This window comes from Protobothrops mucrosquamatus, unplaced genomic scaffold (assembly GCF_001527695.2).
Source record: "Protobothrops mucrosquamatus isolate PMUCROS unplaced genomic scaffold, P.Mucros_1.0 scaffold825, whole genome shotgun sequence".
Classification (NCBI taxonomy): Eukaryota; Metazoa; Chordata; class Lepidosauria; order Squamata; family Viperidae; genus Protobothrops; species Protobothrops mucrosquamatus.
The window spans coordinates 168,597-240,685 of NW_015387085.1; the positions used below are offsets into that span (position 1 = coordinate 168,597).

The window sequence follows — 72,089 nt, forward strand, 5'->3', positions numbered from 1 at the left end:
AACTATCCATTGAAGTCTGTGTCTATCTTGTTTGGTTGCAGTGCCAAACCAGACAGTTAAAGAGATGCAAATGACAGATTCAGTAATTCTTTTGTAGAACTGTATCAGCAGCTCTTTGGGCAGTCTGAGCTTTCTGAGTTGGCACAGGAAGAACATTCTTTGTTGTGCTTTTTTGATGCCATTTTTGATGTTAGGTGTTCATTTTAAGTCTTGAGCTATTATAGAACCTAGAAACCTGAAGGTCTCTACTGTTGATACTGTGTTGTCTAGTGTCAAAAGAGGTGGTAGAATAGGAGAGTTTCACCTAAAATCTACTATCATTTCTACAGTTTTGAGTGTGTTCAGTTCAAGATTGTTCTGACTGCACCACAACTTCCCATCTGTATGCAGATTTGTCTTTGTCTCGAATGAGACCAATCACTTTTGTATCATCTGCAAACATTAGTACTTTAACAGAGGGATCCTTTGAGATGCAGTCATTGGTATAGAGAAGTGGAAAGAGCACACAGTCCTGCGGGGGGGTGCTAATTGTGCAAGTATCTGATGAGATTTTATCTAGCTTCATCTGCTGCTTCCTGTCTATTAGAAAGCTTATGATCCATTTACAAGTATGGTCAGGCACGGCTAGCTGAATCAGTTCAGTTAGAAGAATATCTGGAATGGTGGTATTGAATGCTGAGCTGAAGTCTACAAAAAGGACCCTTGTATATGTCCTTGGAAATTCAAGATGTTGTAGGAAGTAGTGCAAAGCCATATTAACAGCACCATCTGCCAATCTATTTCCTCTGTAGGCAAATTGCAAGGGGTCTAACAGCAGATCTGTGATGATTTCCAGGTGGGCCAGCACTAACCTTTAAAAGGTTTTCATAATTACAGATGTCAGAGCAACCAGTCTGTAGTCGTTCAGCTCCTTGATGGAGGGTTTCTTTGGCACTGGGATGATAGTAGAGCATATGAAGCAAGAAGGAACATAATATATCTCTAGTGAATTATTAAAGATGTGGGTGAAGATGGGTTTGGCAGCACAAGCTTTGAAGCAAGAAGGAATTACCTTGTCTGGGTCTGGTGCTTTTCCAGGCTTTTGCCTGTGAAATAGACTTGAACATCATTTTCTGTGATCACCAGAGGTGGGGTGGAAGGGATGGGGGTTATAGGAGGCTTGGCTGTTTTTGGTGTGTCTGAGGTGGAGATGGTGGTGATTGGTTTCCTCTCAAACCTACAGTAAAACACATTCAGGTCATCTGCCAGTTGTTGATTCCCTTCAGCATGGAAAGGAGGTTTGCTGTAACCAGTGATATTTTTAAGAGTTTTCCACACATTTGCTGGTTTGTATAGTATTACACTATAATAGGTGGCAAACTATTTGTTTTTAGGCACCCTTAATAAATTTATTCTATACAAAATTAATGAATAAAATTCCTTTTGTCAGCTTTACCCTATCTTCAAATATCCTCCTTAATTTGAAGTGTAACCCAACATACCCCAAGGACATTATTCAATAAAGACTAGGACAGCAAGGAGTGGAGTGGGATGAAAAGTTTTTATCATGTTCTTGGCTCTTCCCAAGCCCATCATGGCTATTCTTCTTTTGAAGTCCAGACTGAAAAGAAAATGAAAATGTCTGAACCTGGAGCTTAGGAAGGGTATTCTCTTCAAGACAGAATGCCAACTTTGGTCATAATCATGGAAATCACCCAAAAAATAAGTAAGGCCAGGAAACAAAAATTAACACAAGACACCAGTCTATAATTGATTGCCAAGCAGTGTGACCCCTTCCACCCATGAGAAATTTCACCATAGCTTGTGGAATCAACAATATACTAGATAGAAGTCAAAATCAGCATGAACCATGACCACCAAAGGGTTAACAGGTAAAGAAATTGAAACATTTTGTATTAGCTATGCCAATGTCCTAAGAGGAGATAGGATAGCTAAGCTGCTTATCTAAAATACAAAGAACAAAAAAATATGTCCCTATGGAACTCATAAAATTGAGGACATTGTCTAAGGGCCCCAAAAGAAGCCACAAGTTTCCCTGCTCCAGCTCTAAATGATATATTACCACACTGCCCAATCCAATCACTGTTATGTTGAAGGAGTTCATCACACTTTTCCCTTGTTAATGATTCTGATTGGTCCAGGATTCTATTATCACAGCCAACCACAGACTTACACAACTAATCAAGGGCTCTATTGTGATGGCTTTCCTGGATGCTTGGAGGACAAGTAAGGGCTGACATCAGAGGGAGGCAAGGAGGAGCATCAGGAAGATACCAAGGCCTCCAAGACAGAAGTGAAAGGGATAGAGGAAGAAGTGAGGCTCGAAGTTTCGAAGGAGCCCTCAGGGGAACAATTGGATGAGAGTCTGGCTGGAGAGGAAAGGGGAAATATGTAGCTGCAGTTGGAGGATTTGGCTAGAAGCTCATGGTGAAGAATCACAGCTGCAAGCCATCAATAGGGCTGAGAAAGAACTGGCTCCTTCACTGGATCTCAGGATGTAGAGTTGAATGGAGGGTGGCTCAATGGAGGTCAGCAAGGGTAGTCTTGGCCCTCCTAATGAGTTTCACCAGTGCATGCCTACTTTATCCAACACATGGAACAACACAATGTTAGAAACAACTGCCCATTTTCTCTGCCACGGGTGTGCTCCAACTCCATGACTCTGGTTCTCCTGGCTTTGAACCATGCTTTGTGTGACCTCATGTTTGGACTTTGGACCTGCTTCTTGGACTTTGGACCTGTACTTGGCTTGGATTTACCATGTATGGACTATGATCTGTGCCTGGACTTTGGACTATGCATGTGTAGACTTGTGGACTTGTGCCTTTGCCTATGGACTTTGTAAATCTGTGCCTATGTTGAGCAGATTTGGACTCAGTAGAACTTTGCAGTTGGTGTGAGTGGGGCCGAGGAAATACTAACAGGGGCTTGTGGTTCTCAATGAAGTCTTTAAAGCTCCCCATAGGTGTGGACTGGCACAGGACACCTATACATATCAGAGGACACGCACAACATCTAGTTTATCTTTAGATCATGGTAATGAACTTTACCCATTGACATGCAGATCTGACTGCCATAGAGTGTTGAGATATGACCCCTCTCCCTGGTGGGAAAGGATCTATTAAAGAGTCCATTCCTGCACCTCTAGTGGGCAGTTCATTCAAGACTCTGGTCACCACCTGGAATAAAGAGACAGAATGCCTAAATAGATTAAATCAGAGTGGCCTCTCTAATTCACTGCAACCCTTTGGTTTATTCAAGAGGCCAGGGAGATAAAGCAGTCTAGATAAAGCAACCAGTGAAGACTTGTACAAGTATAAGTACATATATGAATACACAGTGGTAATTACACTACCAAAAAGAAATATTTTGCACTCTTATTGCATTGACTGAATGCCATCCATCTGTCTTTCTTAATGTGATTCATTCCCTTGAGACAGTGGTGGGATTTAAATACATGAACGTGGTGACCTGGTGTCCACACACTTCCAGTGGACCATTCTGGGCCTGGGACACCTCCCCAGGTCAGAACAGACTTCCTGAAGTAGTGTCCATGCATATTCAGTGGGCCCTTCTGGGCCTGGGATGCGTCCATGTACTTCCAGTGGGCCTGGGAGGCCTCCCTGGCTCAGAACGGACTTCCAGAAGTGGCTCACTTCCAGTGAGCCATTCTGGGCCTTGCAAAAAAGAGCTAGGCATCAGCCTGTTCACCAAAGTCAACAAAAAATTAGCTACCGATTCTACCAAACCGGTGCAAACTGGCTGAATTCCACCACTGGACAAAAACCATTCAGATTTGTAAAAATCTGAACTTCAGATGGACAGCACCAATAGAGAAGATTGGGGTCTCATCTAATAAAATGAATTTAGAACATTTTAAGTCTTCAAGTTCCAAGGAAATGGATAGCAACTTCTTCAAAAAATTTGTTTATATACTGTTTAATTGAACTGATTCATTTCTCCACCCAGCTCATAGATGCAACTCTAGGCAGCCAATAACACATTAAATAAATAGAGCAATATCAACAAAGCATTGAAAGCTATGATAGTTCCCTGAAACAAACTCAAAAAACACATAACAAAACAATGACATCTCATGGACCATCTAGACTCCTGACTGCTATGCCTTGGAACACATGTAGATTGCCCATGCTTTATTAAAGGCTGGCAGTATTGGTACCAATCTTAATAGGAATGGAAGTCTAGAGGGTGAGCACCATGACCAAAATTAGCTGTAGTGCTTTTCAGTTGGATTATGCTTATGCTTGATTAAGGTTTCAAATGAAGTAGTAGGAGATTGAATCTGAACATTATCAATCTCTGACTGACAGAATATTTCTATTACCTCAAAATGAGCTGTAATATGCCCTATGATCGAGAGGCCTTCATCTGATCTGACTATTTTGGATAACTACAGATCTATCACCAACATTTCTTTTCTTTGAAAAGTTAGGGAGAAAGTGATGGCACTTCAATTTCAAAGGTCTCTAGAAGAAGACTTTTAGGTTTAGGTGAGGATACAATAAAAGAACTATATCAACTTGGAGAGACCAGGATCAGGGATTTCCTTATTCTCTCTGCTTTCATAAAAATACTAAGTGCCCAGAGACTTGAGATTCCTTCTGAGCTTTTTAAAATCCATTCTGATAGCATTATAGACATTTTCTGCAGATTATTTCTCCTAAACTGTATTAGCAAGAAATTTCCTTTGTCAGAGAACTAAATAAATAGATATTATTAAATGTTTCTGTTCAATTGAAGTAAGTGGGGTTTTGTTTTTTGTTTTTTTGTTTTTTGCTTTTTTCATTTTGAATATCTAAAATGCAAAGTTATAAAATAGCTATTCCATTTTATATTCTTTTCACTTTTAAAGAAATTAAGCATTGATTTTTACTAAATAATTTAAAGTCTCATTCCATTTATTCCTGTTTAAGACATAATGATTCCTATTTATACTACAATAAATCATTTGCTTCTTTAATATTCCAAGGTTAGCTCATATTATCAGCCAGTCAGTTTCAGAATATCATCTCAAACAAACCCATGAACACCTCAAGCACATCTCTGGGCATTATTTTTTTGCCCACTATCACCATCAAATTGTTCCCAGAATCTGAACATAGCTTTCAATCCCTCGCATATTCCCCATTCATGATTCTTACAAAAAAAAATCCTAGTTCCTATAAGAATAGGAGAGAAAAAAACCCCCACATGATTTCTGCAGGACTTCCCTAGGGAAAACTGAACTCCAATTTAATAATCATCTTCTTGTTTGTGCATGTAAATTACTATTTTTAATTCTTCTTTTTCTCAGTCTCACTGAATTTCAGTGTTCGTTAGAAAGATTAATAAAAAAGGTTAATGTAGGATGTTACTTCTCTTTCTCTTAAAATATCAATACAATTTAGAGCTAGAGAGAAACATGGTAGGCTTAGGGATAAGTAAGGATCCCCAAGCCCAATCCTAGACAAACTACCGCTCATATTATAAAATGTTAATCACAAAAATGCTAATGGTCATGATGTAAGAAAAAAAGAGCATCTTTGAAATCTGTCCTTCTAATAGGGATGGCAGCTTTACTGGTCTGGCTGCTAGTGCTGCTCCCTCATGTGGGATGCAAAACTCACAGGTGCAGCATCCTTCATCCATATCCTCCATATCACAAGTATCATCAGCAAGGAGATCTTATGGTGGGAGGCATTCCTTCTCAAATTGCTCCGGTCTCGGATGAAGTTACTTTTGAAGAACACCCCCCTCCAATATTAACTGAACAACATGTGTAAGGAATGGAATTATTATTATTATTGGTTTATATTTTCAGATATTTCTGATTGCTGAAATAATCCATCAAAGAATAATAGATGATTGATGGGGGTCAATATAAGTAAATGCTAAGAAAAGCATTATTTTCTCAATCAGAGAACATTATGTGTGGACTTATGGGGAATGGGGAAGCCCATCTATGTGGTGATATTCTATATTTAAAGCATGCTTACCAAATCAGAGCATTGCCACCTGAGTGGGCTTCCAAGTTTGCAATTCTCCACTATTGCTGTGCTGATTGGGGAGGACCCCTTGGTGACATACGCACAGCTTGAAGAGGACTGATTTAAAGCTCTTTTACGTTTTTCTTGTTTGTACTCTGTGTTTAAAATTCTTTGCACAATTGTCCTTCAAAGTTGTCTGATAATGAATATTACTGAAGAATATTTAATTGTAAATATGTTCTTATTAATTCATATACAGAAGGGAGATCACTTAGAGCGGCAGATATAAGGGACAAGTTGGTGAAACTAACTTACTGAATTCCCCTTATATATAACTATTGGTAGAATGTAAGAATGGTAGAATATCCTTCTGATGTCCAAATCTCATTGTAGTGGCATTCCTAAGAATTACCAGCACATCCTGGCTTTGGCATTTGCAGTAAAGGAAATCAATGAAAACCCACAAATCCTACCCAATCTCACCTTGGGCTTCAATATTTATGATAGCTACAACAATGCTAGAAGTACCTATCAGGCCACCATGCTACTTCTATCAGCAACTGAGAGACTGGTTCCCAACTATCTATGTAACATCCAGAGTAATCTGATAGCTCTTTTTGGAGGAGTGGATGCCCAAATCTCTTTTCCTGTGGCAACTATCTTGGATATCTATAAGATTCCACAGGTAAGACATCATTTCAATGTAAATTTCATGCTATTTTCAGTTTCACAAGGCAACTTCATATTGAAATGTTAAGTATATTGAGGCAGAATGGGTGAAAAGATATTCCCCTGAAATTTCTAGAGTCCAATAGTCAGAAATAATCCATTTAGTTTGCAAAAACCTTTGAGGAATTCTTTAAAAAGTAAGCTCTTATTTTTAAGAAATTTAATGTTTTAACCCACTTATTAAAAAGCTAGTTGGAAGAACAGACAATTCTGGGAATAAAACCCAGTTATTTTTATTAGTTTTACAATGTTTATTCCAATTACATAGATAGTAGGGTATGCTAATAAGTAATGGGCATTAATAGCAAGAACTCATTATAAAGGAAGAGACAAATAGCAGAAGGTAAACAGCATTATTGTTTGAGTACAAAGAATGGAAAAGGAATAAAAAGGAGACAACGAGTTGAATCAGTAAACCTATACTACAAGTCAACAAAAAGAGATGAGGGGGGGGAGGATATAAACTGGAAAAACAAACCATCTCACAAGAAAACACCAATCAGATTTTAGAGGAGACGAGGAGAACTGCTCAGAAGTATTGAAGGAAAGCTGCAATAATTCAGAGAAACTGAAAAACTAAAAGGCACACTAGCTCTCCAAGTCAGCTTTGAATCTCTTTCAGCATTAAAAAGGTTTCATTTGACATGGTGAATTTCAGAATATAATCCAAGTATCCAGTTGCTTCCAATGCTAATGCAGTCTCAAGAGTTTATCTAGAAATAAACTTAGTACAACCCGATACAAGACTTCAAAAAGCCATCTCTGGGAATTAAAAAAAAAATCATATCTACACTTTGTTCTTATGAAACAAAAGATGTTGCAAGAAAAACTCATTGACCACTGCAAATCTAAATGGGTCATAAGTATCTCTGAACTAATTTTCGTTTCACCTTCAACAAAAGCATAAATTGAACAATTTAAAAATGTATATCAATATAAAATTCAGGATGTTCGTCTATGCATCTAGACATCACTAGATATATCTGTACATGAGGACAAATTTACTTTTGTCTGGAAAATAAAAATGCTTTTGTTTTGAAAATATGAAGCACCAATTACCCATACCTTATGAATATACTGCTTGGTTTTAGATGAGGTCAGGTTCCATAATATTCTATTAGAAATTACTCCTCATCCATAGCAACACTGAAATTTAATTCAACAGACCTCCAATACCTTTCTTGTTGTTATGCCTTCTAGAACTACAAAATCCAGGGATAGAAATTCATGGAATTCTCATCTCAGCAAGGCAGGCAAAGCTCTCTTAAAGGTTAGGATAAAATGATGAATTACTACATGTTGATCACTATGAAGACTTGAAAATGTTATCTAGATGCTGCTCTTATCTTCTTTTCCTGTTCCTCTCTAGCTTATTTGTGGCTCTGCTCCAATAATGAATGATAAAACCCCAGGCCTTTCATTTTATCAGATGGTTCCGCCAGAACCCCTTCAGCAAAACGGGATTGTCTCTCTGCTCCTACATTTTAATTGGACATGGATTGGAATCCTTATTATGGATAATGAGCTGGGAGAAAAATTTATAGAAACAGTGATTCCTCTTTTTTCCAAAAAAGGGGTTTGTGTTTCTTTCGTTCAACGATTTCACAAATTAACTGATTTCAATAGACTTGATGGCATGCTTCAACAGGGGGCAAAAGTCTATGATTATGTCATGGGTGGTAAAGCTAATGTATTGGTATTCAATGGAGAATCCTTTACTATGGGCTATTTTCTATGGCTACAATATATTCCAAATATAGAGGAGGTGAGAAGTAAACCAAAAGGTATTGTGTGCATAATGACTGCACAGATGGAATTCAATATAATCCCTTTTCAACGTGCTTGGAGTATCAAAATAATTGATGGTGCCCTTTCCTTCACAGTTCATTCCCCTGCTCTACCAGAGTTCAAATCATTTGCTGAGATACAAAACCCCTTCAGCGCAAAGGAAGATGGATTTATCAAACAGTTCTGGCAAGAAGCCTTTGACTGTGTATTCCCACATACAATTTTGAGTTACGAGCATGAGAAAATTTGCAATGGAAAAGAAAATTTGGAGAGTCTTCCTGGAACCTTTTTTGAAATGGACATGACTGGCCACAGCTACAGTGTTTACAATGCTATTTATGCCATAGCTAATGCTTTACATGCTCTGTTTTCTTCTAGAAATGCTGACAGGTCAGTGATGAATAGAATAGGAAGGAAAATTCATAATCAAGATGTCTGGCAGGTAATAGATCTATTTTTCATTCTTTGTGACTCCATTCCCTTAATATATCATAATGTACATATATTTTGTATGTTGTTGTTAGTCATGTCCGACCCATCGCGACCTCATGGACAATGTTCCTCCAGGCCTTCCTGTCCTCTACCATCTTCTGGGGTCCATTTAAGCTCATGCCTACTGCTTCAGTGACTCCATCCAGCCACCTCATTCTCTGTCGTCCCCTTCTTCTATTGCCCTCAATCTTTCCCAGCATTAGGCTCTTCTCCAGTGAGTCCTTCCTTCTCATTAGGTGGCCAAAGTATTTGAATATTTTGTATATGTACGTGCATTGTATATCATTTAGTGAAAAGAAGGACTAGGGGTAAGAAGATAACAGTGTTCTAATATCTAAGGGGCTGCCAGAAAGAAGAGTAGACCAATCTATTCTCCAAAGCACCTGAAGGCAGGACAAGAAGCAATGGGTGGAAGCTAATCAAGGAGGAAACTAACCTAGAACTAAGGAGAAATTTCCTGTCAGTGAGAACAATTAACCAGTGGAACAGCTTGTCTTCAGAAGCTGTAGGTACTCCAACACTGAAAGTAATAAGAAGAGATTGGTCAACCATTTGTCTGAAATATTATTGGGTTTCCTGCCTGAGCAGGGGATTGGACTAGAAGACCTCCAAGGTCCCTTCCAACTCTATAATTATGTTATATTGTATCTACAGCTTTACTTCCTTTCCTCCTGAATCCCCCGTGGAAATATATCTGTCCATATATGGTTGTATGATTGTCTGACTCCAAAAGTCAGAAAATGTCCAATCATTTTTTGGAAGTATGATTCAAACTATCAGAGAAAAGGTGCACATTCATTCTATTTATCTTTTTTTTGAACCAACAATATTTTGGTTTCATCTACTAATCCTTTGACTCATGTCACACGTTCTCTTTAATTTCACTGGACAACCCATGGTCTATTGGGTCATTCTTTTTCCACATACTATATAGCCTTGTGTCATTTTCTCCCTCCCAACCTTCAAAACATCCCCAGTGAATATTTCTCCTCCTCCCCCTCCTCAGCTGATCCATGGAACTGCCTGCCATTTTGCTAGGGGAGAGGGGAACCAAGGAAGCTACAACTCATGAGGAAAACTACATCTCCCTTCCCAGTTGAGTATATCTCCAGAGACCCCTTTCCCTAGGGAGAAAGAAGACTCACCTAGTAACCCTTGGTGCCTCCCAGCCAGCCCTACTTCACTAGTATTCCCAAAGAGTCAAGGGTTGCACCATTCTGTAAGTTAATCCATTTGAGCTACCTTGGTTCAATAATTGTTGCCCTATACTATCAAATTTTGCTCAGTTGAAGGTTACAAATGAACAAATACAAGAGTTTTTGTAGTGTAGATATAACAAAAATGAAAGTGCCTAGAAGGCAATTCAAATGTGTATTTTTCTGTTTTGTAAATTACCAACAAGGAGATTGGCAAATTAGTCTTTCCAATATCTTGTGCTTTTTTAAAAAATTTAGCTCCACTACTTTCTGAGAAGTGTTGCTTTTAACAATAGTGCTGGGGAACAGATTTTATTTGACCAGAATGGAATTTTGGCAATTGGATTTGATATTCTCAACTTGATTGCTTTCCCAAACAAATCTTTTCTTCATGTGAAAGTTGGAAGTGTGGATCATTCAGCTCCCCCAGATAAAATATTAACCATCAGTGATGAGATGATTACATGGCACAGCTGTTTTAACCAGGTAAAATTTAATTATTATTCCTGAATCTGAACTAGCACTAATTTCTCTAATCTGATATCATTGTTTTATATTGGACATTAGTAAATTCATACATCAAGTTATTCCCTCATAAGCAATTTTAGAGCTCATCATCAGGCCCAATTAACTGTGGCCTAAAGATGACTCTTTAACAGTATTTGGGGAGAAATAGTGAGCCGTCATGTCCTCTTGATGCAATCTGGCTCAGCCCCAGGCCACCGTGGATTAAGGTTATACCCATCCTTAGTTATTCTGATTTTTAAGCAGTGCTTTCAGGGTTTTTTTCCAATACTAATAGGTGGACATTATTAATAGATAAAGCTACTAATTGGAAGTGCTATTAGATTCAATGTATTTAATTTAAAAACAATGAGATTTGACTGAGCTTTATACAAGGACAATTTGGAAATCAACCTCCATTTGGTTATCAATGGCAGACACTCGCAGATACAGAACTTTTATTATATACATTAGAAAACTACAGTAGTAGTAGTAGTAGTAGTAGTAGTAGTCGCTTGGCACCAAATCTGGGCTGGGGGGGTGATCAAAAACATCCTAACGGAACTGCTTTAAAAGTTCTTAGGTGTGTCTAGCGGTGTACGGGCGGGCATTATCATGGACCAACACCACACCAGAAGTGGTGCCATAGAAAATCTCACCAAATGTGAAGATGCCAAAGGAGTACTGCTCGTAAAGTTCATGGAGCATGGTTTGACTATCAATTCAGATGTCTACTGTGAAACGTTACAAAAACTCAGATGAGCCATCCATAACAAGCATTGGGGCATGCTGATTTCCGATGTGGTGTTAGTTCACGATAATGCTCATCCGTACACCGCTAGACACACCCAAGAACTTTTGAAGCAGTTCCATTGGGATGTTTTTGATCACACACCCCCCACCCAGATTTGGCACCCAGTGACCAGTACTAAGTAATTTCAAACCTTGTAGGAAGTTACGACAAGTGCCTCAATTTGAATGGTGATTATGTCAAAAAGTAATGTAATGTTGTAGTTTTCTAATGTGCATAATAAAAAGTTCTGTATCTGCGAGTATCTGTCATTGATAATCAAATGGAGGTTTATTTCTGAACTGCCCTCGTATTATTACCATTCTAGTTGAAAAATGAGTTTCAAGTTATTATATCTATTACTAAACTCAGAAGGTGCCTATGACAAATTCTCATATTTTCATATGTATGTGCCCATTGGGTCAAAAAGCTTCAATATACCTACTCCAGAATATAATTGTCTTTAGACTACAAAATTTGGAATTAAGCACATTTGGAAATAAGAAAAGATTTGCTCTTTGGATAAAAAAATCTTTTGATTTCTTCTCCATATTTTCCTTTATTCCTAGGTCCAACCTATTTCTGTCTGCAGTGAGAGTTGTAATCCTGGTTTCAGCAAGCAGGTGAAGGAAGGGGAGCTGTTTTGTTGCTATGATTGCATTCCATGCCCAAAAGGGAGAATTTCAACTGAGAAAGGTATGAAAACATTTATCTGCTCCCATCTAAACAACCTTTACTTCATTTTGAGTTATTCAAGTAATAGGAGGCTCTGATATTTTGAGAAAACATTTCCAAAGCTGATAATTGTTGCTTTAGACAGTGCAGTATTCAAGCAGTTTGTTAATTAAAAAATAAACACTGTTTCCTGATTATTTTTTAAAACCAAACAAAGAACATTTTTCTATTGAATTTAACCATCTGGAAAATTATGAAATAACTGCAAAACCACGTATTTTTAATATTGTTTCATTACTCACATCTACAGGGTCTGGGGAAGATTAATACCCTGGCCATCTGCACATTCCTTAGCTATCGTAGAACAGTAATTAATAAACAAACTTCTAATAAACTAGTAAAGAGAACTCCACTATATTTAGCTGAACTGGGTTCTGAGGTGAAACTCAATTGCTGAGAGTTCTGTAATGTCAATAAATATTATGGATGGAATGAAATGTTTATTTGCTCAGAACCACATTTTTCTGAATCAGTCCACCCAATTAATATTATATTTTAAATAAATTTAAAATGCTGCAACTTTTGTACATTTGAGGACTGATCAGAAGTCACTTTTTTCAGAGCTGTTGTAACTTTGAACAATTGCTAAATGAATAGTTGTAAGTCAAGGACTACCTGTTGGATACATATACTGTGTACTAATACACTCAAAACTAAAAGCAACAGATTTGTTATTACAATGCTTTACTATTATTTGTCCTTTCCATCCCTAGAGATGGAAACCCACATATGGATTTTAATAATAAAATTAAAAAAATAAAAAAATAATAACATATCAAACATTATTAAATGCAGAAAACAAAATTTGGGTCATCGGTCTCTGGAGAGTTACCAGACACTTTTAAAACCTCAAATTGTTCTATATATTACAATGTCATGCTGGACAATTATACAGAATATTAGTAAGAATTCTATCTTATTTCTTTTCTTTTTTTTCAGACAAAAATGAATGTACTAGATGCAAAGACAAATACTATCCAAACAAAAAACATGATTTTTGTATTCCCAAAACTATTAATTTCTTGACTTATGAAGAACCTTTAGGGATCAGTTTAGCTTGTATTGCTCTTTCTTTTTCTTTATCCACTGTTCTTGTACTTGGAGCATTTATGAGGTACCACAACACTCCCATTGTCATAGCCAACAACCGCGACCTAACCTATACACTCCTCATCGCTCTGCTGCTCTGTTTCCTTTCAGCATTGCTCTTCATTGGCCAACCAAGAAAATTAAGTTGTCTTCTCAGACAAAAAATGTTTGGAATGGTTTTTTCGATGGCTGTTTCTTCTATCTTGGCAAAGACCATCACAGTAGTTCTGGCTTTTATGGCCACCAAACCAGGATCCAGAATGAGAAAATGGGTGGGGAAAAAATTGACTAATTCCATTGTTATTTCCTGTTCCCTGATCCAAGCAGGCATTTGTACTCTTTGGCTATCAATGAACCCTCCATTCCCAGATGTTGATTTGATCTCAGTGTCTGAAGAAATTATCCTGCAATGTAATGAAGGTTCTGTGACCATGTTTTATTGTGTCCTTGGCTATATGGGTTTCCTGGCTCTTATTAGCTTCATCACAGCTTTTCTTGCCAGGAAATTACCTGACACTTTCAATGAAGCCAAGTTCATCACCTTCAGCATGTTGATCTTTTGCAGTGTTTGGTTGTCCTTTGTCCCAGCATACCTAAGTTCCAAAGGGAAATACATAGTGGCTGTGGAGATCTTTTCTATCTTTGCTTCGGGTGCTGGACTTCTGGGATGCATCTTTTTCCCCAAATGTTATATCATTGTGTTTCGGCCAGACCTGAACAACAAGGAACAACTAATGAGAAGAAAAGAGTGATTAAAAACAATCTGTTCTTTCTTTATCAAATGCGCATCTTGATTTCTGTGCGGTGTTGTGCATATTAACTAACTCTTAGACCCAATCGATATAAATTAACAATACTTTCATTTTGGGATTTCCTGACTATATAAATCTGCTTTAAAATCTATATTGGTAAGTCAATAGAAGAAACTACCAGAAGAGAAAGAAGAAACAATTTGGTCAACAACTAGAATATAATACAGTAAAATAAAATAGTCAAGATAATATAAATATGACTAAAATCTATAAAAGCAAGCTGAATCACTGAGCGTATAGTCCTGGGGGAATTGGGGAGGAGATAGGTGGGTGAGCCCACTGCAGTATTCCTGTGGTTGGTCATAAGGGTGAATGACTGTGCAACCAGGTCATAAGTAACATTCAAGGGGTCCGCTGCAGTATGCAACTAATCATAAGTTGAGGACTACCTGTACAAACATGTGATCAGAGAATTATTTTTTCATTCCCATTAAAACTGCAAATGGTCACTAAACAAGGCAATCATTAAGCAAGAACTATCTGAAATTTAAATTTGTGTCCTCAAGGACTCCAGGTGTAAATTGTGGAGGAACAGGCTAGGTCATCTTCAAGTTACCAAGAGTTACCTCTCCCTCTGCTGTTCATTCCTGCTTATATCTTGGAATTCCATTCATCCATTAGTCCATCAGCAGGCTGGCTGCTACAGATTCAAGTGCTTAGAAAAGTCCTCTAGCAACACATTTTGAGAGTGGCCATAAACATGACTACCTTATGAATGCCATTCCAAGGATCTTTTCACAATAATGCATATAGGTTGTCAGATAATGTGACAATCCACTCCAGAAATTTGAACACGTTATGCCCAATAAAGCAGCTGTTCGAAGATTGGAAGAGTTAAAATGATTGGCCCCCAATTTGTCCTTCATTCTATTCTCCTGCTCAAAATGGCTGCCTCCTTTTTTTTTAAATTTGCCCTGCATGGAAGATAATTTGTCTCAGCCTGAGCTTAGGCCTCACTTTCATACTGAATAACCCAAAACCAATTCATCTTGTGTTAGGGCTGGAACTCCATCCGTGCATCAAGTTAATACATTCTATTTTTTAAAAAATCACTATTAGAAAAGGGAGAATTAGTAACTGAAATGGGATTCTCTCAATTCTCATCTCTTTGGACATGTTTTTTTCCAAGTCTTGAGATCAAAGCCTACCGCATTTGAAGATACATTAGTATCCTCTGCCAAAATCCAGAAATGGACCTCCTGTGCATATTTAACTATGCAGTTGCATGTAAATATTTAGGCACTATTAGTCAGATTTAATCTTTCAAACATTAAACTGACTAATACTTTTGCTTGATGATTAGAGGCAATGTCACTTCATATATGACAAAACCTTGTTATTTTTCAATTGTCCTATAGAGAAATTGCTACTATGGATTGCTGATTAACTTGGTCTATAATTATGTAAAGTAATTTTCCTTCTTCTCCAAATCTCTGTTGAATTTCAGTGAACAATATCAAAATTACAAACAAAAATAAGGATGTTATAAATATAACCCTTACAGTTTATACTTAAAGAGAATGAATGTACAGTATATTGCTCTTACTAGGATTAATTGCATTTTTCAGTCCCCAGAGAAATACAGATTTGACTGATATAAGCCTGCAAACAAAACTAAGAGTATTACAGATGAAAATAGATGGATCTGTGTATTGAAAGAGGATTTGTATTTGCACTGAAGATGTTAATTTTAGTGATTTTGCTGGTGAGTTTTTTTCCAGATATGGTAGGCAAAGCTCACACAGTAAAATGCATTATCCATGATCTTCATCCTCTGCTTCATAAATATAATAAGCAAGGAGATCTTATCCTTGGTGGTGTACCTACTCTTTCTGGCTTGGTCCCAATGTCAATAGACTTCAGAAAACAACCTCCTGCGGGATTGACTGAAGAAATTCTGTAAGGATTTAAATTTTTGGATATGTTTATTTGGCTTTCTTATGTCCTTAGAGGAATCCACTGTAGAGCTCCAAATAAAGTCTGGGGCTGAATACCATCCCATGTAAGATGTGTCACTAAAAGATTTATTCATCAAATCTGACTATTTTAACTCAGTCTGCAGACCATATTTTTAGTGTTAAAGTAATATTGAAGAGGGGAAAAATGAAACACTAAAGGGAACATATTTTAGGACATTTGTGTAACTTGTAACTGAATATTCTTCAGTTTTCTCCTTTCCTCACTTCATTCTGTTACATCACAGATTCCCATTTTGTCTGTTCTGCTCACCTTGTGACTCTATTGACTCATTTTTTGATTGTATTGAACAATTCATGTATCAGCTATTTCTACTATAAATAGTATCGCATAAGCATTATTTTCTCTTCAGTGTCATAGGAGTGTTCCCTATGAACATAGCTGTTATGTACTGTCATACAGAAATATAATCTATTGATATCCTCTGTGAAATCTATAAAATTAAGTCTACTTAATTTTCTGGATATTTTAGAATTTCTTAAAAGAATAACAGAGTTGGAAGGGACCTGGAGGTCCTCTAGTCTAACCCCCTGCTCAGGCAGGAAACCCTATACCATTTCAGGCAAATGGTTGTCAAATCTCTTCTTAAAAGCTTCCAGTGTTGGAGCATCCACAACTTTTGGAGGCAAGTCCTCTGGTGATAATTTTGAGTTTATTGATGCCAAACAGCAAAGTTGCTAATAGTCTTTTTTTTTAGCTGCTTATTCTTCCATTTAGAACTTCCTGGCTACTCATGTTTTCTTACCTAAAGACACCTTGAAGTGAAGAGTTTCTTCATATCTTCCCTTGGGATTGAATGAAATTATAGAAAGTTAAGAATAAGGCAGATGCTCAGAAGATAAGAAGAAAGATGTTCTGCACATAAATACCCCTTAGTGCCATTGTATCTAATGCAGAAATAAAAGCTTCACACAGCCATGACAAAATCTTCCTAGTGTTCTTCCCCTTTGAAGAGCAATATGTTTTCCAGCAACCAAATAGGCATTTAAAAAAATAAAACCACATAATTTTGAAAGAAATTGTCTGTAATGAAAATATGTTATGGTTTTACATGGAATCACTACAAGCTGTAAAGATCTATTGCTCATGGGAGCACTTCTCCAGATCCCAAGGCTCTACCTACAGATCACTTATCTTAACCATGCTTATGCACAATATGCTTTATTTTGATTATGAGGAGATGGTGGTTATAATTGTAATATGGTTTCTTCCCTTGCTGCCTCAGGAAAGATAACAATGTTGTAATAATATTCAAATCACACTGACAATCATGGAAACAAGCAATACAAACAACTGAATATACATGGTACATAGAATATTTTTCTGTAAATGTTAGCCATCTTTCTGATATCAAATGCAACTCCTGTTATAGCCTGATACCTAAGAATTACCAGCACATCCTGGCCTTGGTATTTGCAGTAAAGGAGATCAATGAAAACCCACAGATTTTATCCAATTTTACCTTGGGCTTCCATATCTATGACAGCTATGACAATGCCCAGAGGACTTATCAAGCCACCATGCTCCTTCTATCATCAGAAGAGAGGTTGATTCCCAACTATATATGTGACCACCAACACAACCTGATAGCAGTTATTGGGGGTCTTGACACCATTGTTTCTCGTCTGATAGCAGTTGTTTTGGATATCTATAAAATTCCACAGGTAGGATAATTATCCATGAGAAAGTTGGGGATATATATTTACACATTTTTTGTTTATTTGTATTAAGTTGGAAGCAACAATGCATGATTACCTCTTAATAAATGTCAGAGTTCATGGCATCAACAGAATCACAAAGGATATTATCTGAGGGTTTTTTTGAAAGCCTTCTGCTTTTTGCTGTACATAAAGCCTATCATCCAGTTCTAACCGATCCAAGGCAAAACACAGAATATGTAAGTATTTTAAAGTTTTTATCCAATGGAATTTGTATCCATTGCATTTTTTGGTTGGCAAGAATTCTACATATTTTGTGTTCTCTAGAATTTGCTTTAAGAAATTCAACAGGATTCATTGTGGTCTGCATAATTTCTTACCCAGTGGTACCTATAGTTTCTTCTGGGACTTATGCTATATTTCTAGATCAAATCTCTACTTCTTTCCATGAACCACTTTCTGAATACCATTCGGTATTCAGAAAGATCCTTTTCAATCTGTTTTATTTCTTGATAAAGTACGTAGCATGGCTTGGCTGCCAGTTGACATAGCTCTGGTTCCTGTTAGAAAGCTCTCCTTCTGTATAATTTTCCAGAACCAAGATCAATCGTTTTAATGATCATACATGTGAACCACAATTAGTAGGATACTGCATTTCAGTCTTGCATCAGTTGCAACAATTGATTTTTTGTGGCTCTGTACATAAACTTCATATGCTCTATTTAGTATCTACCTCAAAGCCCTGTCTGTGAAAAGAACTCATTTTCCCACACTGAATATTCAAGAGAATTAAGGCATTTAAATTTAAAACTGTGTCTATATTCTAGATGGATATTGTATCAGCAATTTTTTCTTCTCTACCAAATAATTTGGTAAAGCCCATTTATATCCTACTTTTTCAGAAACAGAAAACTGTAATCCAGGTTTTCTATTTTGTTGTTTTCTTCTTTAATTTGATCATTTTCAGCCAGGTATACTCTATTTACACATCCAGCCAATGATGTGTACCTTTATCCAGCTTATTTTTAAGAAGAGACTGGACAGCCATTTGTCTGAAATGGTATAGGGTTTCCTGCCTGAGCAGGGGGTTGGACTAGATGACCTCCAAGGTCCCTTCCAACAATATCATCATCATCATCATCATCATCATCATCATCATCATCATCATCATTATTATTATTTTCAAAATCTTAATATTACCTGGTGATGTTTTCTTTCATAATTTAAAAACTGCTTTTCAGTTTCCATCACTCTGTTTTTGATAGGGTATTTAGAATTATGTCACTATAATAAATTTAGAAGTATATCTTTATCAAAATGTCAAAATATCAAAATGGAGAACCAGTTTGATCTAGTGGTGAAATCAGACTACAAACCAGAAGAGTATGAGTTCCTGTCCTGCCTTAGCCACGAAATCCATCTGGATGACTTCAGGCCAGTCTCTCTCTCTCTCTAGCCCATAGCACCAGGCTTGGATAATAAGCCTGTGGTTCAGTTCCTGTTGCAACCCAATTCAGTTTATTTGGAAAAAAGTGGAACTGCGCTTGCAGCAAAACAATAGAAAAATAACAAATATAGAATTGTAAAATTATAAAATGATAGCAATTGAAATTGAATACATCTAATTCAGGAGAAGTTACCTTTGACAAGTTCTCTGTACTGTTAATTATCATTAACAAAACAAATTACTGATGATTTCAAGTTATTAAACCATATAAGTCCAGATGGGTAGAACTAGCAACAATTATTACAAAAGATTGGCACCAATTAAAGAAATAGAACTATTGCCTTCTTTTGGTCAAGTTTAACAAGGATGCCGTAGTTATCAGATGCACTCAAAATTACTGTTCTTCCACAAATTTTATTTTTGTTTCAAATGTCCCAATGTTATTGCTTCTGACTTTCTGTTTTATAGAGAAAATAATTTCATTTATACATAATTAGAAAATTTAGAATATGCAAACCGTAGAACAGAACCAAAAAAGCATGATGAAACTTTTCCATACCATATATACCATGTAAATTGGCTCAGTCGATTCATATGCTAGGAATTTAAATAATATTGACTAGGCTCCAATTGATTTAATATTAGATGGTTAGGCATACCATTCTTTCCTGACCCTAAAAAACCAATATAAAGGATCTGAAATCAATATTTAAAAATTACTTTAGAAATTTAGGAAGCTAGAAATAATTCTAATGTTAGAGAATAATATTAAACTGTAGGGAAATCTAATACTGTGTTATGCAGAAAATATAAAAACTTTCCTAGTGATATTTTTTAAACTTGCTATGAAGAGTCTTAAACAGTATTTGAGGGGGTCAAATACTTGGTGCTTTTTGAGCTTGGTTGTTTTCTTGCAGACCTTTCATTACCCAAAATAAGTAACAGCATCACTATAGGAAAACAACCACGCTCAGAGAGCACCAAAGACCCCTCATTTCAATCCTGAACTACAAATGTTCTCTCCTATCTGTAAAATGAGTTTGCTTCCTATACCATTATTCTATTACAATAGAATGATGAGACAGTGATTACTATTAGCATTATTATTTTCTATTTTAAATAATAAAATCAGAAACTATTAGATCCCTGATTTCTAATTGCATCCACTAGAATGATCCCACTGGCTTCATTCTGATTCAGCCTGGATCTAAATTAATATTTATTCTACTAACCAGTAAATGTTGCATACATCTCTGTTACAATTTCTCCTTTTGTTTATTACAATTTCTGAGACTAGGACTTTCCAATGTTTACCTATAACTTGTTAGAAGCTGCTTTCAAAGTTGAAAGTACCATTTTTTTCTATTGTGGTTAATTCCTATCATATCTGTTACATCCAGGACTTCTAATGCATCCAGAACCTCCAAAATTTTAGTTCACCACTTTATTTCCAGAAATTAAAGCAATATTTCAGTTTGCCAGTTTTGTGCCACCTAAATATAATAATTACAGTGGAAATTAAAAGATAATGTCCTGGTATTTACTGGAAAAACATGTATTAATAACATAAATGTCCATTTCATCAGGTGTACATTAATTTTAGGGAGGATAGTGCAGAATTTCTGACATGATTGATTAGGATACATAGACTTATTGTTTTCATCACCACCTGTTATCTCTCCTTAGTTCACCTATGGCTCTGCTCCAGTCATGAATGACAAAACTCCAGGCCTTTTCTTTTACCAAACCACTCCTCCAGAATCTCTCCAATATCCAGGAATTCTCTCTTTGTTTCTGTATTTCAAGTGGTTTTGGGTTGGAGTCATTGCTATTGATAATGATAATGGAGAAAGATTTTTGCAAGCCATCTCACTGATTTTTTCCAAGAGTGGTATCTGCTTGGCCTTCATGGAAAGGGTATTTGTTTATTTCCTTCACATCAATTACATGCTGCAACAGGGGACAAAAATATATTATAAACTGATAAGCAGCACAGCTAATGTAGTACTAGCTCATGGAGAATCATATTCTATGGCACTTTATGGTTGGCTTTCATATTTTAATGAAATACAGACAGAAAGGCTTAAAGGTAAAGTATGGATAGCAACAGCTCAGCTAGAGTTTCTATCATTTGCTTTGCAAAGAAATTGGGAAGCAGACGTGTTCTACGGGGCCCTGTCTTTCAAAACTCACTCCAATGACATACCAGAATTCAGGTGGTTTCTTGAAAGCATAAGTCCTTACAACTCAAAAGATGGCTTCATTGGTGACTTTTGGCAACAGGTTTTCACTTGTGTATTCCCAAACTCCATGGAAGACAATGTTGGGAGTATTTGCACTGGGAAGGAGAAGTTGGAGAGCCTCCCTGGGGCATTTTTTGAAATGGTCATGACTACCCCCAGTTATAGCATCTACAATGCTGTCCAAGCAGTAGCCCATGCTATCCATGACATGACTTTCTCTAATATCAAACTCAGAGCAAAGAGGGATGCTCAAGGACAAAAGCTGCAAAGTCAAGAACACTGGCAGGTAATGTTCCAAAAGTCTTTACAGAACAGTGAACTATAACTTGTATCCTACAAAACATGTGCATACAATTATCACAACTTTTTCATTATCTCAGAGTTGTTTACTTTCTTCTCTCTACCAGTTAAATGCAACAGGCTGTATTTCATTTGTTTCCCTGCTCTCTTTTGGATATCTGTGACCATCATTTACACAAAATGATGGAGGGTTTTATCATTTATACCTTTATTAATTTTTATGGAGCACTAGAAGCTCTCATTATTAAAATACACAAAACCAAACAATAAAAAAGAGAAAAAAAGAGAAAAAAGAATAAATCAAAGTAGCATGGAATTTAAACGATCAGAGGATATTAAACATTTCTGCTGTTGTGTCATAGTTTATAAGGTGCTTCTGTTGTTTTCAGCGCTAAGTAGTATGTTATAATATCAAAAGGGTCAGATTAATGGTTTCATTATGCAGAGCTTCTATTGCTCTATCGTTACATTCTTGGTGACCATGAATATTCCTATTGCATTGCACTCATGTCAGAAGCACCGAGACACTTTCTGTGTGAAAGGATTAGACTGTGACATCACTGTTACCCAGGGAACACCCAGTTGAAGGCTCCTTTCATGTCCCCAGCAGGAGCTGGAGCTAAGGACAAGAGCTCACCCTGCCCCACAGCAGCACTCAGGTCTCAAACATGGGCTTGCTAACCTCCAACCCAGCATCCTAACCACATAAACCACCATGTTCCTAATATTCCTATGATCCACTTATATTGACCATGCGATCATTTCCAAAGCACAGGACTATACAATGAGTAACTATTAGGAATGGGCAGTCAATCTGGATTTGAAAGGCCAAATGGGGTTCAGACATATGCTCAGTACCTATGGCAAACATCAAAAAATACTACAGTCTTTTGTTGTATGGTAGAAGCAACTTTTTATTCTTTCCTTCAATCAATCAATTTCTATGGTCACCCATCTCAGTCATGATTCTTAGCAACTTACAATTAAAAAAAAATATTAGAATTAAAAATATTAAAAACATTTTAAAACCAATAAAATGCTAAAAACATCCAAATTAAATATACATAGGAACAAGATACTTGGCCAGTTAGCAATATAGCCAGGAAATGGGATCTTTGACACATTCAGTGCCCCAGGCTTAGGAATATAGCCAAGCCTCATAGCTATATGAGACCAGGAAAAGAGACTACTTTAAGATGTTTCTGACTAGTAAAATTAGTTCTAAAAGAACTGAATTGATTATTGTAATGTGGGTTGATTCCCCTCTTGTTATATTTAAATAATTTCTTCCAATATGCTTCTCCCTCTTGAAGAGCATCAAATACCATTGTTTTGCTCCAACCATCAGTTAGAATGTAAAATTTCACTCTTCTCTAAAATGTCCTATTTCTCTTTCTAATGTAGCTCCACCACTTTCTGAGATGTGTCTCATTTAACAATACTGCTCAAGACAGAATCACCTTCAACCAGAAAGGAGAGCTGGTGACTGGGTTTGATGTCTTCAACTGGATTATTTTTTCCAACCTCTCTTTACAGAGAGTGAAAGTTGGGAATGTAGATCCCCTGGCACCTCCAGATCAAATGTTCACCATTAATGATGATGCCATTACCTGGCACAGCTGGTTCAACCAGGTAGGAAAGACAGCAGATGAGTGCAGTGATTAACACCAAATTCTAAAATGAATTCCACTGGAGAATTGTAGATTTTTTTAAAAAATGTTTAAAGTACATATGTAAATATGCATGCAAGTATATATAGATGGATACAGATACAGATACAGATACAGATCGACTTACGACCACAATTGAACCCAAAATTTATGTTGCTAAGTGAGACATACATTAAGTGAGTTTGACCCATTTTACACCCTTTCTTGCCACAGTTGTCAAGGGAATCACTGCAGTTGTTAAGTTAGCAACACTGTTGTTAAGTGAATCTGGCTTTCCCACTGACTTTACTTGTCAGAAGGTTGTAAAAGGTGATCACATGACCCTGGGACATTGCAACCGTCATAAATATGAATCAGTTTTCAAGTATCTAAATTTTGATCACATGACCATGGGGACACTGCAACAGACATAACAGTGAAAAATGTTCATAAGTCACTTTTTTCAGTGCTGTTGTAACTTTGAATGGTCAGTAAATGAACTGTTGTAGGTAGAGGGCTACCTGTACAATACAGGTACAGATAGGAGTACAGGTAGAGATATGGGACAGCACAGAGGTTTCTACCCTAGTAATCTTGGCAGCAAATTTATTTAGTAAGAAAATATAATTTGGAATTTAAAATAGAAAAATGGAAAAAAGGATGGATGGATGGAGGGAAAAAAGAAAGAAAGAAAGAAAGAAAGAAAGAAAGAAAGAAAGAAAGAAAGAAAGAAAGAAAGAAAGAAAGAAAGAAAGAAAGAAAGAAAGAAAGAAAGAAAGAAAGAAAGAAAGAAAGAATGAATTAAGTAAGTGGGAACTGATGCTGTTTAGAGATCCTTTGGACCAGAAATGTTCATAACAAGCCAAAAGGATGTCAAAAAGACAATACACAACATCATCAGACAAATGGCATGATTATATAATGATGTCTGATGCAAGTATAAGCCATCATTTGCCTCCCATCCTCTTACTGTCCTGCAGACAAACATGTTTTAATGAACAGCAAAAAGATGCTGTAAACCAAAGAACCAAAATATCATTTTAAGCTTAAAATGAGGCAGTGAATAAAGTTATATATCAGGTTAAAGTATGTTCAAATGTATTGTCTATGAAAATAATTTCCCCTCCAAAATGTAAAGAAATCAGTCATGAATTTTCTTAGCAATGATAATATCGTAAGAATCAAGCTAGTTTAAATTACTTTCCATTATGTCCATTATTCTATTGTCAAGCAGTACCCAAATGGAGATCTCTTCACTGAACCAACCTAACCCATATATTATTGAAATGTGTTTTATCAGTTTAGTAACATACAAAAAAGCCCAGGAACTAAGCTTTTTTATCTCATTTATTTTCCATATTAATGTCCTTCTCTTTTATTTTAGACTCAACCTTTATCACTATGTAGTGAACACTGTCATCCTGGCTCTAGCAAAAAAGTGAGGGAAGGGGAGCAATTTTGCTGTTATGACTGTGTCCGGTGTCCTGAAGGGAAGATTTCAGACAAGGAAGGTAAAAAACAACAACAGTAGTTTACAGATAGGAGAAAGGCAACTTCATTTTGAGAGCCAAGTTCGATTGAATGAAATGTCAGATCTGCTCCAAGCTTACCTTGGACTATTTGAACTTAACAGATAGTTCTCAACATATCACCAGTCACTTAGCAACTGTTCAGAATTATGCTGGACTTCCCTGGAGGTACTTACAACCCAATTACAAAATTCTGAAGGACCTCCCCACTACCACCCCATGGTCACATGACCGCATTTGAGGTGCTCAGCAACTGGCCAACATTTATGGCTGTTTAGGACCTCCCACATTCACATGACCACGTTTTACAATGGGGTTTTTTTTGCTGAAAACTGGCATTTACTTCTGGTTTTCTATAAAAATGTCCCATAGCAAACCATTGGTTTGCTTAACAACTGAGATGTTCACTTAATGACCACTGCAAAAAAATAATTGAAATGGATCTGGTCATGTGATGTTCCATTTTACAACCATCATGACCATGATGGGCAGGCTCCATTATGGTAGAAACTTAAGGATTAGATCTGGGATTAATGGTTATGTGCCAACAAATCAATTTTAGAACATAGAATAACAGAGTTGGAAGGGATCTTGGATGTCTTCTAGTCCAACCCCCTGCTCAAGCAGGAGATCCTATACCATTTCAGACAAGTGGCTGTCCAGTGTCTTCTTAAAAGCTTCCAGCGATGGAACACTTACGGCAAGGCATTCCATTGATTAATTGTTCTCACCATTACAAAATTTCTTATTCCTAATCCTATAAAAACTTTGCTTTGGAAAATAGGTTGACCCCCTCATCTTTGTGGTAGCCTCTCAAGTATTGGAACACTGCTGTTCTTTGTTGACCCTTAGCAATCTCATAGGTACATTTTCTCCAAGATTTTCTGTCCATGCATTTTTCTTGGAGTGGTTTACCATTTTCTTCTCCAGTGCCACCTCCAGCATTTTCCTTTATTGCTGTTGCCCAATGTAGGTCCCTGAATATTTTGGCTGAGCAGCTGGGATGACCTTCACACCTTGGGTGACCCTTCTGGGAGTATATACTTTTGACATGTACTCCCAGCTTTCCTCACTCATCCCTTCCAGAAACATCTACCTGTCCCTCCCTTGCCATGATGAGGCAGCACAGCAGGATTTCATGGAGAGATCTGGGATATGATTCATAAAAAAAGTTGGTCTCTTATGGAAAAAAAAAACCAAACTGCTGTAACATTTATATTTTCAGCTCAAATGAATGAAGTTTGCAAGGTATGCTATAGCTTTCTAAGGACACAAAGGCCATTGTCACAGAATTGCTTCCAGCCTTGCTTCAGAAAACAGAAAGCTTTTCTTTTTTCTTAAAAAGTGTGGTCACTTTTTCAAGTAGATCTAATGAAATATTCAGTGCAATTTATACTGCTGCCAAATGTCAAAGGAATTTGCAGAGAAAGATTTCTGCAAAAGGATAACTAAATGCCTCTTTCAGAAATATATTAGCAGACTGATGAAACTATGGTGGAAGTATATGTGTGGTATAGTATATATGCTATATTCAACCAAAGTAACTAGGTAATATGCTAATCCAAAATCAAAGGAAATGCATCAAGACTTAGTGGGGTTAATAATCTTGGCTGCCTGAGAGGAATACAGTAATCCTTGACACAACAGTTCATTTAGTGACCGTTCAAAGTTACAACGGTGCTAAAAAAAAGTGACTTATGACCGTTTCTCACAGTTACAACCTTTGCAGCATCCCCATGGTCAGATGATCAAAATTCAAATGCTTGGCAACTGGTTCATATTTATGAACGTTGCAGTGTCCCAGGGGTCATGTGATCACCTTTTGTAAACTTCTGACAAGCAAAGTCAGTGGGGAAACCAGATTCACTTGACAATCGTGTTACTCTACTTCGGCAGAACCGGTAGCTAATTTTTGGTTGCCCAGGCCCAGAACGGACTTCCGGAAGCAGCATCCACACAGAGAACCAGTTGTTCACATATTTGAATCCCACCACTGGTGTTATCAACTTAGCAACTGCAATGATTCTCTTAACAACTGTGGCAAGAAAGGTCCTAAAATGGGGCAAAACTCACTTAACAAATGTTTCATTTAGCAACATAAATTTTAGTCTCATTGTGGTCATAACTGGAGGAGTACCTGTAATTAAGGCAGAGAATTGTGACAACTGCAGGAGTTAAAAGCTGTGTTGTCTTTTTCTTTTTTTTCAGATATGAATGAGTGTAAGAAATGTTCAGACAAAGATTATGCAAATGAGAATCAAGATTTCTGTTACCCTAAGATTATAACTTTTTTATCTTACAAAGAACCTTTGGGAATCACTTTTACCTTCCTGGCTTTTCTCTTTTTTTCGATGACAGCTCTGGTGCTTGGCATATTTATGACACATCACCACACTCCCATTGTCAGAGCCAACAACCAGAGTCTTACCTACACTCTCCTCATTTCCCTCCTGCTCAGCTTCCTTTGCACATTGCTATTCATTGGGAAACCAGGAAAAGTGGTCTGTCTTCTCCAACAAACAGCCTTGGGCATCATCTTTTCAGTGGCTGTTTCTTGTTTATTAGCCAAAACCATCACAGTGGTTCTGGCTTTCATGGCCACCAAACCAGGATCCAGGATGAAGAAGTGGCTGGGGAAAAGACTGGCCAGCTCCATTGTTCTTTCCTGCTTCCTTATTCAAGCAGGCCTCTGCATTAGATGGTTGACAATTTTTCCCCCATTTCCAGACATGGATATGCATTCAGTAGCTGAAGAAATTGTACTGCATTGCAGTACAGGTTCTATGATTATGTTTTACTCTGTGTTGGGCTATCTGGGTTTCCTGGCCATTATCAGTTTTGCTGTGGCTTTTTTTGCCAGGAAGTTACCAGATACTTTTAATGAAGCCAAGTTCATCACTTTCAGTATGTTGGTCTTTTGTAGTGTTTGGCTCTCTTTTGTTCCAACCTACCTGAGTTCCAAGGGAAAATATACAGTTGCTGTGGAGATCTTTTCTATCTTAGCCTCCAGTGCTGGACTGCTAGGTTGTATCTTTTTTCCAAAATGTTATATCATTGTGTTAAGGCCTAAATTGAACAAGGTGCAAATAATGAGAAAAAAATATTGAAGAATTTAATCCTATTCCTTTTCAGAAGCTACCCTTCTTTTTAATGTTGAACTGTCTCAACAATTTCTTAAAATATTCTCAAGTAGACTTTCTGGAAGTCTCAATATCTTCCCTAGTCAAAAAACTGAATAAAGATTTGCCAAAATAAAAACAAGAAAGGATTTTCCCCCTGCTTATTTTCAAAACCTCTTAATAAATCTCATATGCTACTGTTCTTTTAATTTTGGGCATTGAATTCTTCAAGTTGCATTACTGTTGACAAAGAAAGACTAATTATTTGAACATGTATGTGATAGCAGAATCTCATCTAAAGACAAGCAGCAGCAATAAACTGTCTTTATCCAGAACAAACTTGGATATAACAAGTTCGTTGTATGCTACTCTCTGTCCACATAATAAAGAGAATTACCTCTTGAACTATTAATTTAAAGTCATGACATTTCTTTCAAACAGCACCTGTCCCAAATCTCTGGGTCACAAAACAATTGGTCCAAAGTAACAGACATATTCTGTAGTTGATAATAGACATAAACCTACATCTCCCTGATTTTAGACATATGTTTATCATTAAGGTTCTGACAAGTTTCAATGGGTGATCTAGTTTGACAAAGTTTCAGCCTCTTTCTGTGTCCCTCTCTCACACGCATGCATTAATTTGGAATTTCTTCCAACTTATGAATTTACAGACAGGCCATAAGAAGTTGGTTTTATGTCTGCATGATTTACAGAGTATTGCTATAATGACAGGGTGCAACTGCATGTGTAATGGTATACAGTGGTACCTCTGTACACATTAATTGGTTCCAGGAAGTGCGATGAATATTAAAAAGGACAAGTCCCAAACAAACTACGTGAATTACCATGTGACCCTTTGTTTTGGCTGGAAATAACTTCTGTCTCTCCCTTTTCCTATGTCAGCAACCTTCCTGGCATGGCCAACTTCCTGTCCACCCTCTGAGGCTGTCCCTGGCCTTTTGTAGCAACCTCACAGCTGCCCCTGCCCTCTTCCTATTACAGCATGTCAAGTACTAGACAAATGCTGAGTATTGAGATGATATTTTCATGTCAAAATGTGTCGGTGGAAACTAGTTTTGAAGCAGTGGAGTTCTGAGGTATCACTGTACAGGAATAATTTTGGGAGACAGGTTAAAACAGTCACAGCCAGAGGAATGGTGAGATAAGAGGCAGCTTAGCCCAAAGCAGGAATTAGGGAAGGCAAATGTCTCAGAAGGGATTCTCCCTAGCTTCTTGGGCTGTAAAAGCAACAGGGGAGAAATGTACTTTCAGACTTGCAAGATTCTGTTAATGTAATCTTACAATAAAGTAGAATTAATTCATCTGGGTATGCTTCCTCATTGGACTGCCTCACAGGCTGAAAACATGGGACTAAATGATATTAATTTTCTTTAACACACTCAGAGGATTAGCCCGGCGTTGGAAAACCAGGGCAAAGGAGGATAGATAATCATCCTAGAAAAAATTGTGCTCTTCTGTGCGTAGCATATTTTCTGCAGTTTTCTTTGCCACTGATTAATTTGATCTTTGCATTAAAAATGTCACTAACAAAAAAATGTGAGTTACATTCCTCCATGACCTTTGCTAATGGCACGATTGTTTGTGCCGCAATTCATGCAGAAAGAAGTCACTCAATGTTTTTTAGCAATTTGTGTCACATTTTTTTTATTCATATGCCTTGCCTAACTGTAAGCAATTCAACTGCTAGAAGGCAATGTTTATTTAAAAGTCTGAAGAGAATGCAGTGTTTAATCTAGATAAATATTCAAGATTAAATAAAGAACACATTTTTAATCCCCATTGCCTAATTCAGCAAGGAAAAGCCTGCAGTTCCAAATATAAAAGGAAAATGTAAGATTTCTTTAAAATGTTTACAGTTTTAATAGCTGGGAAGAAAATCAGATTCTTGAGTTCACACCCTTCACCTTAAATAACCTCCAATTTACATTACTGGCAATAAAAGTACAACAATTGCAGTGTGCAGCTATTGGCACACAAATACACCCAGATTCTATTTTCAGGCAGAGTTGTAAAACACAAGTTATTGTTTATTTTTTTTAAAAATGTTTATAAGTCCATTAGTATAGCAAAAGAAATTGTTCATACAGTACATACCTATAGAATAAAATATTCAGTCATGGGGCCATCACACTAGATTAGATTAGATTAGATTAGATTAGATTAGATAGATAGATAGATAGATAGATAGATAGATAGATAGATAGATAGATAGATAGATAGATAGATAGATAGATAGATAGATAGATAGATACACACACACACACACACACACACACACATATATATACACACACACATACACATACACAAATACACACACATACAAGCAGAATATAAAGTGTGATAGCCTCATGACTTTGTGTGTGTATGTGTGTTTGTGCGCATGTGTGTGTGTGTGCACTATAGTGTTGGACAAATCAGTATCATGCACTCTGTCCTCTACACTTCCGCTGTACACTGCTGCTGTCTAGGTGTGGTGTGCAAGATGAAGGAGTTAAACAAATGCCTGAAGCAAGACCTTCAAATTACCAAGGGCCATCGATTCAGGTAGCCTCCTTAATAGCTTGCCTATGCATTTGAAAATGCTGGCTCATAAGTTATCTTAAACCAACACTTGTATTTTAAATGGGAATTAGGAAGGGAGAACCACAAAAACCTTCAGTGAAACTTCCTCTTCAGTGGGCAGAACTTTGTGGTCTGTCCCAAGGGCTGTTAAGATAAACTTGCGTGGTTCCCACTAGTAGATTGGTTCATGGGGAACTATTCACCTTCAAGTCAGATAATAAATCATTCCATAAATGTAATAAATAAAATCCAATTGCCCCAATCATAGTATGGTTCCTTTCATGATGTGGCATGAAGGGATAGCATTTTTGCATGTGCCATGTACAGTTTCTCCTTATTCTTCCTGCACAGACAGTACCCATTAACTATCCATTTTCCAGTCACATCCAGGTGATGTGGAAAACTCAAAAAATCTTTGAAAATGACATTTCCCAGGATTCAACAACACTTGCTCTGAACATAACAAAACAGAAGACAAAGCATCAAAAGTGCTAGAGAAGATTCAGTTTGGGTGTGGCTGCTTTGTACAAAAAGTCCCTGGTCCAACCTATGTCATTTCTTATTAAGCTTAGGACAGAGGTTTCCCTGAATAACCAAGGAACACTGCCAATTCATGCCAAACTGGGTGAGTCACTCTCTAAAAGGCAAGTTTTAGCAGTTTTCCTGAACCTGACCTCTCTAAATGCAACAGGTTATAGTGGCAATGTCTAGCCAGTGAATTTTGAGAAGACTGAAATTGTCAGTTTGAAGAAGTCTCCATCCAATTCCTTTTTTTTAAGGTGACCAATCGTCCTCCTTTAGGGAGGACAGTCCTTCTTTTGTACTCATTTAAATAATAATTAATAGGCATGTAAGCATAATTACAATATAAAATGTTATTGTTACAAATGTTTTTATTATGCATTTATCATATTATAGTGTATTCTGTATTGTTGCAATGAATAAAATGTTTTATTTACGATATTTTTTTCTTCAATTTATTTGTGTCCTCCTTCTCATTGTAAAAAAGTTGGTCACCTTATTTTTTTCCCACTCTCTATCACTTTCATACAATCCAAAGCTTGCCTTTCTTTCTTTCTTTCTTTCTTTCTTTCTTTCTTTCTTTCTTTCTTTCTTTCTTTCTTTCTTTCTTTCCAGCCTGTCCTTGTCTTTCTTCCTCTCTTTCTCTTTCTCTTGCTCTTCCACCCATCAATAGATGAAAGCACTGAAGCCAGGCAGCATGGATACTTATTTCAATATTCATGAACTTTTTTCAATAGACAGCAAATGCTTCCCCATCGGTGTTGCTTTGCTGCCTCCCAATGGCCAGGTCATTAAACAATAAGCCTATTTAAGATGCTTTCAGCTGAAAACCCACACTCAAGCTTAGCAAGCAATCACAATTAGGATGACAATCTACTGATGTTCAAAGACGCCAGCTGAGTTGCAGTATGACCTCAGTGGGTTTTGTTGCCACTTCCTTGCCATTTGACTGCAATTGTCACACAGTATAATTCTGAATAATACTGCAAAATACTTCTTGGTAGTGTAGGAAGTCAGCACCCCCACCCCCGAGAATGAAATATTTGGGGGGATATTAAAAGAGGCAGGATAGAATATTTCCTCTGAAGGAGAAAAGGAGAAAAAATCTTAACAAAAGCAGAAAGCAGCCCCAGTCTTCCTGTTATAGACAAAAAGCCTCAAGCAAAAAGGCCATTTGGAGATTTTGAATGGATATTCAGACTGGGCCAATCTATTCATAAACAAAACACCTTTAGCCCCCACGGCTGATGGGATTAAGAATTTACATTTCCCCACCCAGCTCCAATTACAGGACAGGACGTCCCAGCCATAATGGGAGTCAGGCAACAATAATTGTAATACCAAAAGGGCACATTCTTACACAGGTCAAAGTACATTTCACAACAGGCATCTCAAACACAAAATCCTAAAGAATAAAAACCCACCCACTCTCAAATCCATTTTGTCAGCTGTCCCACAACTGCATGCTGTTGTTGGTTCTGTTCACCATTAAACCTTCTTTCCAAACAGCTAGCCTTCATTTTATTTCCAGTGTCTTAGTCTCTATTTTATTTACTCCTGGCTTGGAACTGGACCTGATGATTTTTCTTTCAACAGTAGAATTCACTGGTTGGGTTCAAACAACAAAATAGACAACCCTAACATAAGGTTCGTTGTGTATAATTTAGATGGACTCTATGGTTTTAAAAGGGGAATGTTAGTTTTATTACTACCTATGGTGTACTGTTTCTTAAATCACAGGCAATATTTGTTAAATAATTGCTGCTTGGAAGCAACAGTTGTTACAGACAATCATCTTCCTGGTTATTCTTTGTAAACTTCCTGAAAACATTTAGTGGCCCATTGTGTGGAACTAAATGAAGGATTAGATGAGCTGTTGACCTGATCCAGCAAGCTTTGCTTATGTTGTTTTTTCTACACAAGACTAAAGGCTATATTCTGCCTGACTGAGGTCACCAATTGCAACAAAAAGAACAAAAAAATGACACAAAACATTGACATTGTAGTGATGGTGAATTCATGTAGCTTAGGAGGGCATGACATTCTATGAACCTGAGAGTTGCAGATATTTTATTACTCTACAGATATTAGTATTAGTACTACATTATCTACTATGTGATGTCATCAGTTTTGGCATCACTTCAGAATTCCTGCATTGATAATGTTATCTAGTAGATATCGAGACACCAACAAGATGCAAAACCAGGTCTGAGAACTCCAACAATGCAATTTTGACATCTTTCAAGATAGTTCACCCTATTGCTTACCAGACAGGAAAGTGAGGACTTAGAACAAATAAGGGTGAACAGAACAGTAACAGGAGGGTTTTTCTTGACCTTCTGAAATACAACAAAGTTTAGATAGGGAGCTACATTTGGATTAGGAAACCAAGCTAGCATGGTGTGGTGGTTAAAGTGTTATAGGATGGCACTGAGGGACCCAGGTTCAAATCCACCATTAACCATGAAAATTCACTGGGTGATCTGGGGTCAATCACTCTGTCTCAGCTCAACCTACCTCACAGGAATGTTGTTATGGAAAAAAATGGAGCATAGAAAGCCATGTATCCTACTTTAGAGGCAGGAAGTATATCTAATAAAAGGGTGTCTAGCCACAAAATTATTCAGTATTTGAAAGATCAATGTTTTTTTCATTTAAGGAAGTAAACTAACATCTTTCAATGTAATAGCAAAAGGGGGGGAAGAATTCAATATTATGAATTTCCCCACATAGTCCTCTTTTTTAGCTAATTGATTTGAATGAATGAAAGAAACAGAAGAAAAAGAAACATTGGCACACGAAGCAGTAAAATATGTAAGCTCAAAGCCTTTATGAGTTTTGGGGGGCACATAGAGCAGAAGTCCCCAACCCCCAGTCCATGGACCAGCATCAGGCCGCAGCATGCCAGAAACTGGTCCGTGCAAAGAAGCAAAGACTCACCCGCGGGATGCAGGCAGTACATGAAACCACACCCCCTCCAGTCTGCAGAAAACCTCTTCACGGAACCGGTCCCTGGTGCTCAAAAGGTTGGGGATGTCTGACATTGAGGATGTAGAAAGTAAGGAAGATGACCATGAAGAAAAGATACAGAAACAGTTGCTAGGCCAATGGGCAAAAGCATTTTAGTCCAGAACAATGCAATAACATATGGAAGCCATTCAGGCAGATGCCTTCCTGGTTCATGGAGTCTATTCTGAGGGGGAAGGGTCTGGGAGCTGCACAATAATTCTAGTGAGCTATTGGTCCTTTTAATTCTGGCAAAGATATGTAGGATGAGAATCAATGGACCTTCTCATCCTTGGGTTGAGTCTTGAGACATTCTTAAAATTGGACATCTTCTGGAAAAAAAATCCCAAAATGGGATTCCTCTCCTACAAGAATGTACAGAAATCCCATGTTCATCAGAAGCCTATATTGGGACCTGGAGGAATTTTTTTAACCCCAAAGTCAAAAAACTGTACATGAAGATGGAAGTGAACATTAATCACAAATTGTTTTGTATCACTCGGCAAGTATCTATTTCTGTATTTGTCATTCAGCCAAGACAAGGAAATCCAGGTTAGGAAATCAAGACAGAGAAAATAATAATAAATGACACAATTGGCACACCACAGGAAATGAAACAATGAAATTACTAGCCAAAGACAATTGTCAGAGATGGAAAATGGATATGCATGCTCCCACACAGATTATTCTATATGAACATATGATTTGGAAAAATCTGAAAAAAAGTATTATATTTTATGAATTCTTTGTCTGTGTTACACACAAAGAAATAATGTATTATTCTTTATTGTTTCATTCTGGAAATTATATCCTATCTTTATACAATAAATGGCAGGATTTTGCTAACAGGGATCTGAAACTGTGTTCTTGAGTTCTTCCTTTTCTTCCTTTTCTAATCTGGTTTTACTCTGATCAAGTTATATACAGTAGATGTTTATATGTGTTTCTCCAAGTACATTCTATTTCTAATATGTACATTGGCTATGAGTAATTTTGTCTTCAATGTATGTTCAGTACATTTATTTGCATCAACATTCAGAGATTTTTATATATACCCAGCAAATAAAAACATGTTTATTGTAATCATGAGGAATACATTGGCTGAGATATAGATTTGAAAGTATAAATGAGATAGATCTGAATTAAAAATTCTTCACAAGCAGTAATGTTAACATCATATCAAGAATTGGATGCAGACAGTGTTCTTTAAAACTATAACTTGGTGTTTTTCTTGATAACTGTGAACATAATTACAAATTGGAAAGAAAGACAGAAACATATATTTATTTATTTATGAGAGATATTATCATATAGCAACAGATAACTATTTTAATGTACTATTTTAACTATGTGTCATACTATTTTAAGCTTCTTTTAAGAAACCACCCAAAAGCAAATACTGTAAAGGGAAGCCCTCATTTGATGGCATATGAAAAATGCTAGTTTTTTTAATTAAAAAATAATTTTTAAGTTTAATTTTCAATTTCAGTGTTAGATCAACACAACAGGGAGAATTCCTAAAAATCATTGTATTATTTTGTTCTTTTCAGTAATGCTAGAGTTGAATGGGTTTTTTTCTTCTGAATGCACAACAGAGAAATGAACCAAGTTGCTTGTGTGTCATCTCTGTTAGTGTAATATAAGTTTTTTACTTCAGTTGCTGTGGGATTTTTCTTTCTTTTTTTTTAAACTATGAATGGCATGGTGGCCTACTGGTGAAGACTCTCACCTTCCACTCGCAAGGTTGAGAGCTGAATCCTAGGTAGCAGTAGATGATTCTCTCCCAGGGTGCAAAGAGAAAATATCTCCTGCAAACTCCACATAGGCATCAGGAAGGGCATCCAGTGTGTAAATACTCAACTCCATTCAGTTACAGTGACACTCCCCTGAATTAAGCGATTATAGGGTCGTAAAAAGGGAGTGATTACATAATCAGAACTGACAGTATGTTGTGGGGGGGGGGGAGGAGAGTGGTTCACAAAAAAAAAATTACCTTTTACCTTTATTCCAGTTATGAACAAGTAGCTGTATTGTAGTGATAGATGTTTCTTTCTTTGAATCATCCACCATTGCTTACTGGAGGAGAGTCATAAAAATATCATTCTTAATACAGTTCCACACCCAAAGATTCTTGTACACTCATTTCTGTCCATGTACCGTTTCCCAGCTAAGCAGGTTAAAATAACCAAAATATGAATGAGTAATCCAAAACTGAGTAATCTGGCTGGCATTATTGTTATTTTAAATTTTTCTTTCTGATAGAAAAACAAAAACTCAAACAAGGTACTGAAAAGTTCCTTCAGGTGTTTTTCTTATTATTTTTATCATTTATTGCACAATCTTATGCATGTTTACTTTGAAATGCCCCGTGAAATCTTCCCTAAATTACTGTACTTAGAATGATTGACTGCATGAATGTTAAATGTTAAAATAGCTTCTGCCGTAGCAAAATTCTTAACAATATTATGACAGCTACTATGAGGTAAGAGACATTTCATTGGTCAATGGAGTTGTCGAATGCCTTTATACAGAGAGATACTGGACTTTTCTATAAAAAAATATCTTCCATCCTCTGGAATAGAAGACCCTTAATAGCAGAATAGATGAGCCTCACATATTAATAATGGGCACCGCTTTTTCCAGTTCAAACATCTGAATAACAGAATATGGGTCTGTTACATCTAGATTTTGAATTACATCCTGCCCCTTCCTCCCTATTTTTTTAAATACTTAACTTGTTAGTTGGTTTATTAAAAGCCAGTATGCCCTGCCCTTTCAAATAAATGTCAAGACTGAGAGTTAAAATTACATGTTGTTGGAAAATCAGGAGTCTCTTTTAGAACCCAATTGCAGGAAATCTGGATAAAGACACATACCTGTACTAAGTCAATCATAAAAAAAATTAAGGACAAAATCTCACCCTTGTGGCTTCCAACAATAACATTATCTATCACCAAAAGTACAACAATTAAACATTATTATATAGGGGTCTGCATGCTTTAAGAATGATTTGAAAAATGGGCTTTGGATCTTGCAAGAACACAGCCCCTCTCTGCTATTTATTAAAGTACCCCAATATTTTCCAGGCTTCTATACAAGCATGGAATCCTGAAAGAAAGATAGTGCTGCTGCTTTAAGGAATCCACTCACTAAACCTGGTTCTATTGATCTTCCTCCGTCTCTCCCTCACAGAACTGCCAATTGCCCTTCCTCTTTCTGATCTATGTAATTCTCATCTAAACCATGGTCTTCCCTCTTTGCTCCACTCCAAAGCATTCTGAACTCCGTCTGGAACTAGCTTTGGAAGCAATGTGCAAAGATGCACTGAACAGGACAATTGTGTTGTTTTAATTATAGAGATTCATTCAATATAGAAGGAAGATGCATTAGATGATGATCTACATACTGCATGAAAGACTAGTATAGTTAAATGTTGGGTTCACAATTCATATTGTCCATGACTACTATAAAAACATAAAAGCTCTCCTGGATCTGTCATCAGCTCATCTAGTTCTGACTTTACTGCCACAAAATGGCCAACTTGATTCATCTTGGAAGCTCATAACTGGAAGATAATGGTCTCATTCTATTGCTGCCTCATAGGAACCACTATTTAAGGCATACCACTCTGGTATGCCTTGGTGGTATGTAATAAAATAATAAACAGCCATAATATTAGCAGCAATTGATAACCTGATCCTCCATGACCTAATTGGTCCACTTTTCAAAACTTCTATATCAGTTGCCTTTAGCAGAACTGCTGGCAGCAATTTCATGGTTTAACTAATTACTGTGTGAAAACCTATTTACTTCTCATCATCTGAATTTCCTTACATTTATTTTATTTGTTATTAAGTTTTGCCCCACCCAAGCTGCTTTCAATAAGTGCAAAAAAATAAAATCCATACTATAAAGAAATAAAGGAATAAAATCAGTGTCTTTTAGAATCAAACTCTGAAATATTGATTCAAGGAATAACATAAATTTATTGCATTATTTCTGCCGTACACGTGGGTGTCCTTGGGAGAGGCAAGAGGAACTAATGACAAAGTGTACATCACGGCATCAAGTGCAAACTTCACTCCTTTCATTCGTGTCACAATGTTGCAAACAAGTGTATAAGGGAGGAATTTATAGCATGACATCATGTTATATGTTTCCTCATTTTAACATCTAAACTTGCCACAGATGCCTCTAATTGTGCATAATTCCTATAATTCCATCATGTTTCCCTTCTCCTGTTTCCTATTAACCTACCCTCTAACCTAATCAACATTACTGTAAGAAATTACAAATTATTATTATTACGGATCATCATACAGTCAGCCAGAGGTTCACTGGATTTGGCATTTATGTCCTTATTATTATAATATATTCACAACAATATCAAATTTCAGCTGCCAATTGTTTACCTGCATATGCCTCAAGTTCTTCTCAAGAACCTAGATTGTTGTAATGTATTGGTGGAGTATTGGTGCAGATCCAAACAGTGTAGTCTTTTGTATTAACAGATGGAAATTTTCTAAATGTGCAGATTTTTAAAGTACCATCCAAGATTTTTTCATCTGGCATCCATGTGCCATTAACTACTGGGACCAGCATGCCATTTTATGCCATAATTTTTCAACTTGAATTTTCAAATCTTGATACTTTCTAAACTTTATCTTTTACTATCCCCTGATATTACTATATCAATTATCCACACATTCTTTTTTTCAACTACAATTTAAATCTGATACATGCCAAGATTTTATCAGTTTTTATTCAGAAATCCCACACTATTTTAATCTGTTCATCTTCATCTAGTTTTTCAACTAAATGTTGTGTTGTACTGTGTTCCTACCAATTTTTTTTTACTTGGCACATCATCATTTTTACAGATATTCCAGTGAATTATTTTGGCAACTGTGTAATATCATTGTGATCTTCTTGCATTAGCCAAGTATATGATCTATTGTTTCTTCTGCTTCTTTGAACAAACTGCACTTTGAATCATTTGGTGATTTTTTTTAAATCTGTCCTTGATTCCATTCATTTGAATAGCTTGCTCTTGAGCACCCAAAATCAATCCTTTCATTTCTTTTTTAATGTTCTATTTGTAGGCCATTGTCAGATTTTATCTTTATTCATTTTCCCCCATTTTTTTGTAGAAATTGAACATATAATGTTTTCCTTGCCAGCATTCTATTTTTCTGATGTTTGTGTTTTGTTTCCTGTACATTCAGTAAATTCTAATCTTTAAACAACATCAATGCTTGTTCTTAACTGCCTTTTATGTAATCAGCTAATGCCTGCTTTTCTTCTTTGACAGTTTGTTTGACTTGACGTAAGCCTCTGCCACCATTTCTCTGGGGCAGGTATAATCTATCAATGTCACTATGGAGATGTAATGCATATTAAACAGTCATAGATTTTCTTGTTTTTCAACCAAACTCTCCATTTAATAATTCCAGCAGTGTATAATATCACAGGCATGGCCCAGATATTGATGGCCTTGATGGTGTTTCCATTGTTCAATTTTGTCTTCTGCAATGTTCCCCCTTTTTGGATGCCTTCTCTACTAATATTTTTAACTTGTTCTTGCTTGACGTTATCCAACTCTAAAATTCACAGATACTTGTAGGCTTCATCCTGGTGGCTCCTGATAGTATGGCCATCATTGTATAGGTAATCTACTTTTAGATTCACAGTCTGAGACTGGTAGAAACTTAGTAATTCAGGTCCTAGCCAAGAAACTAAGAATTATTAAGGCAGTGTTAAAAATATAGGCAGTTCCAAGCAGGTGGCTATTTTTTTAAAAAAGTAGGGTGTTCTCATCTGATAAATTCAATATTTCCAAAATCAAATTTCCATTTAGAATTGCTCCAACAGTTCCAATCATGATTGGTATCACCACTGATTTCTTTTTCTATTCAGTTTAACAGAACAGAATAACAGAGTTGGAAGGGACCTTGGAGTAATAATAATAATAATAATAATAATAATAATAATAATAATAATAATAATAATAATAATAATAATAATAATAATAATAATAATAATAATAATAATAATAATAATAAAGTTGGAAGGGACCTTGGAGGTCATCTAGTCCAACCACTTGCTCAGGCAGGAAATCCTATACCATTTCAGACAAATGGCTTTCCAGTCTCTTCTTAAAAGTTCCAGTGTTGAAGCATTCATAGCTTCTTGAGGCAGGTTATTCCACTGTTAATTGTTCTAACTGTCAGAAAATTTCTCCTTAGTTCTAGGTTGCTTCCCTCTTTGGTTAGTTTCCATCTGTTGCTTCTTGTCCTGACTTTGGGTGCTTTGGAGAATAGTTTGACTCCCTCTTCTTTGTGGCAATCTTCTAGTCCAACCCCCTTCTCAAGCAGGAAACACTATACCATTTCAGACAAATGGTTGTCCAATTTTTTCTTAAAAACCTTCAGTGTTGGAGTACCCACAACTTCTGGAGGCAAGCTGTTCCACTGATTAACATTAAGAAATGGTGGATGACCATAAACAAATGTAGAATTTTTATCTGCAAGTCCCAGTATTTTGAAATTTCTTTTCAATTGTTTTTCCTTAGGACTACCATTATCCAGAATGGCAACATCAATGAAGCAGACATTCTTCTTTTCAATTACTGTTATATCAGGCATGTTATAGACAAGATGCCTGGCTATATCTTAGTCCCATAAATCCTTAACCTGCTCATTTTCCAAAACCTTCTCAGCTAAACTACCCTCCCAATAGGTTTTACTATATTTAAATGCAAACCTCCAATAGTTTCCAACAAATAATTTTGGCAATTTGATCAAGATGCTGCTTATAGACAGTTTGTGAGATTTTGCTGCAGCTACTGATCATTCTTTTCACTACAAATATGACATTTGCAATTGTTTGCTAATGTCAGTTGGCAGGTAGTTGGCAAAGCTTCTTTTTGACCCACTAAAATAAAGCCTTCAGTTTCTTTCTTTAACACTCCATGTGGGATTTATCAGTTTTTCCTTGTACATTGTTCAAGTATTGACCATGCATTGGATTATTCTTCCAATTAAGAAATCAGTTTTGAATTGTTTCTTTTTTATATTCAGCCTTTAGCCTCTTGTTTTCAAGAGCTTTTCTGAGCCGATTTTTAGCTTTTTTAATGTAGCCATTCAAGTCATGCTTTTCTCCCTCCACAGGATTTAAAATCTTTTCCTCCAGAAACTTAGGAGACTGTTGGAGAGAATGCCCATTTTTCATTAGCATATTTGTCACAATCTCTCCTACTCTACTTCTAAAAATATCAATTCAGACTTCTTTTCCATGTGAAAAAAGAGAGAGAGAAAGCATTCATTAAATATAGACCTTTAATATTTTTATTATCTTATCATTCATCAACTCAACTGTCTCTCTAGCTGGCTTTCAATAATGATATAGTTCAATAATTATTAATTATGTAGACACACATGCACATAAGAATATTACTAATTATGATTATGCAGAATTGAATAGTAGATATATTTGTATTGTATTTGGGTTGCAAAATATCAGATGACCAACTAAATAACTGTTTTCTAGTGGCTGTTAGGATTTATTTTTTTTTTGCATGTATAAAAACCCTAGGAAATGAAATGTGTTTTTCCCAAAAATATTACAACAACTTTTCTCTGAATTCCTAACCAACATAGCTACTAACCATCTCCATATGAGTTTTAGCTGCAATACATCTGGGAAGACCAACTTGGGGGACATTATTTTAAAACAGTAGCTAAGTAGGACTAATCCATTTTTTTCTTCCTTCATAATCTACCCCAGTAAAAATATTGTCTCCTTTCCCCAAATTGTAGACCTCAGACTCTGCATTACAAAAACATAAGCAGTGGGAAAGTCAAGCCACTAAAAGTTTGCTGCAATGCTTATTGTAATATAAATAAAGATTTGCTTCAAAAACATTTGGAATGCTGGCTATTGTTTTATTTTTCAGCCATAGTCATGGAAAAGATGTTAAATACATATAGATATCGGGATGTGTAAACAAGGTAAAATCTTGTTCAAATCATTAATTTGGTTTAGAAAATCAAACCAGTACAGATGTTCAGATCAAATCTTCCAAATAGATCTGCTAAAAGACACTAAAATTGGGTAAGCACTTATTCCATCTTCAAGGGCTGAGATTGAAAGGGTTCCTGATTCACTAAAGCTCAAGCGAATAGCCACAGATGATATAGTATTGATTAGAGGTGGAACCTGTAAACAAGTAGTCACTATTTTGTTTTTAAACCACTTGTCCCATCATTTATTCCACATATTGAAAGCAGCTTATAAAGATTTGGTTAACAGGACATTCCTATATATGCTTAGAGTTTTTCTTTGAAGCGAAGTCTACTGAATTCAGTGGGACCTTCTCCAGTATACCTTGATACAAGATTACAAATAACAGTAAAGTCATTATTAAGGCTACATAATTGTTAAAGAATAGATTTTTCTGTATTGTTTGATTATAGATTGTGTTTATCAATTTCTTAACAAAAAATTGACCACCAAGAACCCATCTCAGCTACTTTTCAAATGACTTGACTTCTACTAGACCCATGAAAATTTTGGAAGAAAAGGAAGGTTGGACAAGCTGAAAGAATGCCAACTGACTGAGTTAATTATCCTGTAGAAGTCAGAAAAAATAGAGGAACTCCTAACTGCAGGCAGGGGAAAAACATACACATACAGGTTGAATATTCATCAGACTTGGGTTTATGAAGGGTCATGTTATGAGTCATGTGGAAGATGATTGGCAAAGAAAAAAATCCCAGTAGTTGGACTGACTTAATGGAACAATAGGCTTAGAATTAGGGAAAGGGGTAGCTTGAAAGGAAGGAAGCAGTCGTCAAGTTACATTTACTCAGCAGGTTTCGTAACTATCCTAGCAGGCAAATACCAAGAACTGGCAAGATTCCTAGGATGAATACGCCCCTTTGGGGCGTGTGTGTGTGTGTGTGCGTATATAAGCATCCAAAATCTGAGTGGCCTAAATTATACTCTTTATTTTGTAAGAGTACCACATCTTACCTTTTTGTATATGAGGAAAACGAAGGAAGAAAACAAAGAAATCAGCAGTGGTGTTATGGGCCACCACCAGCAAGGGCTAGGGAGAAGATTGTTGCTACTGATGCTCGTGCAAATGATGACAAGTAAGTATTAATGGACTTCCTGCACAAATATTTCTCACTAATGAAAGATGGGACAGACACAGCAATATGCAATATCCGAGATTAAATGCCAAAGTTCCATCAGGGTTCAATATTTGTAGTGGATTTTCTCTTCTTTTCTTTCCTCTCCCCTCCCCTTCCCCTTCCCTTTCCTTTCCCTTCCCAGCAAAATGCAGTACTAAGCTTCTGAAAGGATTTATTAGATTTTCAACGGCACTAGTATGGAACATGTTTAAAAATTAGGTGCACAATTTATTTTCTCTGTTTTGGGAAGGTGAGGGAGAAATTTGGCTGGCAGGCTTGGGCAAATGAGGTGAGCAGCACAACAGCTAAATTTGATTTCATTACAGTTACATTTGTACTCAGTGAAAAGGTCATGTGGAACATATGATTACTCTATGGGCATGTTTTAATCATTTTCTTAATTCATCACAGTCAACACTTTAATTAGAATTGACTTCAGGAGCCCCACTTTATAGGGCAATTAGGGCGACTCAGAACTTCCTACTGTCACCATCAAGACTAAATAAGGAGGGAACCTAATTTAGGAAATAGCCATCAGACAGCATCTCCATTATAAGAAGAAGCTCAATGATATCTTAGAAGAAACTTTGTCTGGGAGGAGCTGATTTTGGGTCATGCAAAGACAGGCCTAGGGCATGAGTGAGATATCACTGGGTTATGTTGTCTGTTGGGTTATGTCAATGTTCTAATGTATGCTGTCCAAAAAGAGAGAACTTTAAAAAGAAGGTGTTTCACCCAGTGAGTCAGCCTGGCTCTCAGTTAATGAGTTTGTGACAATATGTAACATTTGTGGACCTTCTTATTGTTCTGAAGTATTTTATCTTCATTGTCATTGACAAAACCGTGTTTGAATCCTAAATCCTAAACCTAAACTTCTTGGTAGCTGTGATTTAAGCTTATGTGTGAAACCATCTATCACTGTGGGATGAAATATGATTTGTATGCTGATGATATCTAATTATACATATCTGCACCTGGAGAACTAAACAATGCTGTTTATATCCTCTCTTAATGCCTGGAATTTATGAGAGTCTGGATAGAGAACAGCAATCTTTAGTTCAACCCTGGCAAGTCTGAATAGCTTGTGTTTGGGGGCCTTCCAAATCTGGGATTTTACCATATTTTTTACTGGATGGATTTGCATTTCCCCAAACAGACTCTATGAGCAATTGGGGAATATTTTTGGGCTCACAGCTCTTGTTTAAAGAGCAGGCAGCAGGCATGGCTTAGAGGGCCTTTGCACAACTTCGTGTTGGTCATCAGTTGTGCCTGTTCCTGGATAGGCTCTACAGGTAGTCCTTGATAGTCACTTAGCAACTATTTAAAGTTATACTGTATGTATGACCCGGATTCAAATTTCCAATGGCTAGAGCCCTCCTGTGATCACATGATTGCATTTTGGGCATTTAGCAATCAACCCACATTAATGACCATTTGTGATTTGCAACATCTTTTGCTGGAAACTGGTGTTTATTTCCAAAAAGCCTGCTTGCAGACAGTGGATCCACTTAATGATCGTGACATTTGCTTAACAAGCAAAAAAGATTGTAATATCGGGCATGGTCAAGTGGTGTCCCATTGATGACCAGAAAGACTTATAATAGTAATTCTGGGCTCAGTTATGGTCCTAAGTCAAGGACTACCTGTATTCTCAGTTATTCATGCCCTGATCACAGCACGAGCACTTTACATCTCTGTTCCATGGGCTGCATCAGTTGCTAGTTTGCTTCTGGGTTCAATTCAAGATACTGAGGTTGACCTTCAAATCACTGTGTGGCCTGGTTATTTGAGGGATTACTCTCCATAGTTACATATACCCATTGCATCAGTTCCAGAATTATGTTATATATGGTATATTATTATATATTAATATATTATATTATTTATATAATATTATGTTAAGGGGCTTCATTTGAGTGGACCCAGAAGATGAGTCTTTTCTGCCATAGCACTCATCCTCTGGACTCTCTTTGCACTCCTGGTAAAATTGGCTCTGACCCATTGACTTTCTGGAAATCCCTTAAAACCTGGTTTTGTCAACAGGCTAGGGTGTCCCACAGAAATAGGGATTTTGTGGAATGGCTATATTGTATCTAAGGCCTTGAATGTATTCTCCCATGGTATTGTTTATATTTATGTTTTAATGAGTTCTTTAAATGGTTTTAATGAGTTCTTTAAACTCTGCTTCTTTGTTTTAATTGTACATCACCAAAATTACATCTGTGAGATGGTCAGCTAGATAAATGTGATAAATAAATGAAATAAATAAAATAAGCAGCTTAAATATAAGTAATACCTATACTGCAGCTTCCAAATTATTTGTATTGTATTAAAATAGCAATCTAAGCTGTAACTCTCATGATTTTATATATTTCTTTCTTTTTAGATGTTGAACCAACCTATGCTACCAGAGGTGAGCATCAGTTATTTTTGCTTGTATATTGACTTATTAGCATGCTATTGATTAGAAAGATTATCCTACTAAATACTAAAATATAGGGGATGTGAACAAATACTATTTTCACTCTAATGTTCTGTGAAGTGTAGCCATCTAGAAACTATATAATAGAAATCGTGGCAGTGCTGTATCTTATTTCAATTAAAGCTGAAAAAATATTGAATATTGCCTTTACTAGCATCAAAGTCATTTACGGAATGTTAGTCACATGGTCCACATGCACCCCAGTAGGTCATCACCAGGCTCAAGAGGTACACAAAATGTTTCCAAAAATGCATTAAAAATTGGAGGAACTTAAAGGATTCTTTGAGAAATGTGAAGAGGCTGGATCCTTAGAAAGGGAACAAGATTGGAAGAGGACACTTGGTTCTTGGCAACGTGGAATATGAAAAAAAGTGGGTGGGTGGACAAATAAAAAACAGACTTGGGATAAAGGTCTTTGGCTAAGCACAGCCAGAGGAGAGGAAAAGTGCAGTCCAAAAGGGAAATAAAAACTAAAAGAGAAAAAATGGAGGCATGGAGTAAGGAGAAACAGAGCTTGTAGTCAAGAAGAGGTTGGCCAACTTAAGAGTTTATAGATTCCTACCTTTTAGATTTCAGCTCTTTTTGGAATTCCAAGAGTAAGAATCTAAATCCAGGTAACCAGGAAATACCATGTGACCCTACAGGTACTGTTGTGTCCTGAGCCTGCAGAAGCTGCCCGGGACCAGACTGAGTGGCGCCAGCCTTGCGCGCATGCTGCTATTGGTTGGAATTGCCCGGGGATCCGAGGGTATAAATAGAGGCCTGCGTGCCTCTGCTCTTGTTGGTTGTTAGCTGTAGAGAGAGAATAAAGATCTGTTAGCAAAATGCATTGCTTCCTTCGCCATTATTCTCCGGACTTAACAGGTACAATAAACCTTTCCTTTTTGCTCAGTCTGTGGAAAACAGGGATATCTAGACCGGATTGTAGGGGGTAAAGATTCCCAGGATGGAGAGTGGCCTTGGCAAGTGAGCATCAAGTTGAATGGGGAACATCACTGTGGTGGTTCTCTTGTCACAGATCGATGGATCATCACAGCCTCACATTGTTTTAGTCTGTAAGTATGCACTCTACAACCTGACGTCTTTCAGTCCTGTTTCTTGGGAAAACAAAATTCTTGGTAGAGTTTCAAAGCAGCCTTCCAAGGTCTTCCAGTGCCTTCCCAGCCAATGGGGGAATTCACAGACAATCTTCTAAATCAGACTCCTTATTTAATAATGGCTGTCAGCCATATATGGTAGAATAGACTAAGAAAAGACACCATGTAGATCTGAAGCTATTATTAGAACAACTAAAGCTATTATTATTAGAACAATCTAAAGCTATTATTAGAACAACTATTCTAACAGAATATTACAAGTTCTGATTATGCTCCCCTTCCTGCCTCTTTTACCTTCAGGTAAATTATGGGGGCTATATGAGCCATTTTCATAAAGCACTTTTTTGCCTGGGCTCAACCCTTGTTTATCTGATCACTTGCATTGGTAATAGAACTTTTCTCTGTCCTTCAAGACCATCCTTTATATTCACTACAATCACATCTATTAAGGAAAACAAGACTGTATGTCTTCATATACTTTGCATGGAGGGGGCTTTAAGTCAATCTTCACACTTAGTGACTGCCTGGACAAGTCCTTGCACTTTTCATATATTATTAGAACAATAATATTAACTATAAAGATAAAAATGCCCTTGAACTGAACTTGACTCCTGCAGGTTTGCCATTGTTGTTTTCTGAATTTTTTTTAACTTCTCAAAATAACCTGAGATTTCATCTTTCATCCAAGAACTATCAACCAAGCCTCATTCTGCTTAGCTTCAAAGCCCAGAAAAATTCAACCACATGGTGAACTTGCAAAATTAAATGAATTGATTTCAACCTGCATTTGAATCAGTTTGAGATGAAACTGAAAATTTGATCATGACTAATTTAAATGTCATAGCTGAAGAAACAATAAAGTTTTTTACTTCTTATTTTTGCTATGTTTTGCTTATCTTTCAAAGTTTTGTTTTCATTTTCCCCATTGATTTTATTTTAATTATTTTTTCCTATAAAACTAGGATTTTTAAAAAATTAAGAAACAAATATTAATTATAAAAACACAAATCCAGTTGATCAATAGTAGAAACGTCTATTTGAAAGGATATTAAATGTATACTTCAGACAAGAACAGTATTTTTGTTTTGATGGTAGTATGTATTTTCATGTTTGTGCATTTTTTAACATATAAATTTAATTTTATCTAGATATAATTGTATATGTTCACATGTGCATACAGAGAGAGGGGGAGAGAGGGGGGGAGGGAGGGAGGGAGGGAGGGAGAGAGAGAGAGAGAGAGAGAGAGAGAGAGAGAGAGAGAGAGAGAGAGAGAGAGAGAGAGAGAGAGAGAGAGAGAGAGAGAACGATGTACATTTAAAAAAAGAAGGATTTATTTTGGACTTTGGTTCAGTGCTACAGCTCATCTTGTTTGGCACCAAAATTAATTCCATTTGTCATACACAGACTTTTTCTCTCTCTTTCTCATCTGTGTGTCTCTCAGGATCAACAATCCTTCTAATTTTACTGTACTAGTTGGAGCACTGAAACTTTCAGATCCAGGACCTCATTCAATCATAGCCTCTGTGAAGCACATTATTCTCAATCCCACCTATGAAGGGGATTCAAGGATTGGAGACATTGCCCTCGTCCAACTGGAGCAGCGACTGCCTCTGGCCCAACATATCAGCCCCATCTGTATCCCCAATGCCAACATCAACTTCCTCCCAGGACAGAAGTGTTGGGTCACTGGCTGGGGGAATATTCGAAGCAAAGGTAGGTGTGGAAAATAAAGTGAACCTATGGAACTTCTACTATATATAATATTCAGATTTGGTCTGTTTGGGCAATTTTTTGATATATGATATGATTTCATCACTTGTAGTCTCCCCAGTGTCCATGGTTCAGAAGTGGTTAAGATTAACACATTTGGAGGACATCAAAAGAGACCTTTTTTATCATGATTAGCTGTTGCTCAGTGGCCTACAACCTTTTGGGCACCAGGGACTGGTTCCATGGAGAGAGGTTTTTCTGCAGACTGGAAGGCGCATATTTTCGTGTGCTGCCTACATCCCGCAGATGGGGCTTTGCTTGTTTGTGCGGCCTGGTTTCTGGTATGCCGTGGATGGCCACTGGGTCACAGACTGGGGGTTGGGGCCCCCTGTTTTAGATTTTATTGGGTTCCTTTAAATTAAATCTCTTAATTTACTCTCCTTGCAGAAGGACGACAGAACTCTGATATACTACAAAAGCTAGAAGTTCCCATAATCAGCACAAAAAAATGCAACACTCTCTACCGCCAGGACTCTAGACAGCCCAGGGCCACAAGAGAAATTAAAGAAGATATGATATGTGCTGGCTTTGCAGCTGGACATCGGGATGCTTGCCAGGTAAGATTTTGCTCAGTTTTACTCAATAAATTAATTAGAATATACATGTACAGTTCATGAGGTTTGGGCACCTTTTTTATTTGCTATTGAGATTTAATTGCAAAACTCTATATAATAGCCAAGAGTTAGCATTATCTTTGCTGCCTTCAGGTAATTATCCTGATTTTTGAAGCCTAAATATGGTATCTTTACTCCTAGTTAACTGAAAGGCACGCACACATACACAAATATATAAAAAAAATTCTTTCCACTCTTTTGTGTCTTTTTAGTATGATAGTGAAGATAAAAACTGGATTAAGTCTTGGTCCATATCCATGTCCATATTCCATGCTAATGATAAAGAATAAACCAGTATGGATTGGTATGAACTAGTTTGGGCATATAATAGAAATACACAACCAACAATCACAGATAGCACCTCAAGTTTCTCCAAGTGCCATGACCTAATAGTAGGGTCACTCTTGGTTTTGATGTACCAAAGGTGCTTTTTCAAAAGGCAACTGGACTTTGTTTTTCCTTGAAGACATTTTGCTTCTTCAGTTCTGACTGAATGGTGGAGGATAGAAGGATTTATATTCCTTGCAGTCATCTGGTCGTTAGCATTCTTTCTGAGAATCGTTGAGGCCACTTGGAGGTTTATTCATGCTGAAAGGACTGTGTTGTTGCACTATTCAGGTGACCCCAAGGGCACAGATAAACTTCCAAGATTCTAAGAAAGAGTGCTAATGACCAGATGATTGCAAGAAATATTAATCCTTCCATCCTCAACCATTCACTCAGAACTGAAGAAGCTTCTTGGATGAGAAGTGAAACATCTTCAAGGAAAAACAAAGTCCAGTTGCCTTCTGAAAAAGCACCTTTGGGACAACCATGACCTGGATGACTGAGAATCTCCATAGAACCTTGATTGAGATGTTTCTGTAACATGCTTTTGAAGTTGGCATCATGCTTTTTCAGTAGCTACTAGGGCCATTAAAATGGAATTTCTAATTTATTGCCTTTGGGGAAATAGAAATAGGGCCAAATTTGAACTCTTATAGATTAATTGATTTTCTATGGACTTCTTCAACTTCAGGTAACCTATCTCACAGTGCACCTTTCAAAATAACAGAAAACATTTATCTCTGCTGTTATTCAGTAACATATCCATCTACATTCTTTATCCTTTGTAACACATGCAGAATTAATAATAAGCATTTGCTTCCATCATTGTCCTTGTTTATCCTTAAGATCTGGTCTTTCTGCGCAGGGTGATTCAGGTGGCCCACTGGCCTGCCGGATGGAAGATTTTTGGTTTATTGCAGGAGTAGTGAGCTGGGGAGATGGATGTGCCCAGAAGAATCGTCCTGGAGTTTATGCAAGAGTGTCGTACTACCAGCAATGGATCCAGAGTCAAATACCAGAGCTCGTAGACATGAATAGTAAAGACCATTGGTCAAGGCTGAATTACAATAGTACCAGTAACAGTGCCTCTACTGGAAGTTTCAATTTCATCTCCCTCTCTGCTGCCACTATTGTTTTGCTGCTATTATCTCAACAAACTCTTTAAAAAAGGGAAGCAGTTATTTCTCCTGGGAAGATGTTTGTGTTGATCTTTTCTACTCCATTTTGGAAGAAAACAGAACTTATCAGAAATGTCAATGGGGAAACAAAGGATTTCAATTTTTTCCCTTCCTTGCTGTGATGAAGAATTCACTCCAGCATACCATCTTTGGTGCTGATACTCATGAAATTGATGGATATCCAAAAGCTGAGAGTATTCTCCATTCCAGAAATACTATTTGAACTAGAGGACTGGAATAGAGGAACCCACCACTGGGAACTTTTCCAATTCCTGGAACAGATTCAGTAATAGATATGGCAGCCTGTCTATTAGCTCTGGTTATATTATGGCTCATTTGTTTGGTTTATATCCATCCAAGAACTGCATTTCAAGCCTAGGCAACTTAATAAATGGTGTTGTTATCATCATTGTTGTAATTGCTAGAGGGAAGAAGAGCCAGTCTACACCCACTACTATATGGGTGCTTCAGGGTTGGGTTCTCTCTCCCCTTCTAGTTAACATTTACATGAGGCCACTGGGTGAGGTGGTCCATTGGCATAGGGGGCAGATATCATCATTATACAGATGACACCCAGCTTTATATGTCTACCTCAAGCTCTTTGAGTGATGTATGGGCATCCTATCTCAGTGTCTGGAAGTTTCAGGGAAATAGATGAGGATTGCCGTAGCCCAGACAGATCTGCAACATAGTGCTCCTCCTAAACTCATGGCTCCTGTTCAAAGAGCAAGTGGTAGCCATGGTTAGAAGAGCTTTTGCACACCTTCAGGTTGTGCACCAGTTGCACCCATTCCTAGGCCCTGTTCACAATTGCTCATGTCTTTGTAACCTTTTGTTTAGACTACTGCAATGCACTCTACATGGGGTTGTCCCAAAGAGCATTCAGAAACTTCAACTGATGCAGAATATGTTTGTGCAAGAACTAAATGGTACCAGGTATAAGGCATACATAACATAACATCATTGCTGTGTGAGCTGCGTTGGTTACCAGTATTTTTCTGGGTGCAATTGAAGGTGCTAGTTGTCACTTTTAAAGCCCTATATGGCTTGGAACCAGGTTATCTGAGGGACCGCCTTTTTCAAAGGGTCTCTACCCATCCAATTCGATCTAGTAGATTGGGCATGCTGCATATCCTGTCAGCCAGAAAATGTCAGTTTGTGGGATTAGAAGATGGGCCTTTTCTGCAGTAGTGTCTGCCCTTGGAAGTTAGAATGGCCCCAACCCTGTTATTCTTTTGTAAGGCTTTAAAAAACTGGTTATGTTCCCGAGCCTGGGGCACTGAATGTGTTAAGGACCCCATTTCTTGGCTTAATTGTTAACTGGCCAAGTATCTTAGCTGCTGCACATATTTATTTTGGGTGTTTTTTATTGTTTTTATTTTTTTAGAATGTTTTTATTGTTTCAATTGTAGTAATTTTTTAATTGTAAACCACCCAGTCATTGACTGAGATGGGCAACTAAATAAATTGAATAGATAGATAGATAGATAGATAGATAGATAGATAGATAGATAGATAGATAGATAGATAGATAGATAGATAGATAGATAGATAGATAGATAGATAGATAGATAGATAGATAAACAAATAAATAAATGGATGAATGAATGAATGAATGAATGAATGAATGAATGAATGAATGAATGAATGAATGAATGAATGAATGAATATTACTAGGCAGACTGATCAGTGGGGTATCACAGTTGAAAACAGATGACAAAATGCATGCGTATATATTGCAACTCAAGAGGATCTGATAGCTGAAGCAAGAAAAGTAATCATCTCTTCCTCCATTGTTCTCTTTTGCACACCTTTTTCCTTAGGTCAAGAGTTCTACCTCATTACCCTTCAACAGGTTAGATGGTTAGGCAAACTATGAGCTTCACATTGATTGTGGACCTTCTTGTGAGAGGCCCATAGCAGATGCCTATGCAGCAGTGTACCTAACATGTAATAAAGGAACTAATAAAGGAGAATATTTGTTGCTCAGGGTTGAAATGAGGAATCTTTGATGCTCTCTGAGCTTGGTTGTTTTCTTGCAGACATTTCATTAACCAAACTAGGTAACATCATCAGTGCTAGTGATAGCACTGGTTAGGAGGTTAGGAGAGCCTTTGCATACCTTCAGGTGGTGTGCCAATTGTGCCAATTCCTGGACCGGGAGGCCCTGCTCACAGTAACTCGTTCCCTTGTAACCTCTTGCTTGTTTAGACAACTGCAATGCACTCTACATGGGGCTGCCCCAAAGAGCATTCAAGAGGAATAACTTCATTTCTCCTACTGGTAGACCTGGTTTTACTTGGCACTTGTGGCAGTGAAGTCTTATTGTCAAAGACCACTAGGATGCAATGCTGCAGTACTTTTGCTTTCCTGTGAGGGTCACCCAACATCTTGGGGAGAAATTTAGATCAGAAAGTCAGTGTAGAAGAAAAGGATAATTCCAAGCAACTTTGAGATTAGGAGAAATCCAACAGAAAATTCCATTCAGAAATTTCTCAACATTGTTAGTGATTTAAAACCATAGTCGGCAAAAGATTGATCAACATCTACTAGTAGCACACTGGTCATTTTCCTTTTTTAAAAAAAATATATTAATTTAAGCTAAATTATATTGCTGGAATCAAGAAAGTTCAGAGTGAAATGGAAGCAGAATTTAATGTGTGAAAAGGTTGATGTAAATGTGCTCAGGAAATTTTTATTCCAGCAGTTATGCCAGGTATGGCCATTCATTGTCCACCTATATTATTTTTGCACTTCCCAGAATGCCTAGGATTTTCCATTAAAATGTGCCATTAAAAAAATACTGAATTCTAAATTTTCTGAAGGCGTGTTTTTGTGGTGTTTCTTGGAGCCATGGTGGCACAGTGGTTAGAATGCAATACTGCAGGCTAACTCACTGCTCATTCCAGGAGTTCGATTCTGAACAGCTCAAGGTTGACTCAGAATTCCATCCTTCCAAGGTCAGTAAAATGAGGACCCAGATTTTTGGGTGCAATATTCTGACTCTGTAAACCTCTTAGTGAGGGCTGTAAAGCACTGTGAAATGGCATATAACTCTTACGTGCTATTGCTATTGTGTACTAAATTAGAGGGAAAAAGCAAGAAGTGAACTTCTTAGAACAATGTTTCTCAACCTAGGCAATTAGAAGATGTGTGGATTTCAATTCCCAGAATTCCAAACACTCAGCAAGGAAGGTTGTGGGATTCTGGGAGTTGAAGTCTTCATATATTCAAGCTGCCGAGGTTGAGAAACACTGCCTTAGAACATAAAAACAGAAGAAGCATCTTGCTGGATCGAACTCCTGGTCCATCCAATCCAGCAGCCTGTTCTTACAGTGGCTATCCAATTGCATAAAGAAGCTCAGTAGTCTTCCAGCAGATAATCTTCAAAGCAGTCCCACTGCCATCAAGGCTAATAGCCATTGATCCCCATGACTCTCATGAATTCATGAAACCCTTTTTGAAGCAGCCAAGTTCATAGTCAGCATCACATCTTACTCTTGCTTACTACAGGACAAGATAAATTAGGATGGAGTTTGGGTGGCTGGACAAAACAAAATTTAAAAAAAATATCCTGAGCAACTCCATCCCTTATCTTGACCTCCAAGCTACAGCTAAGCATTACAATTTACACTTTGCTTGAATGACAGTTTACTTAGTCCTGCTTTAAATATGTATTTACTGTTCTCTTCTCTGCCTTTGAAAATTGAGAGGGAACAGATGCTTCTTCCAAAGCTAAATTGCTGCTGGCACAAACATTCTTAGCAGGGTTGTTTTATGAAATGACTTGAAGGTTTACTGAATCCACAACAGGGTGCTACATATTTAAGACTTATGTATTGTTTGCAGTATAGCGAGTACATGGTTTTTCTAAGATGTATGTTATTTCTCAGCCATGTTTTTCCATGTTTAATAGCACTGCTTCTGGAATGCAGCTCCCACACATCTTTCAATGGTCTCCCTCCCTCTGTTCCTTCTTTCCCTCCTTCCTTCCTCCCTTCTTTCCTTCCTTCCTTCCTTCCTCCCTTCCTTCCCCATAAGCTCCTTGAACTTGGACACCCAGATGGAACATAATTTCTCTCTGATTTGAGACAACTCTCCTTTGGGGTGAACCAAAGATATTGGAATGGGAATAATGCCACTCTGTTAGCTGTTATTACCTAATAACTTCAAATGGTGAGAGTTGAAAACAGGCTTGTGACAATCTCCTGGAAAATATTGCGTTTTTTTTTAATTCTGTGTTTGAATACACAGAAAGTTAAGCTCATCACCCATCCACATTGCTTCAATACCCGCCCTTTCTCACTTCCTCACTCTTTCTTTCCTTCAATCCAACCAATGTACTTTACAGTCTTACAATAGGAGTCATTAATCTTCAGATTTGGGTCTGATGGCAGCTTCTGGGTGTAAAGTTGAAACTCGTCTAACAGGATGAAACTCAATGACTGTGCATGACTTTTCTGTCGTTTTCAAGGCAAAACTACTCAACTGAAGCTAGACTGACTTATGAATAATATCTACCACTCTGCCATAAGTTGTGGTCCTTGGGAAATGGCACAAAATTTAAATCACCAATCTTTTCTCTTAAGGACAGGCAATATTTCAACCAGGGTTATTTCTTTCGGTCTCTGAGTGGTGGAAAGATGATAATGATGGTATCATTATATCATCCAAATTAACAAGGCTGGAATTTTTGGTTCTTCTTTTTCTGGACTCTAAACTTGGTTGGTTTTTTGCAGATGTTTCATTACCAGACTAAGTAACACTTTCAGTGCACTGAAGCATGAAAGATGTTACCTAGTCTAGTAACAAAACATCTACAAGCAACACCAAAGCTCAGATAACACCAAGGACTCCACAGTTCAACCATGAGATACATATATTCTCTTCTCTTGATACTGTATGCCTTTTTTATTATTTTTATTTTGGGATTCAAGGAATATTTGTAAAATATCTATCAGAACCTTATATTTTCCTGCTGGATTGGAGGAATTAAGTTGTACTATCAAAATTTAGCACTCTATCACAAATTTCAACATTCCACTTTCAGGGTTATGACTCCAAACAAAGGGACTGATCTACATTCATTATGTGGACTGCTGACTACCCATCCCAGCCTTATATAGGCATTGAATTGATTTTGTTATCATTCCAAACATTTTTAAAAACAAAGATAACTTCAATGCTTTCTGTTTTAACCGTCTTTTTTCATAGGGTGTGTCTGCATGACACACTAAACCCAAACATCTAGTGAACAAATGTCCCTTTAGCCAAAAACTGAGGCTTATGCTATCATTTCATCCACAAATCATATTCTGGATTTGAAAATGCTATAGTTTGTATCCTATAAATAACTTTAGTTACCTTGTTTGGCTGGAATCTACTTGCACTTCAAATGACATAAAATAGTAAACTTAAACTATGGTTTAAAAACCTGCACATGATGGGGGGAATAAAATCTCAGTGCACTTTCATTCATTCATCAGATTGTGGAATTGGCATGTCTTGTTCACTCAAAAACCTGCTTTCGAAGCCTTCCCATTTCCAGCTTTGTGGAGGGAAATACTTCATTGATCTGAAAAGCCAACCAGGCTTTTACTTGGAATTAGGGCTTCCAGGAAGTCCCACGTTTGTTGGCTAAAGTGAGAAGTTAAAAAGAAAATAGCTAATAATTTTCATAAGTCTGCAAAGAAAATTGCACATATCTAATTACAAAGTAATTATTTATTTTCCTCACAAAGAAATTGAAAACATGAATGTACCATGAATATACCAGGAACCTGGCAAAATTTCTGTTCATCTGCACTTTCTTCTTAAAAGCATATTTTCTCATTATAAAAGCATGTTTTATTTCCCATAAAACACAACCAGTGCTAAGAAAACATACCTGAAATACTTAGCCAAATGTGTTGCTCAAAAGTGCAATAAGATTTGGTTCTGTGGTTCTTTGTAGTACTTTCTCCAGTTATTATTTAAATTATTCCTAACAAGGATGCTATATGAAGAGGAGATGAAGGAAAGTCTGTTCCAATCCCAGGCATAGATTTTAAAAAGTAAAATCAATTGGGAAGAAGGCCCAGCCTTCTTCCCAATTGATACACACACTTATTTGCCAATATTTATAATACTTCCAGAGAAATGTCAATATGTTGTCAACTACTGTAAAAACCATTGCGGATCTATTTCATTTTTTTCCCTTCTTAATGTATTATTTGGGGGAAAGTTTGGGAAGATAACCAAAAGCACTTCCCTGCCTGCATTTTCAAGTGGTATGATCTACCTACCATTCTACAACATCAGGATCCTATAATTTCATTCAACTGTATGGGTCGATCAAGTCTAAGGCTAAGTCAGAGGTAGGCACTGTGGCAAAATGATATTCCTGAGATGACGAGTTCTAGTCTGAAACAGGGTTTCAATTTAGCTGTTTTACTACATCACTTCCCCCACCATTTCAAATTTAGAACAGAACAGAACTGTTGGGTTAGAGCAGTGCCAGCCAAATGCTACCTAGAACCCTTTATGAAAGTTCAATATGACTTGAATAGAGCAGCTTTTCCATATTTTCTTTTCTTGTTATCTTTGGAAAGAAGCTCTTGATAAAAAGTAGCACTTTGGTACATGAGGTGGTAAGTACATATACATATATATATATATGTAGGTCTTTGGTTATTCAGGTTTTCTCCCACGTAAAATTGGAAGTGTCTTGGCGATGCTTCGATGAAGTCTCATTCGTCATCTTCAGGCTGGTGTTTTCAGCTTCGTGCTTCTAGGAGTAATGTGTGATCGCAGCTGTTTCTTCCTTTTAACTGCCAGTGGGGTTTGAACTGATTGGGTGGGAGCTTGGCTGTGTTTTGATTGGGTGGAGGTGTGTTCTGATTGGTTAAGGAGCTTGGCTGTGCTCTGATTGGATGGGGGGTTGGCTGTGCTCTGATTGGCTGGGGGAGTGTTCTGTTTGGGCGGGGGCTTTGTTGTGCTCGGGTTAGTCTGAGTTGCAGGGGGATTTGAGATGGTGAGCTTCGTTGCTGTTGTTTGGTGATCACACATTACTCCTAGAAGCACGAAGCTAAAAACACCAGCCTGAAGATGACGAATGAGACTTCGTCGAAACGTCGCCAAGACACTTCCAATTTTATGCGGGAGAAAACCTAAATAACCAAAGACCTACATATATATATGTGTGTGTGTGTGTGTGTGTGTGTAGGTTCTCCCTTAATTCTTTGTTAGCAATCCAAATTTTGAAATATATATATATATTCTTGAAGTTATATGAATGGCACCTTTAAGGAACAAATATGAGAGCCCTTGTTCTCCTTCAGAGAGTTAAATGAACAGAACAAAATGAAGAAATCTCACTCTCTCACCAATAAAATATTTCTCCACATCTCTAATGCCCTAGAAATCCATAATATTCTATGGTCGAACTTGATGGAAGATTAAAAAAAACTCCACATTTCATAATCCATTCATTTGGGAGAAATGGAGTTCTAATGCCGCATCAAGGATAGAAGCTGCTGGTGTTTCCATAAACCTCCATAAATGTCTTTTTAGTGGAAGATGCTGCTGTTGCAAGGAGACTTTGGTTAAGACTTATTTTCCCATAAAATCTCAGTTTGGTAAATAAAAGCACCAGAACATCCGATTCCCAATCTGTCTCAGAAAATGATGATTAAACAGGAGATCAGAAGCAGGACGAAACTGAAATTTTTGAGGACTTGGCTTGAGGCAGCTTGAGATGAAGTAACTCGGTAATAAGTGACATTCACAAGACCAAATTGCACCTGAGGGAAATGAGTCTGAATCCAGTCTTGATAAAAATTAACACGGGTGTAAACTCCTGGGCGGTTGGAGAGGCCACAAAGATCACCCCAGCTTACAATGCCTGCAACAAACCAGGCACCATCTGCTTGGCAGACTAATGGACCTCCAGAGTCACCCTGATTGAGAAAAGTAAGCAATAAGAGTTTATGTTATCCCTCTGTCCATAACACAGATTATTTGTTCTCTTTTATGCACAGCCTGAACAGCATAAAAACACTATAATGCTACAATTTTACCAAGACAATCCATCACTTTTCTGGTAGAATAGGCTGAGCTAAAATTGCTATTGGAGAACACAATCAGCAAATTTTTGTTTTACTCTAAATACATTTGCTAAAATGCCAGTTCTGATACTTCCTGGAATAGTCATGTGTCTCATAGCATCACAGAGCCACACAGCCATTCCAAGAAGTGCAGAAAAGAAACAGAAATCTCTGTTGAGAATGCCATAGTGCTATGAGAAAAGAAAGAAAAATCCAAGAGCCTCAACCACTTCAAAGGAAGGTGCATCATGACTAATAGGACAAGTTGGTTAGGCATCTTAGCACGCTCTTATGGTTTTTCTATCCTTGAGTGTTCTTTGAAAACGCCATTCCATACTACGTCCATCAACATCCTCTCTTACCAAGCAAGCATCTTTTTTCCCCTCAGCATAGCCAGCACAGAACATGTCATCCTGGATCTCTCTGATGGTGGGACTAATATTCGTACCAATGTGAAAGAGTGCATCACAGGTCATGGTATCTATCAGTGGCAACTGGACCTGCTGCAATGTTTTAGGATCTCCCAGAGTGGCTTGAAGAAAAAAATACATCATTATTGTTAAGGTTATTACTATTATTTTCCCCTGCTCAGTCGCATCCAATTCTGAGACAGCCTGGACAAATTTCTGCAGTTTTCTTGCAAAGATTTGCCAAAAGTAGTTTGCCATTGTCTCCTTCCTCAGGCTGTGAGAAAATGACTGGCACAAGATAATCCAGCTGGCTTTTTGCCTAAGGCAGGACTAGAATGCACAGTGTTCCCTTTTCTTGTCAGATACCTTAATTAATTGCTCTGGTTCTTAGTACAATATAGGAAGGTTGGTAGCAATGGCTCTGAGTGGGAACAGGGTACAATATAGCTGACAAGATTTCTTTAGTGAAAGATACATTTTCCACAGGATCAAAAATAAGTTTGAGAAATTAAGCAGTTTACAATAAGTGACATACTGCCAAGAAAGGATATATATTCCATTTCAAAGAATGGCCACACTTCGTTTTAGTCTCCCCAACCCAGGTCCTAGCCATCACCTCACCAGACTGCCACCTTTCAGAGCAAAAGCATCTACAGGATCCACCACTTTTATCAAAATGACAAAAGCCATGTTGCTCATCATGTTGAAAGCTCTACCCCTTTTATATATGTAGATCAGAAAAGCTTTTCAACCTTTTCACCCATTGTACAACTTTTAGGATATGGCAATATCTGAGAACCACCAGTCGCCTAGCAAGGTGTCAAAAACTTGATGACCCCCCCGCCAAAAAAGGAAAAAAGTGATAAAGTACAGGTAGTCCTCGACTTACAACAGTTCGCTTAGTGACTGTTCGAAGTTACAATGGCACTGAAAAAAGTGCCCCCCAAGCCACAGCCGAGCAAGACATCTGCTTGTCCACCCAGTGGCGCTCTTCCTCCTGTCTGAGGTTTTCATTGTTGTGAGCATTTCTGTTGAATATTGGCAGCGGGGGTGGGTGGAGGTGTTTGGTTTTTATTCCCCCCATCTGCTGGGTGGTTGCAGCAAGTTTTGGTCACTTCACATGACCCTGGGACACTGTGACCATCATAAATATGAATCAGTTACCAAGCATCTGAATGTAAATCACAAGACCTTGGAGATGCTGCAACATTCCAGCTGATCGGCACTTCTTCTGGGCTCAGCAGAAGTGCCAGGATCAGTGCTGCTTTCCAGCTGATTGGTGCTTCTTCAGGGCTCAGCAGAAGCACCAGGATCAGCACCGAGCTCCAACTGGAACCTGGCGCTGATCCTGGCACTTCCACTGACAGCCCCGAAAAAGCGCCAATCAGCTGGAAAGCGGCACTGATCCTGGTGCTTCTGCTGAGCCCTGACAGCCCTGCAGCTCCAGCCATCTCTCGCTCAGGCTTGTGCGGTGCTGCCACCGGTTCAGCTCATTCCCCTCCCCGGCTACCACTTTTCTAGGATGGTCGTGTACCACCTACCAGGTGCCAATGTACCACAGGTGTACCTACCAGGTGCCAATGTACCACAACCATACCACTGGTTGAAAAGCCCTGATGTAGATGATATCATAACACTCTATATTTTCAATGTTACTTTTGTCATTTGCTGTCCTGCAGCCATTGTTTCAAATTCTTGAAATTTTCATATGTAAGGAGCACAGGATCCCACTTGGTCTTTGAGCATCATAACAAGGGCATCACCTTGGCATAGAGCCATTTAAAAAAAAAACCTCACTCAATTTAATGTAAAGTAGTGGCTAGGGAATTCTGAGAATTGAAGTCCACCATCTTAGAGTTGCCAAGGTTGAAAATGTTAGATTTGACTAAGAAACTTCTATTGCTGCTGTGAAAGGGACATGGACAGGGCCATCTATTTTTTTTATTTTAGTTCATTGCTTAATGTAGAGAAAAAGAAGAAGATATCCTAATCCAAACAAGCAGAAAAAAGTAAACAAAATTTAAGATCAATGCCAATATCTGTGTATGTATTTCCAAATTCCACTAATACTAATGATGGGGTTATCATTGAAAAAAACATGTCTACATAAGCTTTGTGCCAATTTCCACTTCCAAATATTGAAATCCCATTAAATTCTTCTAAACCAAAAACCTCCCTCTTAACCACATGCTGCTTATGATCTTATTTAACTACAATATTTATTTATTGTAGGAATTCTTATTTTATGCCATCCTTTGAAATGCTGAGTGGTCTTGGTATAAAGGAAACACAAACAACATCAAATTTTAAAAAGACTCTTAGCTAGTTCCCAAATACCATGCAATGTATCCATTTTGTTCACACTTCCTATCTTGGTTCATCTCATTAGAGTCCAAGAGCTCTCTGTGCTAAAGAACAACCACTCTCTCTTTTTCAGGTCTTTATCCCACAACTTTCCTCACCTCCATATGCAGGTGATCCCCACCCTGTCACCCAGCAAAGGGTGTCCTTTGAAAAATGGACTTTGGCATCAGGGAGACAGGCTGGAAGGATACTTTGGGTGAAATGGACAGGTTGCTCTAGCTGAGCCAGAGCTATGTCCCCGCTGGATCCCTCTCTGACATAGTTCTCATGCACAGCCACTTGGGACAATCTCAGCCACACAGTATTTGGTTCTGGATGCAAAAGCTGGTAGTTTCCCAGATTGGCTTGGTATTTAGAGAGTTCTGCATTCCTGTTGGGAACCACAATTAAGAATTAGACCTTTCAGGAAAATTCTGTAGCACTTGTCTTCAATTATGCATTTCAGTTATCTGGCTCAATTTTTGAGGGTGGAGAATTTCACATCCCTCCTGGTTATCCAAGGTTTCCCAGAGACAGTCATTATTCCAATAGAAGAGAATATATGTAGCTCAAGGTTGAATTGTGAAATCCTTTCTGCTCTGAGCTGGGTTGTTTGTTCACTGTACCTCAGACATTCCTAATCAGGCTCTCTACTAAATATGTTGGCCTACAATTTTCAGATTTTCCCAGAATTGTGTCCAACACTTCTGGCTGAAGCAGGATGGCATACACAATGAGCAGATCTCACAGAACCAGCAGCTTTCTTTCTGAACAAAATGAAGAACCTCATATGCTGCTTTTATTTGCCTCCAGTAGATGGCTGCTTATGCAGCTAGAGCTGAAGCCAGTGCAATTCCACACCTTCTCTCACTTACTCACTTAGGGAAGCAATGGGCTGCCGTCAGTAACCATTCAGAGCTGATGAGGGTCGCTCCACAGACATGCTTCTCTTCATACTGGAGGCTGGCTTGCCATGGCCAAGCATTCAGAGAGGCATCTTCTCCCCCCACAATACGATTCTGATTCACTACCTGCCCACAGACTGGCAAAAAAGGCATGTGTGCAAAAGAGAGAGAGAGAAAAAAAAACTTAAAAGTTGTAGAAAATGGAAGATGGCCTCACAATTATACGGCTTTCTGGATTGTAAATTATCAGAAAAATAAAGGTCAAGAGATACCCAAATTCTTCTTGTTCACCAAACTATAACTTGAAAATGGAAAACCTTTCGGCCATTTATTTACAATTTGGGGAGCGATGGTGATTACATCACAGGAAGTCCTCAACTTACAACCACAATTGAGTCCAGAACAATGGTCATAATAATTACTGTTGTAAGTCAAGGCATCACAAGACAGTTGTGATATTGTGGTAGTTGTTAGCTGAATGCTATGGTCCTTAAGTGAAAACTATGGTTATTAAGTGAACACCATGGTTGTTAAGCAAATCTATTTTATAGAATGGCTGATTTATTTTGCCAGAAACCAGAAGTAAAAACCAGAAACTGGCATAATTATATGTTTTCTTTTTTCTTAATTCTCTTTTTCTTACTTTCTTTTATTTTGTTTTTAATTGAAAAATTCTAATAAACAATATGTTACAAGTTAAAAAGAGATGGTGTTGATTTATTCCATTTTGTCAGGTTTGACCCCTGATAAATCCCCCTTTCCTTACCAGCTCTCCCACTGTTCTGCCAGCACCCAGTCCATGTCAGGATTGGAGTATGGGCCCCTAATCTCAATTTTGGGGTCCCCACACGACACCCACAAAGTATGCAAAATAATTAATTTTCCGTGCTATGACTCTGAGACACCCTCCCCTCAAGTTGTTTGGAGCCTTCCTTATCTATTTGTTCCCAAGAATAGGCTACCAGATTGAGAAGATTCCTGTGTTATAGGCAGAACATAATAAAGTAGTTAGTTTGAACTCTACACATGTGCGCCTGGTTGTTCCCGCCTGACAAATCCTGACAACAAAGAAGTGTTTAATTTTTTTTCAGCACTAATCCCCCTATGATGTAATCACGTCACTAGCCTCTCCCTCTCCAAGCTTTAGAAGCTGCAAAATGTTGAAGGTTAACACATGACTGCATGGCTGGACAAAACACCATCTACCCACTTTTGAAACAAAATATACACCTTTAATGAAGAAGATATGGCAGACAGTTGTTCGTTTGTCAGGCAGAAAAGAGCATAAGTCTTTTGCTAACACAAAACAGCAGTTTATACTTGGCAAAAACAGGAACAATGAGCAGAAGGGAAGCAAGCACAGATGTTAAGCCTGAGAGAGCCCACATGTGTTAATTCAGAAAGATTTCTATATTAAATTGTTTTCAGTGAAGTTGTTCTTACAATGCCTTCCTTGTGGAGCTGCTATATCTTCCCTGCCTTTTATAGAGTTCAATGTAGGAAACCCATGTACAATTGAGGAAGTCCCTCCCCTTGTTACTTGTTTGAGTGCCACTTACCTGTTTGAATACCATTTTCATCATCTCCTAGAAAGAAATGAGGAAGCAAAAGAAATGGGCATGTAATTTTCTGACTAAGTAAATCTGAGATTAGAATGAACAAAAAAACCCGAAATAAACAAGCCTGTCTTTTAATATGAAACTGAAGGCTGTGACTTTGATTATAAAACTTAAGTAACCAATTACAAATCTGTCAAACTTTTCAATATGATTATTTGTTTGTTAATCACGGAAGTGTCCATGGGAGGAGTCAAAAAATACAGGATTGTGAGTACAGCCACATAACTCAAGCTTTGGAGGGGGGTTGTTACATGGGTTGCATGTATGATCTATATGAAAAAAGAACAGAGCTCCAATCATGCAGTCATCGCTGTCACCCCCAAGTATTTTAACCCTCCAGTGAGTGACCCTAGTTAATTACTTTGTAAATAAGGTGCCAAATTAAATAGGAGTGGGAAGCCCATGGGGCTGAATACAGACCTCATAAATTTGTGTAAATGTGTGGATGTGATATAGTTCCAAAACTTCTCAAATCTCTGCATTAAAACTGAGTAGCAAGAGACAATTTTGAACCCTCTACCAAAATAGATCATTCGAGCCCCATTTAAAATAGCACACCTCCTTTGCTATTTGAAAATTCTAAACATGGAAGACAGCAAAAAAGCTTGGCTGTAACCCTCAGTTGACAATGCTGTGTCACCACCATGCCCCATCACAAATAGTTCCCTGTCTCTGAGGCAGGGGCAGAGGCAAGGAGGTATTTTCACATTCCAATCCTAATTATACTGTATATAAAGTGGGTAGTGGGAATAATATGCAAATAAAAGGGAAGGTTCAAAACTGTTAGCCCATTTTAGGGGTATTTGGAGGCTAAGGGTTGAAATACATGAAAGAATGAAATGTCCTCCAGGGGCTTAAAGTATCTCTTCCATATTTTTAAAGAAAAGGGTAAATTTCCATTGATCCAAAATTTCCATCTACCCTTGCAATTCTTTGGGACCAAAAAATACCCAAAATGATGTAAATGATGTAAAACTTAACTGCCACTTTTTTGTGTGTGCCTCCAAGTCAGTATTGATTGCAAAAAGTTTCTCACTTCTACCCTGCAGTAGCAGTAGTCAACAGTAGTATTAGAAGTAGCAAATAAATATGAGAAAACCTGCTGGACCTGCTTCGTGTTTTATCAGTCTTGCACCTGGAAGCCAATAGGCACTTCCTAGCAAAAGATGTTTATGGCATGCTAAGGGAAAGCTTTAAAAAATTAAAAATAGTGCGTCATAAGGCAACCATGCTGTGTGTTTTTTTTCCTAATTCCAGTCAAAAAAATTTGAAGCATTTCTTTTTTTGTCATTTTTGGTACCAGGGCAGGCAAGAAGCATATTTCTAAATGGTCCTAGGTAATTTATATAATAAAGATCAGATAGATAGATAGATAGATAGATAGATAGATAGATAGATAGATAGATAGATAGATAGATAGATAGATAGATAGATAGATAGATAGATAGATAGATAGATAGATAGATAGATAGATAGATAGATAGATAGATAGATAGATAGATAGATAGATAGATAGATAGACAGACAGACAGACAGACAGACAGACAGACAGGCAGGCAGGCAGGCAGGCAGGCAGGCAGGCAGGCAGGCAGGCAGGCAGGCAGGCAGACAGACAGACAGACAGACAGATAGATACACATACACATACACATACACATACACATACACATACTACACATACTACACATACACAGAGCAACAAAAAGCTCTAAACTTTCAAAGGGTTCCAAGAAGGATTTAAACTTTAACATTGTCTAAACTGTATTAAAGGAAAGCGCCTCTAAGATTGGCCTCTATGGGTTGAGAAGTTTCCCTGGTGTTCTAGCTAAAGTTTCAAGCAGTTTGTTAAGAATTAAATGTAATTTATATTCCAATGTAGTATATTATGTCTATCATAAGATTTTACCATCAAATTTCAGCAGCAGTATTTAGGGGACCTTATGAGGGGGCACAAAAGGGATGCTGAGGGCCACACACAGACCCTCCAGCTCTTGGCTACCCATCCCTGGTATATTAGTGGCCACCTTAACATCTGCTTTCATCTCATTGACCTTGTCATGGCAAGTTGGTGAAAGGTCAATATACAGGCTTAAATCCCACCTGTAAATCCCAATGTAAATGAGCTCCTTCCTTCATTTGCTTTCAGAAGGCCAGAAAATCTATACTTCTGTACTTTTAATGCTCCATGTTTAGCTATGTCTTTTCCTATTTCATGCTCTTCTGAACTTTGCACCTATTTTGTTCCTCTATTGCTTAAGTTAGCAAAAGCTGGTTGAGATTAAGTTTCAGTATTGTAGATATGAGAAAGTGAGGAAGGTGATCTTGACGGGGACCATTACCTAGACAAAGGGGTCTAAAAAAAGGTAACATTAGGAATCACTCATACAAGCACCTCTTTGATTCCCTGAGATATAACAAAGGGGAATACAGCAAAATCAGAGTTGCAAGGTTATGTTATTATAACCAATTTCAATAAAAATAGTTCTTTTTATGCCTGTGGCATAGATTTCCTGGCATAGTCTACATAGAGGGGCTGGCATGTATTACACATCACCCTTAGGTAAGCTGCAAAGTAGAATATGTAAAATCTTCCTTGATTCAAATCACACATCCATGTCATTTTCTTGGCAATGGCACAAAGTAGACTAATTTTCTTCTTCTAGGATGCATTTTGCCCTTCTTCTCTGTCCATCCTATAGCTCTATATTTTGTGGTGGTTCCCCAAACCAAGCTCAAAGAAGGTCCTGGTTTGCCTTTTTAAGATTAGCTAAGTGCTGTCTATGAGTAAGTAACAGCCTTACAATGATCTCTTCATGATCTCTTTCAACATTTTTGAATGGTTTCTCTGAAATCATCTACCATCACCCCAATAGCTAATAGGCTTCATAACAAAGTTTGGCTATGCCAATAGTTATCTGTAAAATATTTTGGCACTGATTAGATCAATTTGATCTTCCCCAAACGCTTAATTATAGCAACAGAAGCATGCATATCACAGAGAAAGCAAGTTATTTTCATAGCAGTTACAACCAAAAAAGGTGCATGTTTGCTGCAAAGTGAACACATAAGCAGCTATTTAGGTTAAGTCAATACTCACTGTTTGGAATTCCATTTTTCAGAGCACCTGTACAAAGAAGGAAAACAAAAAACATACGTAAAGTTGGAGAACCAGACAGTTAGGTAAAAGAACCAGGAAGAAAAACTAAACTGTTATGAAAAATAACGTGCCAATACTTTACAAAGTATCTTTTAGGTGGTGACAGGCTGAGGAATTGCAGTTAACACCTATCTGCCTGAGAACTGATGTCAAACAAAGGGGGGGGGGGAGAATCACTCATTTAGCTTGTTATCATTGATGATGATACTAACTGGGTACCACTGATTGTGTATCCTGGAAATTAAGAACAAAACAACAACCCAAAAGGAGTTGGCAACTTTAGAAGCTGGAATGTTTGCAATATTTGTTGCAGCTGGCTAGAAAGATATATGTTATATATAATTCAGAGTGGTCTCATACATTTATGGAGCAATGTTGGCTTTTCCCTCCAGAAGAATTAGTGATAGGAAAGAGATCAATGGAGGCCAATGTCACCTGTCTTCTCCCAGAAAAAAGGATAGCACTGAATGAGGGTACCTATGACCAGTCCTCATTCCAGGTGTTGCAGCATCCCTCTCATAGTCCAGATGCTCAACAATCAGCTCATAATTACAATGGTCGCAGTATTTGTGACTTTCCCAGCTTCTGACAATCAAGGTCAATGGAGAAGCCAGCGGGAAGTCAGAAATGATGATCATGTGACATCACACTTAATGACATTATGGCAGTCACTTAAGGCAGCAGCCAGAAATTCCCAAATTTCCTTCATTGTGGTATTGCCATGTCACGTTGCACTTTGCAACTGCATCTCTTAGTGATGGAAACTCTTGTCCCAAATTGCCACTATTAATCAAGGATTACTTGTACACCCAGAAATGTCCTGGGCAGGGGGGGGAGGTTCCTGGTCCCAATTGCCAAGCCCTATGTTACCTATTGAGAACTTCATCAAGTTTTGTTTCTGTTCCAATTGATCAGAGCTATGGTGGCATAGTGGTTAGAATGCAGTACTGCAAGCTAATTCTGCTGACTGCCGACTGTCAGTAGTTCAGCAGTTCAATATTCACTAGGTCGAGGTTGACTCAGCCTTCCATCCTTCTGAGGTCAGTAAAATGAGGACCCAGATTATTGGGGGCAATATGCTGACTCTGTAAACCACTTAGAGAGGGCTGTAAAGCACTGTGAAGCAGTATATAAATCTAAGTGCTATTGCTATCATTAGGAGGAAAGAAAAAGTCCTAATTGTTCTCCCTAATGTACAGTGAGATTGGCATAGAGAAGAGTAAATGCCAAAACAGCCATTTTAGCTATTACTTTTACTTCAAGTTGCACAATTAACATGTTACAGGGACAATAGTAATCTGAATCAAGTATCTGACAATCACCTTGTCTGAATACAGATGTAGCGCTTTTCTGGGAAGAGCAGTGGTGGCGCAATGGTTAGAAAGTAATATTGCAGGCTAACTCTGCATTCCACTGCCAGGAGTTCGATCCTGACTGGCTCAAGGTTGACTCAGCTTTCCCTCCTTCCAAGGTCAGTAAAATGATGACCCAGATTGTTGTGAGCAATATGCTGACTCTGTAAACCAGGGCTTTTCAACCAGTGGTACGGGTACCACCTGTGATACATTGGCACCTGGCAGGTGGTACGCGACCATCCTAGAAAAATGGTAGCGGGGGAGGGGAATGAGCTGAACCGGTGGCAGCACTGCACAAGCCTGAGCGAGAGATGGCTGGAGCTGCAGGGCTGTCAGGGCTCAGCAGAAGCGCCAGGATCAGTGCTGCTTTCCAGCTGATTGGCACTTTTTCGGGGCTGTCAGTGGAAGTGCCAGGATCAGCGCCAGGTTCCAGTTGGAGCTCGGTGCTGATCCTGGTGCTTCTGCTGAGCCCTGAAGAAGCACCAATCAGCTGGAAAGCAGCACTGATCCTGGCACTTTTGCTGAGCCCAGAAGAAGTGCCGATCAGCTGGAATGTTGCAGCATCTCCAAGGTCTTGTGATTTACATTCAGATGCTTGGTAACTGATTCATATTTATGATGGTCACAGTGTCCCAGGGTCATGTGAAGTGACCAAAACTTGCTGCAACCACCCAGCAGACGGGGGAAATAAAAACCAAACACCTCCACCCACCCCCGCTGCCAATATTTAACAGAAATGCTCACAACAATGAAAACCTCAGACAGGAGGAAGAGCGCCACTGGGTGGACAAGCAGATGTCTTGCTCGGCTGTGGCTTGGGGGGCACTTTTTTCAGTGCCATTGTAACTTCGAACAGTCACTAAGCGAACTGTTGTAAGTCGAGGACTACCTGTACTTTATCACTTTTTTCCTTTTTTGGCGGGGGGGTCATCACGTTTTTGACACCTTGCTAGGCGAATAGTGGTTCTCAGATATTGCCATATCCTAAAAGTGGTACAATGGGTGAAAAGGTTGAAAATCCCTGCTGTAAACCATAAACCACTTAAAGAGGGCTGTAAATCACTATGAAGTGGTATATAAGTCTAAGTGCTATTGCTATTAAAGCCTTGCCCCAAAATAGCCTGGCTGACAGCCACAGGCATGGAGGTGGGGCATAGGGTGAAGCAGGAAGAGAAACATTAAAAACTGAGCTTTGTCCTCAGCTTGTACTGAAAGGGAACAGCAGCATTGGCAGCAAGTGGCTGTGGTAGACACACCCAGAAGTACAGTAGCTGGTGGAGTAGGAAAATAGTGCTGCCTATTCAACCAGACAAAACAGCTTTATCTGCAGAAGTAATGAAAAACCTGTAATTGCACACATTATTAACCAAACCAATTACATGCAGTTAGGAATAATAGAATAACAGTATTGGAAGGGACCTTGGAGGTCTTCTAGTGCAACACCTTGCTCAAGCAGGAGACCCTATACCTGTTATCACTATTTGGTTTGGTGGTAGCAGTGCCTCAAATAGAAAGTCCATACAGAGAGTGGTAAGGACAGCTGAGAAGATTATAGGAAGATCGCTTCCCGTTACTCAGGATACTGCTTATAAGCACTATGTGCTTAGAGCTCGGAGCATTGTTAGAGACCCCACACACCCACTTCATGCTCTGTTCCTGTTGCTCCCCTCTGGGAGGAGGTTTCAAAGTATTTATAGCAGAACTACTAGATTCTGTAACAGCTTTGTTCCTTATGCCATCCATTTTCTAAATTTGCAGGATTCTTTTTTTCCCCGTCATGTATATTACATTCTAACTAGACTGTGATTTCTCTGTGTCATATATGTGTGTGTGTATAGGTATATGCATAATGGTATTTTCTGAGAGCTGAATGCAACGAAATTTCATTTTAGTGTATGCTGATTAGTGTAAATTTAAAGTGACAATAAAGATTCTGTTCTGTTCTGTTCTATTCCAGACTTTCAAAGTCTCTTCTTAAAATCCTCCAGTGATGGAGCATCCACAACCTCTCAAGGCAAGCCATTCCACTAGTTAATTGTTCTCACTGTTAGGAAATTTCTTTGACAGATCCTGGTTCTCCTTCCTGGTTAAGATCAAACACAGCACAGGTCTACCACTTTTAAGAGTCCCTTTTTTATGCAGATCTCATTCTCTCTTTAAATTCCTGTATGTAAGAAGCATGAATAATATCTAGAAAATGAAAGCAGTGTGAAGTCTCTCCTGGAACCAAAGGCAAAATGGGGACACTCATCAACCAGAGTGTAGAAGGAAGCCTTGAAACAGCAAAGTGACCAATTGAAACTGAGTAAAACCCAACCTTGACCGTATCCTCAACCAGGTTGTCAACCAAGCATACTAAATCACTTCTATGTCAAAAAGTATTTCAGAAGAGGAAGGGATATATTCTACATTCTGCAGACACATATGGTTATATCTTGACTGGAAAGAAAAGAGAAATAACTCCCAAATCTAATGGTTCAACAGCAGCAACTTTTTTAAGGATCAGACCTGCTGCTACAAAGCTGCCACTTTACTCTCTTCCTTTTCTCCTGACCTTCCTCAGTTGTCTCACTTGGCATAAAAAGAGCCAGACCTGAATTCTTTCACCACTGGGCACCCCATCTGGGAGATTCGTCTTGGGGTTCAGAAAGTTCCATTTCTTTTAATCTTTGGTTTAACCATAGAAGGCTAGAATGAAGAAGAGAGATTAAATAGCAGCTTATCTACTAACCACTAAGGAGTGGTTCATCAATCCTTTGAAAGAGGATTGTGGAATTGTTTGTTATTTTTCTCTGCAGACATTCCTCCACTCTTTATTAATTCTGCCCCATTTGTCCTGAAGAGCTTGTCTGTACTTTTGATGGAATATTTGCATTGTTGTTGTTGTTGTTGTTGTTGTTGTTGTTAGTTGAGAAGTTTTGTCTGACCCATCGTGACCCCATGGACAACATTCCTCCAGGCATTGTAAATATACAATTAATTCTTTTGGATTCCCTGTTCTTCCTCCTCAGCCTTTCCAACTTACATTTCTAGCCTGGAGCATTTCTACGTATCTATAATTCTCCCCAATAGCAGGAAAGATTAGCAAAATCTTCCTCCTTCCAAACCAGTAAGATTCTTCTTCTACAAATAGCTCTTGATCTGGAATTGAATGGGCTTGAGCACTTTTTAAATACACTGAAAACAAAGCATGCATTCACCTGGCAGCTGCTAAGTCAGCATTTTAGAACCAGCCTTGCTGGTATGTGGAATAAGAGTATGAAATGGGTACAGTGAATCATCTTGCTTACTTCAAAAACATGTACCCACTTGTTCAAATGTGCATTGGAATCAAAATATACTTATATACAGGGCTTTTTTTTGTCATAGAACGCCCAGAACGGAGTTCCG

At 37.8% G+C, this 72,089-nt stretch overlaps 4 protein-coding genes across 4 annotated transcripts in view; 3 read left to right on the forward strand and 1 right to left on the reverse strand.

The window, feature by feature from the left end:
• Positions 1-5,567: 5,567 nt before the first annotated feature.
• Positions 5,568-14,062, forward strand: LOC107290092 (vomeronasal type-2 receptor 26-like). Its single transcript, XM_015818939.1, has 6 exons — positions 5,568-5,779; positions 6,381-6,672; positions 8,086-8,946; positions 10,451-10,678; positions 12,056-12,182; positions 13,161-14,062. The coding sequence occupies exons 1-6, from the start codon at positions 5,568-5,570 to the stop codon at positions 14,060-14,062; spliced, it is 2,622 nt and encodes an 873-aa protein (XP_015674425.1).
• Positions 14,063-15,845: 1,783 nt separating this feature from the next.
• On the forward strand, positions 15,846-28,032 carry LOC107290094 (vomeronasal type-2 receptor 26-like). Its single transcript, XM_015818940.1, has 6 exons — positions 15,846-16,021; positions 17,472-17,763; positions 20,891-21,733; positions 23,152-23,379; positions 24,781-24,907; positions 27,134-28,032. Exons 1-6 carry the CDS (start codon positions 15,846-15,848, stop codon positions 28,030-28,032), a joined length of 2,565 nt encoding a protein of 854 aa, XP_015674426.1.
• Positions 28,033-43,307: 15,275 nt separating this feature from the next.
• On the forward strand, positions 43,308-50,891 carry LOC107290097 (serine protease 27). Its single transcript, XM_015818944.2, has 6 exons — positions 43,308-43,316; positions 45,745-45,771; positions 46,733-46,895; positions 48,379-48,650; positions 49,095-49,264; positions 50,514-50,891. Exons 1-6 carry the CDS (start codon positions 43,310-43,312, stop codon positions 50,811-50,813), a joined length of 939 nt encoding a protein of 312 aa, XP_015674430.2. The 5' UTR covers positions 43,308-43,309; the 3' UTR covers positions 50,814-50,891.
• Positions 50,892-58,077: 7,186 nt separating this feature from the next.
• LOC107290086 (serine protease 27) overlaps positions 58,078-72,089 on the reverse strand; it is a 17,023-nt gene continuing 3,011 nt past the window's right edge. The window contains exons 2-7 of the mRNA XM_015818933.1: positions 67,285-67,311; positions 64,128-64,154; positions 62,543-62,705; positions 61,783-62,054; positions 59,273-59,442; positions 58,078-58,763 (exon numbers count right to left, since the gene is read on the reverse strand). Coding sequence (XP_015674419.1) covers positions 58,482-58,763; positions 59,273-59,442; positions 61,783-62,054; positions 62,543-62,705; positions 64,128-64,154; positions 67,285-67,311 — 941 coding nt within the window. The 3' untranslated portion in view covers positions 58,078-58,481. The remainder of the gene's footprint in view (positions 58,764-59,272; positions 59,443-61,782; positions 62,055-62,542; positions 62,706-64,127; positions 64,155-67,284; positions 67,312-72,089) is intronic.

Coding starts and splice junctions, on each gene's coding strand:
- LOC107290092 (XM_015818939.1), top strand. CDS start 5,568: ATGGCAGCTTTACTGGTCTGGCTGCTAGTGCTGCTCCCTCATGTGGGA. Junction 6,673..8,085: donor ATATCTATAAGATTCCACAG/GTAAGACATCAT, acceptor GTTCCTCTCTAG/CTTATTTGTGGCTCTGCTCC. Junction 10,679..12,055: donor GGCACAGCTGTTTTAACCAG/GTAAAATTTAAT, acceptor CTTTATTCCTAG/GTCCAACCTATTTCTGTCTG.
- LOC107290097 (XM_015818944.2), top strand. Junction 45,772..46,732: donor ACCAACCTATGCTACCAGAG/GTGAGCATCAGT, acceptor CTTTTTGCTCAG/TCTGTGGAAAACAGGGATAT. Junction 49,265..50,513: donor GACATCGGGATGCTTGCCAG/GTAAGATTTTGC, acceptor CTTTCTGCGCAG/GGTGATTCAGGTGGCCCACT.
- LOC107290094 (XM_015818940.1), top strand. CDS start 15,846: ATGGTAGGCAAAGCTCACACAGTAAAATGCATTATCCATGATCTTCAT. Junction 16,022..17,471: donor GGATTGACTGAAGAAATTCT/GTAAGGATTTAA, acceptor CTCCTGTTATAG/CCTGATACCTAAGAATTACC. Junction 17,764..20,890: donor ATATCTATAAAATTCCACAG/GTAGGATAATTA, acceptor ATCTCTCCTTAG/TTCACCTATGGCTCTGCTCC.